Raw genomic sequence first — 68049 nt, 5'->3', positions numbered from 1 at the left:
GCGGGCCCACGAGGCCGCAGCTTCGGCTGGGAAGGACCCAGATGGGATTAGCTGCCTAGGAATCTAGCCCGGAGCCCGAGGTTCACGCCCGCCCCTGGAGACGAGTGTCATGAGACCCCCAAGGACCACAAGGGGTCAGGACCTTGGGTTCTGGCGGGAAGATCCCCCCACTTGCCCCACACTGTAGTGCCCCCTGGAGCCACGCTGGGGCCCTGGCTCCGGGCCGCCCCACGTCTCCCGCTTCCCAGCACCCCGACACGCCCGTCCCTCCCACTGCAAGCCAGCCCCACGATTTCTATAGCAACCCGCGGAGAGGTCACAGGCAAAGGCTTCTCTGCAGGTAGGGATTAGAGCCAGCCACCGAAGTTAATCCCCTCCTGAGCCAGGAACACCTGCTGGGAAGGCCTGGGGGGCGCGGCATGGCCGGGCGGATTTGCCCTGCCCCGGACTTTCCCTTCCCTTGCTTGGGGTGGTGGAGACGCCAGGCAGGGGCGGGGAGGGGGTCTCAGCTGCCCCCAAGCCTGGGGCATCGCCGACCCGGAGGAGGAGAATTCCAGCGCCCGCCTGCATGCACGTCCCTGGCCCCTACGGACCAGGGGAGGGGACAGCGGAGCGGGGGACCCAAGGGCGGAGGCTGGCAGAGGTTCAGCAGCCGGGGCAGCGGCACTGCGAAGCCGAGCGCTGGGGTCCCCTGGCCAGAGCTCCCCTGTATCACGCTGTGCCAGACTCACGTGGGGGCGACTGTCACCCCCAGGGGCTGGCAGCCGCCACCCACGACAACGCCGATGCCCCTGCGGCTGGCACGGAGCCCTTCGCTCGCGCCACCCTGCTAGCGCCAGCCCCTTCCAAAGCCGGGCTCTGCCCCCCCCCCCCCGCTTTGCACCCACCCTGTGAAATCCTGACCTGGCTCTGCGGGGGGGCTGGAAAATGGGGCAAATTGTCCACGGTCCCCTCCCCCGACATTTGTCCCCTTGCAAACTCCCAGTTCACCCCTGAGAAACTGCCCCCGCTCCTGTTTGCTGGGGGGGGGGTTCTCCTTGGCCCCGCTGGCTTTATAGAGCCGTTCAGGGGCCCCCGCCCTGCTTTCCCAGCGGACGCGCCGGTCACGGAGGGCCTCAGGGTGGTCAGCTCTCGGTGCCGCCCCCTCCAGGCCGCCCCGGGGTGAAGGCAAGTCTGCCACCTTCGCCAGGCTTCCGGACACGCAGGGCCCCAAAAGGAGCCCGGGGGGCGTCTGCTCAGCCCATCTGGCCACAGGCCGCCACTCAGCTGGGTCTCTCGCCCCAGCCCCACGTGGGTTTGCAGGGCGCTGGCGTAGGCGTCCCGCCCTGCTCTGTCTAGGAAGGAGCATGGCGGAAAGGGATCTAGGGGTCAGAGTGGACCACAAGTTGAATATGAGTCAACAGTGTGATGCTGTTGCAAAAAAAGCAAATATGATTCTAGGTTGTAGCAACAGGTGTGTTGTAAGCAAAACTCGAAGTCATTCTGCCGCTCTACTCTGCACTAGTTAGGCCTCAGCTGGAGTACTGTGTCCAGTTCTGGGCGCCACATTTCAAGAAAGATGTGGAGAAATTGGAAAGGGTACAGAGAAGAGCGACAAGAATGATTAAAGGTTTAGAGAACATGACCTATGAAGCCAGGCTTCATGAACTGGGCTTGTTTAGTTTGGAAAAAAGAAGATTAAGGGGGGACATGATAGCGGTTTTCAAATATCTAAAAGGGTGTCATAAGGAGGAAGGAGAAAATTTGTTCCTCTTGGTTTCTGAGGACAGGACAAGGAGTAATGGGCTTAAAGTGCAGCAGGGGAGGTTTAGATTGGACATTAGGAAAAACTTCCTGTCAGGTGGTCAAATATTGGAATAAATTGCCAAGGGAGGTGGTGGAATCTCCCTCTCTGGAGATATTTAAGAACAGGTTAGATAGACATCTGTCAGGGATGGTGTAGACGGAGCTTGGTCCTGCCTTGAGGGCGGGGGGCTGGACTCGATGACCTCGCGAGGTCCCTTCCAGTCCTATGATTCTATGATAGTCTATGATAGTCTATGATAGTCTACCCCTCCCAGCCCTCCGGCAACAGATCACCTGAGTTCCTGGACCGCGGGGCAGGGACCCAGGCGAGGACACTGGGGTCCCTTCCCGGCTCTCCAGAGACATTCGCCCCCCAAGCCGACTCCTCGCCCTGCCCTGGAAGCAGCTGACCGGCGCCAGGGAATTTCACGGCTGTGTCATGGGAGCGGGAGCCTCGCCCAAGGGCCCTGAGGTGGGGAAGCTGCCCCATTGCAGGGGGTGGGACATTGAGCGTGATCGCGTGGTGTTGCACTGGCCTTCAGAGCCACAGACTGGCCGAGGCGTGGCCGGGTGACGTGGCTGCAGATGGGCCGGACGCGTCCCCCCGAGGGGGCCCAGGGTGGCTGCTCTCTCTGGCCAGCTGCTCTCATGCACCAGAAGGAAGGTTGGGGGCTGAGTGGGGGCCCTGAGGTCGGAGACCCAGTTCCAGCCCTGAGCTGGGGCAAAGATCTCAGTGGGGCAGCCGTAGGGGTTCCCAACCGCCGATCTGTGGACCGGTGCTGGGCCATGGCACACTGCCAGGCCACGTCCATGCCTCAACAGGGCCATACACGGGGGGGGGGGTGCAAACGCACCTCCCCATGGTCCCTGTGCCGGTCTCTCGTGTGGCCTGATGGGGGTGCAAGGCCACTGGCCACCTTCCCCCCTTTGCCCAGCTCAGCAGGGGGCAGGGGCTGCCGGGGGAGGAGCAGGAGGCCGGCTTGCAGCACCTCGCCTGCCCCATAGAGCACTAGCTGCCACGGCACAGCCAGGGCGGGATGGACCCAACTGTTGCGGAGGGAGCTGCGGACGGGCCTGCCCTGGCTTCTGACAGATGCCCCCAGCGGAGATGGGAGGCCTTCCCGCCTGCCCCATGTGCGTCCCCCGGTCCTGAAGGCAGGTGGGAGCATCCTGGCTTCTCATGCTGCAGCTGCTCCTGCCTTCCCCAGGGGCTCCGGGTAGGCTGGAGCCGTTCTGCCCGGTTCACGTGTGGGGCATGCAGGCTGGGGGGCGGAGCTGTGAGCATCTCCCTCTCTCTGGGGTGGGGACTAGTGCAGGGAGGGGGGCCAGCGGGGAGGTCGGGGTGTCTAGCTCATTCCCCTCTGGGCTGCAGGCAGCACGAAAGGCCTGGCTCCGGACATGAGCGTGATCCCATTGCAAAGCAAGCGTACAGAGCTTCAGAGCGAGCCCGTCCGTCCGGAACCACTTTTTACGTTTACACGGGTGCGAATGGCTCGAGATGAGGCCGGATTCTTCGAACGGCATTTTGTAGAGTTGTAGACGTCTGCAAACAGTGACCCCTCGGGCACGCATTGTGTGCGCACAGCTGTGCCGTACAATAACGCCTGACTTCTTCCAATGAATTACCATACGGAATATGCAACTAACACGTCACTAGTCCACCAAAAGACGGGGAATGGGTTTGCGGGTCTGCGGATGAAAAAGGCCGGGAACCGCTCACCGCCTGCACACACCTCTGCCCGCCGACTCCTCGGAGGCACAAAGATCCCATTGTAGGCCGGGATTGGCCCCAACCTACCGGCTTCCTCCAGGACTTTCCCTAACAGAGGCCCCGGAGCCCCGAGCAACGGCCCCTGCCTTTTCTCCTCGTCTGCTGGTTCCTGTGACCCTCCTTTGGGGGGAGCATGGGGCCTTCTGCATCTCCCCTTCCTGGGAGGGCACCCCACGCCTGCCTCCTCTGCTCTGGGCATGGGTGCACATCAGAAGTTTGCCCAGCGCAGCCCACGCCGCACGGACAGGGCCTGAATTCCCCTGACCCCCCCATCTTCAGCGGAGACACCAGAACTGGAACTCAGGTCGGCATCAAAACGCTCCCTTGCCGCTAGACCCACCCCCATCCCCCGCGCTAGAGAGCATTAAGCGCCCCGAGGAGACCCGCTGCAGCCTGGCGCCAAGAAGGATGCAGGGGGGGGGGGGGAGGCAAGCTGCCAGTGGGGGGTGCAAACCCCTTGCCAGCTGGACGAGCCGGGATCCACTGGACCGTCATGTGAGCTGGAAGCAGGCGGGCTGGAAGCAGAGCCGGAGGCCTGCCAGGCTGTGAGGGACTCCGGCTAGTTCCCCTTCGCCTGGCTGCAACCCTGCAGAACGATACCCTCGCCTGGGCGCTGCCTGGCTTGCTGCCACCCTGCCATGCCCTGTCCCTTGAGCGTGCCAGCTGCCCCCCCCCCCCCCCCGCCAGAGACCAGGAACAGCATCTGAAATGCTGCCCCTGTCCTCAGGGAGCCAGGCCGAATCGGGCACCCACAGGAAGAGGAGCAATTTAGGGGCGGTTTCCCAAAGGCGCTGGCCGGCGCAGACGGGTTGGCTGGCTGTACCCCACGGAAGTGCCACGTAATGAAACCCGTTAGCACCTATCTGCATCTCTAGGCGCCTAAATACCTTTGACCCTCTGGCCCTGGCGAGCGGCCACACGATGGAAAAGCGCCGCGGGGTCAGCGGAAAGGCCTTCGGAACCTGTCGCGCCAGGCGCTGTACATCGCCCAGCGACCCCTGCTGGCCCGGCGCTCTTAATGCACGGCTCCCCCGCACTGGGAGTTGCCCCCATGAGAGGGCAGTCGGCAGCCCCCTAGGAACCACCCAATGTGCCAGAGGCTCTTTGACACCCGCGACGCACGGACCAGGCTGGCCGAGGACCCAGAACCTGAGTCACAACCAGCCCCCCTGCCTGCTTGCTGCACCGGGACAGCGGCAAGAACAAACTGGCCACGGCAGGCCACGGGCTCTCAGACGCCGGCTGCATGCAGTGCTCCCCCTACGCCGCCCAGGAGAGTCCGATGCCGCCCAGCTGATTAGCAGCGCGCCCAGGGTGCTGTTAGCAGCGCGCCCAGGGTGCTGCTTCTATGGGTGGTGCACATCCACACGTGCCTTGGTGCACGGAACAAAATGCATTCCACGCGTGGAGGGAAACAAGGAGAGGACCCCTGGCTGCAGAGTTAGGCCACATCCCTTTCTGCTCCTGCGCCGGGTACCAGAGGGGCCGGATCGGGCCCCACACTCACCCCACCGGGTTCATGGATTGCTCGGCCCGGTGCGGCCCACAGGGGTCCGGGCGGAGAGATGCTCCCCCCTCCCCTCCCCTCCCCCGCCCGCCCGGGACCTTCGCAAAGTTTAGCGCAAGACTCGCGCCCGCCAGGCGAAGGGCCGCATCCCCGCCCCGCACGACCCCCCCCCCGGGCCCGGCTGCCTGGCCCCTTCCCCGGGCCGGCCGTACCTGGGCCCGCCCCGGCTGCTCACCTGGCTCCGCGGCGCCTCTTCCCGGCTCCGCGCCGACGCGCCCCGCGGCCCCCGCTCGCAGCAGCCCGGGCGCCCGGCGCGTCCCATGGGCTCGGGCGGGGAGCGCACGGGCCCGCCCCGAACCAGGAGCCGGAGCCGGGGCGGGCCAGGCGCGGCGCTCCCCCTCCGACCGGGCGGGGTCGCGGGCACCAGCGTCTGGGGGTCGGTCCCGCGCGGCGCCCGCCCCCTCCGGGGACCAGCCCAGGCAGCCGGTCCGGCCGGGAGCCGAGTCCCGGGACAGCGCGCCCGGCGGGTGCGGAGCCTCCCCCGGCCCTGCGGCCCTGCTCCTCCAGCCACCCCCCCCCCCCCGGCCTCGAACTGCCCCCCCCCCGGCCCTGCTCCTCCAGCCACCCCCCCCCCCGGCCTCGAACTGCCCCCCCCCCGGCCCTGCTCCTCCAGCCACCCCCCCCCCCGGCCTCGAACTGCCCCCCCCCCGGCCCTGCTCCTCCAGCCACCCCCCCCGGCCTCGAACTGCCCCCCCCCCCTCGGCCCTGCTCCTCCAGCCACCCCCCCCCGGCCTCGAACTGCCCCCCCCCCCCCGGCCCTGCTCCTCCAGCCACCCCCCCCCCGGCCTCGAACTGCCCCCCCCCCGGCCCTGCTCCTCCAGCCACCCCCCCCCCGGCCTCGAACTGCCCCCCCCCCGGCCCTGCTCCTCCAGCCACCCCCCCCCCGGCCTCGAACTGCCCCCCCCCCGGCCCTGCTCCTCCAGCCACCCCCCCCCGGCCTCGAACTGCCCCCCCCCGGCCCTGCTCCTCCAACCACCCCCCCCCCCGGCCTCGAACTGCCCCCCCCCCCCGGCCCTGCTCCTCCAACCACCCCCCCCCCGGCCTCGAACTGCCCCCCCCGGCCCTGCTCCTCCAACCACCCCCCCCGGCCTCGAACTGCCCCCCCCGGCCCTGCTCCTCCAACCACCCCCCCCCCCGGCCTCGAACTGCCCCCCCGGCCCTGCTCCTCCAACCACCCCCCCCCCCGGCCTCGAACTGCCCCCCCCGGCCCTGCTCCTCCAACCACCCCCCCCCCGGCCTCGAACTGCCCCCCCCGGCCCTGCTCCTCCAGCCACACACCCCCCCCCCGGCCTCGAACTGCCCCCCCCGGCCCTGCTCCTCCAGCCACCCCCCCCCGGCCTCGAACTGCCCCCCCCGGCCCTGCTCCTCCAGCCACACACCCCCCCCCCGGCCTCGAACTGCCCCCCCCGGCCCTGCTCCTCCAGCCACCCCCCCCCCGGCCTCGAACTGCCCCCCCCGGCCCTGCTCCTCCAGCCACACACCCCCCCCCCGGCCTCGAACTGCCCTCCCCCGGCCCTGCTCCTCCAGCCACCCCCCCCTCCGCCCCGCTCCTCCAGCCACCCCCCCCCCGGCCTCGAACTGCCGTCCCCCGGCCCTGCTCCTCCAGCCACCCCCCCCCCGGCCTCGAACTGCCCCCCCCGGCCCTGCTCCTCCAGCCACACCCCCCCCCCCGGCCTCGAACTGCCCTCCCCCGCCCTGCTCCTCCAGCCACCTCCCCCCGGCCTCGAACTGCCCCCCCCGGCCCTGCTCCTCCAGCCACACCCCCCCCCCCGGCCTCGAACTGCCCTCCCCCGCCCTGCTCCTCCAGCCACCTCCCCCCGGCCTCGAACTGCCCCCCCGGCCCTGCTCCTCCAGCCACCCCCCCGCCCGCCCGCCCTCGAACTGCCCCCCCCGGCCCTCCTCCTCCTCCTCCTCCTCCAGCCACCCCCCCCGCCCTTGAACTGCCCCCCCCCCCCCGGGGCCCTGCCCCTCCTCTGTGCCCAGGGCAGGTCCTCACTCGGCACCCGACCCCCACCCCCCGACCTGACCTGACCTGACCCAACCCAACCCGACCACTCCCCCAGAGCCCTGCTCCTCCAGCCACTCTCCAGGCCACACTGCCCAGGGCAGGACTTTGCTCTGCACCTCCTGCCCTGCTCCCCCCCCTCTCCCCCGCCAGCTGGCAGACAATAATTGACCCCTCCCTGGCCGAACGTGGCTGGTGGGGAAGCAGCCAGGCCAAGCCGGGGTTCTTCCCGCTGTCTGGCGCTTGCTGCCCCGCTGCAGTTCCCCGGGGGCTGGGCCCGGCAGCGACTCCCTGGGGAGGCAGGAGGTCTCCAGGGGCCCCGAGCCAGGACCCTTGAGCTGCCCCTGTGGGTGGGTGCAGCAGGGCACGGACGTTCTTGGCTGGGCTCCCGTTTTAGGGAATCCCCTCTCCCCTCCCCCCCGGGCCTTGGCCCTGCGAGCCGCTGGGTGCTCCAGTTGCCAGCTGTGTCAAGCGCCCCATGGCTTGGCTGTGACTGAGGGTGGCGGGCTGCTCGTAGAGGCCTGATTGGGGATCCGGCTCCCCTTGCGCACGGCGCTGTACGCACGGCTAACCAAAAGCCGGTCCGGCCCCGCGGGGAGTACAGTCTCACTCATCCAGGGGCGCGGGTACCCATGAACCCGCAAGGACCCTCGAGCGTCACTGCTTCCCCGTCATGCGCAAGCAAGTTTGGAGTGTGGGGAAGACAGCGGGGTGGGGGTGGGGCGCCGGGAGCTTTTGGGGGGCGGTGCCGTGCAAACAGCAGAGTCAGCGTGCGGCCGAGATTCCTGGGGACGGGCTCTTTGTCTCGCTTCTTCCAGGCCTGGGGCAGGTGTGTCAATAAAGCACACTAGCCCCAGTCAGACGCGACAGCTCCGCCCCCAAGCCGAGAGGTGACACCGGCGTCTGAAGAAGGGGAAACGGCCTTGTTCGCTCCCCCAGGTCTCTCCGTCCCTCTTTCGGGCTGTCCATGCTGCCCTGGGGCTGTGCCAGCATTTCCCACCGGCGGGGACGGCTGGCCGAGCCGCCGCCCCCCAGCAAATCTGACTCCTTCCGGCAACTTTCTCAGTCACCGGACGCCCTGACTCAGTTTCCCCTGACTCCTGCTGCAGGGGCAGGAAGTGACGGTTGAGCTGCCAGGGGCTCTGGCATTCTGCCTCCAGCGTTTCCCTGCCCCCTGGTTCTGTGCGTGGTGGCTGATCCATCGTCCCCTGAGAGTGGCAGCTCACCAGCTAGGCTGCATTCAGTCCTGCTGGCGCTCCGGGGACTTCCGTGAGGCCAACAACCGTGGCAGGTGCCTGTGGCCTGGGCCAGGCCCAGGTGGAATCCGGCCACCAATTCGTTTCGCTGGTCAGACAACTTCCCGGGCCGTCTTCAGGCTTCAGACGCATCCTCCCTGTGGGGGCTTTGTGGGCAGTGCCTAGTGTGAGCTAGGGGCCCCCAGCCCTCTCCTCCTGGTGGTACAGGGGGCTGTGCTTGGAGGGATGCCTGGGGCTGTGGGTTCGAGACCTGTGAGCCCACCCTGCTAGGGATGCACTGGGGGGGTCCTGTGCTGCTCCATTCTCCCGTCAGTGCCCTAGCAGGGCCAACATGGGGAGTGAACTCACAGCACAGAAAGCCAGGGCTGGCGTACCAGGCCCTGCAGCCCCTAGGGCACCAGCCACGTGGGCGCAGACGCTGTTGGGTTCCCATGAGCAGGGACCAGCCCGACCCCCTGCAAAGCCGCAGGAGCCAAACCCGCGCGGGAGTAGCCCAGGGCCTGGCCTAGCCGGGTCTCAGCTGCCCAGAAGGAAGGTTCCTTCCCACTGCGCTGCCCCGCCCCTTGACCTCGCAAAGGCCTGAACTCTTACCTGTACCCAGTGGACCAGCCCTCCTGCCAGTTTGCCCCCAGGCCGGGCACTTGGGAATCTGGCCGCTCCCTGGAGGTGCCTGTCACGTTACTGAATTTGAGGGGAGCAGCCAGATCGCTGCTGCACCCATAGGTGGGGGTGTTGGCCCCAAAAATGGTACAAAAGGGGGCCATGCGGGGTGTTGAATAGAAGCTCACTGTCTGCTAATCCTACGTACGCTAGTCATGGGATTGTAGAATGTCTGTGTGTGGAGTTAGGAGTCTGTAATCTGTGTGGAGACTGAATATTTCTCTGCATGTGGCTGAGCATTGGGCAGAGCCCGGCCTGCGGACATGCTAATTAGCGAGGCCCTGTGGGACAGTGGCTCTCAATGGGCCAAGGACACACCTAAAGAATGGAGGCTGACACCTAAAGGCTGCCAGCAGGGAACACAGGGATAGGCCGCTGGCCAGCCAAGAAGAGACCAGGAAGGATGTATAAAGAGGCCATGTGGCTGACTCCATCTTGGTACTCAGCTCAGCACTTCATCCCAGAGGCAGCAGTGCAGGGATCGAAGAGCCGGAAAGACCTGTGGACCCATCCTGATCCTAGGTTGTGCAACAAGGACTTTTAAGCCAGCAGCTGTAACATCTCTGCTAGAGCCTGCATTGAGAACTGGGAGATTCGATGGATGTAACGAACTATCCTTTAACAACCTCACTCTCATGCTTTTCTTTACTGTAATAATAAACCTTTAGTTGTTAGATACTAAAGGATTGGCCCAGCGTGATTTGTGGGTAAGGTCCAGAGGGTAAATTGACCAGGGATCTGTGGCTGGTTTCTTGGAACCGGACAGAACTCGTTCGGGGTAGGTGGGATTGGGTGCTAAGACCCCCCACCAGTGTATGAGGCCCAGGGCCATCTGGGGCACGGATATTGCTGGGGTGTCGGAGGGGTTTTGCTCGTGAGTCTTCAGGCAGGCAGCTGAAGCGCTCTGGGACTGGTTTGTGGCCTGTTTGGAGAGGTCACCAGTCTGGGGCTGTAAGGAGCCCCGAAGTTGAGCGATTCGCCCTGAGCGGACGCCCTCAGCTGTGCTCAGACACGGCCCGGTCCGTCACAGTGCCCAAGTGGGACAGGACTTATTCCAAAGCCCAGCCCCCGGCTGCTGGAGCAATCACCAGCCCCAGGCCGAACCCAACCACCCGCGAGACACGGACACCGGCACAAATGGCCTGCAAACCTCCCGAGCATCCGTTGGGGCGTCGCAGAGCCAGGTGGCTTTTTCCCTCCACCAGGGACCTGCACGGCCGTATATAGACCCGCCGGCCGACCTCCGCTGGGGAGAGGTGCCGAGAGCTTGTGTTTCTGGGCTGAGTTTTAAGCCTGGGATCCGCCTCTGGGAAAGCAGGTCGGCAGCGTTACCCTTGGCGACAGGTAGGGAAACTGAGGCACAAAGCGAGGCCGGGAAACGTGCTCGGTCACAAAGGGAGCCCGGGGGCAGCAGGGCTTTCCGAAAGCTGCCTGGCCTGACTTAAAGCCACCAGGTCCCTCGCTGACTTCAAGGGCCGTCGTCTCTCGCCGGCCCTCCACCTCGCTGGCTCCCCTGTGTTGTCAGGCTGGTAGGTGCCTTGGGGAAAGATCTGTCCCGGTTAGGCATTCTCCACCTCTCTCGGGTCACCTCCTCTGTCCGGCTCTGCAGTCCGGCCCAGTTTGGGGCCCAGAGATCGGTGGGAGTTAGCAGCCTAAACACGTTTTTGGATCCGGCCTTTCTTCCACCGTATCATCTCCTGGCCCCCCGGTAAGGCACACGCACTGTCCGTTATATGTCCCCCAGGCCGGGTCAAACACCTACAGGCATGCCCAGACCCCAGATCCCCATCCTGGCTCCTTGCTACACCTGGGACAAGAACCAAGATGACGCAATTCCCAGCCCACCTGTTCTAGCCACTAGGCAACACTCCCCTGCCCCACTGGAGCTGGGAAGAGAACCCAGGAGTCCTGTCTTCCAGGCCTAACTGTGGTCATTTGCCTCCCCGTACGGAGGGACATTTTACAGCGAGGCTGTCGCACGTAGTTGTCAAGCCAACGCCATGGCAACGGCAAAACTAGGTGATTGGACACCAAAATGGCACATGAATTTTAATGTTGATCAATGTAAAGTGATGCACAGTGGAAAACATCATCCCAGCTCTCCGGCCCAAACGCCGGGGGACTAAATTAGCTCGAACCACTCAAGCGAGATCTTGGAGTCACGGTGGCGAGTTCTCTGAAAACACCTGCTCCGTGTGCGGCGGCAGGCACAAAAGCAAACAGCATGTTGGGAATCGTGGAAAGAGGGATGGAGGATAAGACAGAGAATATCTTAGTGCCTCTATAGAAAACCATGGGACGCCCACATCTGGAATACTGCGTCCAGATGTGGTTGCCTCATCTCAAAAAAGATATACTGGCCTTGGAAAAGGTTCAGAAAAAAGGGCAACAAAAATGATGAAGGGGATGGAACGGCCATACGAGGAGAGATTAAAAAGACAGAGACTTTTCAGCTTAGGAAAGAGGAGACGAAGGGGGGATAGGAGAGAGGTCTATAAAATCATGACAGGTCTGGAGAAAGTGACTAAGGAAAAGCGATTGACTTGTTCTCATAACGTAAGAAATGAGGATCACCCAATGAAATGAATAGGCAGCAGGTTTAAAACAAACCGAAGGCAGTTTTTTTTCATGCAGCGCACAGCCAACCTGTGGAACTCCTCGCCAGAGGATGTTGCAAGGCCAGGACTTTAACAGGGTTCAGAAAAGAACTAGATAGGTTCCTGGAGGTTAGGTCCATCAGTGGCTATTAGCCAGGATGGGTTGGGATGGAGTGCCTGGCCTCTGTTTGTCTGGGAATGGGCGACAGGGGAGGGATCAGGTGACGATTCCCTGCTCTGTTCCCTCCCTCTGGGGTACCTGGCACTGGCCACTGTGGGCAGCCAGGACAGTTGGTCTGACGTTCTGATGTTCTGGCTGTTCTGATGTTCTAACGGCTGCAGGATCTGCTGGGAGGCTGTAGCCTGGGATGTAGCGGTGGGAACACGTCTCCGTTGCTCACCCTCCCCCCCCACCCGCCAGCTCAGAGGTGGCCGGAAGGACAATCCTTTTCCCAGCCCAAGTCTTGGGTCCGCTTTTGTTGCTGATGTTTGATGTGGTGGGTGCAAGCTGAGCCCAGGAGCGGAAAGCCCTGCGCGTCCTTGGCACAGACTCCCCAGCAGGTGAGCAGGGCCTAGTCCCAGGGCTGGCAGCTGCCGATTTGGGTCCTCTCTGCAGTCACTGGCCGGCAATCCTATCGCACAGCCTGTGATGTAGTTGGGGATGCTGGCTGTGGGTGACCCCTACTGGCCTGTGTCTGTAAGCACTGCCCAGCCGGGGGTCGCCCCGAGGACCTTCATGTCAGGTAGTCCATGGCCCAACCGGTTCTCTCCTGTCCAGGGAAGTGTCTGAACAAAGGAAGGGTATGCCTAGACTACACGCCTCCACCGACAGAGGCATGCAAATTAGACATACCGACATAGTCGATGAAGCGGGAATTTAAATATCCCCCGCTTCATTCGAATAAAAATGGCCGCCGCCTTGTGCCGGCTCAGCTGTTTGCCGGCACGAACCGTCAGTCAAGCCGGGGATCGGTTGACAAGGAAAGCCTTTGCCGACCGATCCCTTATGCCTTGTGCAACGAGGCTTACAGGATCAGTCGGCAAAGGCTTCCCTTGTTCACCGATCCCCGTCTTGACTGCCGGTTCGTGCCGGCAAACAGCTGAGCCGGCACAAGGCGGCGGCCGTTTTTATTCTAATGAAGCGGGGGATATTTAAATCCCCGCTTCATCGACTATTTCGGTATGTCTAATTTACATGCCTCTGTCGGCAGAGGCGTGTAGTCTAGACATCCCCGAAGGGTGTGGCTTGGAGAAGGGGCAGTTTTGGCTGGGAAAACATGAAGAGAAGAGACTAAGCTGAGTACTGGGGGTTGAGGGGCCGGGGGTCCCTACCCCAAGGGCCTGGCCCTAACTCCTGTAACCACATCACGTCTAGGCTGTGCTGTATCCTGGAGAACCCCCTCTGTTCTACTGGCTGGCAGTCTTATCTTGCTGAGGACAGGGGTGCAGGATCAGGGGTCCCCAACATGCCGCCTCACGGCCGGAGATCCAAAGAGAGCTCAGGCGTTTTCCAGGCTCCTGAGAACGCCTGGCCAGCTGGTAGGATCCACTCCTTGGAGCCGGGATGGCTTACCCTTGGAGCAGCACAGATTAAAAAGAAAACTGATTTTTTGTATTTAAAGTAAACCCGGGTCTCTTTAAAAAAACCAACAACCCCAACCCTCTTTAAAAGTTCCCTTGAAATGGACAGTTTGTTGAGGCCCACCAGTGTCTAATCTATTAAAAGCATTTCAGGGAATTAAAAAAAGATCACGCCGTGCATGTTTGCGGCCAACTTGGAAAGGGAGTCACCACTGAGCTAGCGCAAGTCGCTGGCTCAGCTCTGGAGCCCGAGTTTGGCAGCCGTAGCCTCCGCTGTAGGCGCAGAGAGATGAACGTCTTCACTTCGGTTTGTTCAAACAGTTCTGTTCAGCCACAAGTTTGTTCCATGCTAAATTAACTGGGGGCTGAAAAGGCAGCACAGCTTGGTTTCCTCTTCCAAGCTATGAGTTCTAACCAGGCGGGAAAGGATACCATCTACTAGTTCTAAACGCCTCAAGGATGCAATGACCTTGATGTGACGGACCGGGCCGTGGCTGGGCACAGCTGAGGGCGTCCGCTCAGGGCGAGTTGCTCAACTTCGGGGCTCCTTACAGCCCCCAGACTGGTGACCTCTCCAAACAGGCCACAAACCAGTCCCACAGAGCGCTTCAGCAGCCTGCCTGAAGCCTCCCGAGCAAAACCCCTCCGACACCCCAGCAATATCCGTGCCCCAGATGGCCCCGGGCCTCATACACCGGTGGGGGGTCCTACCACCCAATCCCACCTACCCCGAACAAGTTCTGTCCGGTTCCAAGAAACCAGCCACAGATCCCTGGTCAATTTACCCTCTGGACCTTACCCACAAATCACGCTGGGCCAATCCTTTAGAATCTATATCTAAAGGTTTATTGTTACAAGAAAGAAAAGCCTGAGAGTAAGGTTATTAAAGTACAGTACGTTACATGCACCGAATCTCCCAGTCCTCGATGCAGGCTCTAGCAGAGATGTTGCAGCTGCTGGTTTAAAAGATCTTATTGCACATCCTACGATCAGGATGGGTTCACAGGTCTTCCGGGCTCTTCGATCCCTGCAGTGCTGCCTCTGGGATGAAGTGCTGAGCTGAGAACAAAATGGCATCGACCACATGGCCTCTTTATACCCCCTTCCTGGCCTCTTCTGGTATGCAGCAAGTCACCTGGCCCTCAGCCTCTCTCTGCTGGCAGCTCTTAGGTCTCCGCCCTCCTGCTTTAGGTGTGTCTTTGGGCCATCAAGGGCCATTGTTCCACAGGGCTTCACTACTCAGCCTGTCCATAGCCATGCTCAACCACATTCACAGAAATATTCAGCTTCCACACAGATTACAGATTCCTACCTATGAGGGGGAAATCTCGCTCCCCTGGGGTACAGAGCCCCCAGAAGGGTTCGAGGCCGGAGGTCAAATCAGTGAGGCAGGAAAGAAACTTAGAAGAGAAAACTTTATGATGCATGCATGCAGGCTGTCACTTCCAAGAGTGAAGCAGCAGCCCTGACAGACAGATTCAGGTATCCTTTATACAGAATGCTTAGACAGCTCAGTTGTGGATTGTTCTTCTTTAACATATCAAAGTCTCAGCAGAAGTACTTTGAGACTTCTGTTCACCCCAGGAGTGCTAGAAGTAAGTTTTTACAGTACACAAAGCCACATGAGAACTTGAGTGGAGGAGTCTACAAGGCAAACTGTGACAAAGATAAGGGTTTACATGACAAATTGTGACAGACTAGGAGTATCCATGAATTTGAGATAGTCATTTGTAAGGGTCTTTGATTAGAGCTAATTTGATTTCTCTCTGTTACAGGGAGAGAGGCCTGGAAAACTTTTTAACCCTTACAGCAGTTTTCTTTTAGAAAGTTATGATTTCTGCACAGTCTCCCCTTAGACACAATTGGAGTTATTTGATTTTTCTCCCACACCTACACACACAGACATTATACACTCACATAAACAGTGTACACAGGATCAGAAAACAACAAGCTCCCATTCAATACCCCACATGGCTCCCTTTTATACCAATTTCTGGGGCCAACACCCCCACCTAGGGGTGCAGCAGCGATCTGGCTGCTTCCCTCCAATTCGGTCATGTGACACTTGACACCAACAGACAATGCTGCCTTTGTTTCATGAATCAGCTGGCTCTGAAGGCCCTGTGTGGATAGACTTCGGGGTGAGCTTTTTTTTCTTCGGCATCCAGCGCCTTGAAGGTTGATGTGTTTAATTTTCCAAACACCAAAGCAGTGTTTGGTGTGTGCCTTCATGTTGGATTCACTCCCCGCCCCGCAGAGCTGAATGTTGTAACGCATCTCTCCCCTTTCCTCACACCCGTGTTCCCCACATGGTGTTCTGCAGACCCCCGGAGTAAAATGAGGGTTCCGCGAGAATATTCCATTACAATCACATTTTGGCTACGTCTAGTCTGCACGCCTTTTTCGACACAGGCTTTTTCGACACCATCTTTTGAAAAAGCCTGTCGAAAAAGAGCGTTTAGACAACAAGAAGAGTTTTCGAAAAAGCGTCTCGCCCTGTGTGACGTAGTGGGGGTACTTGCTGGGCTGTGGTGACCCCTGCTGTCTGGAGCAAGACCCAGCAGGGCAAACCTCACTAGGCAGAGGTAATGCCAAACTGGTTGAACCAGTGGCCAGACACCTCCCATGGAGAGGAACAAAGGAAGGTGGAATGCTGCCCTGACTGGGGGGCAGGGCTGGAAGTTGGTTAGTGGGTTGGTGGCTGTCGGTGAGGATGGATGAGACAGCCTAGGGAGAGGAGCTGGAGTTTAGGGGCCCAGTCTCCCCCCAACTCAAGGGGGCCTGAGGCATCCTAGCCCAGCTCTGTGACCAGACTACATCTGTGCGGTGCTGTATCCTGGAGAGGCAATAAACTTCCTCAATTCCACTGGCTGGTGCAGTCTGTTTGTGCCATTTCGGGGTGCAGGAGACGAGGGACCCCAACGGGCCGTCACACCCTGTTTTCATGCCATAGCGCCTTTTTTCCAAAGATGACTTTCGACAAAAGGCGTTATTCCTTGTAGAATGAGGTGTACCGCCGTCGACAAAACCGCCGCGTTCTGTCGATTGACTGTCGACAGAACGTGGCGGCAGTCTAGACGCAGGTATAGCTTTTTGGAAAAAAGGCCACTTTTTTCGAAAAAACCCTATAGTCTAGACACACCCTTTATGATTTAAAAAAATATTAATATTTAAGCATCTTTGACTTTTATTGAACACAATTTTCATTTGTGTCGATCTCATGACCTTGCTTAGCATTTGTTTATTTGTGGTCTACTTTTTCAGCTCCATAGATAGACTGTCTTTAGGGGTTCCGCAAAATTCTTTCGAGTTTGAAAGGATTCCGTGGCCAAATAAAATTGGGAAACACCATTCATAGAATCATAGAATCACAGAGCTGGAAGAGACCCCAGAAGGTCAAGTCCAGCCCCCTGCTCTAGGCAGGACCAATCCCAACTAAATCAACCCGGCCAGGGCTTTGTCATTCAGAGAGGCCCAGATCCCAAGGCCAGAAGAGTCCCTGCTGCTCGTCCAGGCTGCCCTCCTCCCTCACCCTAGTTCCTAGAGCAGAACGTCTACGACAGCCTGTGACGGACCGGACCGTGGCTGGGCACAGCTGAGGGCGTCCGCTCAGGGCGAATTGCTCAAATCCAGGGCTCCTTACAGCCCCCAGACTGGTGACCTCTCCAAACAGGCCACAAACCAGTCCCACAGAGCGCTTCAGCAACCTGCCTGAAGCCTCCCGAGCAAAACCCCCCCGACACCCCAGCAATATCCGTGCCGCAGACGGCCCCGGGCCTCATACACCGGTGGAGGGGTCTTAGCACCCAATCCCACCTACCCCGAACAAGTTCTGTCCGGTTCCAAGAAACCAGCCACAGATCCCTGGTCAATTTACCCTCTGGACCTTACCCACAAATCACGCTGGGCCAATCCTTTAGAATCTATATCTAAAGGTTTATTATTACAATAAAGAAAAGCAGGAGAGTGAGGTTGTTGAAGTATCGTACATTACATGCAGCGAATCTCCCAGTTCTCGATGCAGGCTCACAGCCCCAGGTCTGTGGGAGGGGGCAGGGGCGCAGCGGAACCGTTCCACCTTTGACATGGACAAGAGCCCCCGCTCTCCCCTGCCCCCGGAGCCCAGCCCCCGCCAGCCCTGGGCAAGGCTCACCCGCCCCTCCCCCCGCAGCTGGGGAGGGGGTCTGGGCCCGGTGCAGGGCAGGGGGGGCTGTGGCGGGGGCTGAGCCCCAGAGCATGCCCGTGGGAGCCCCCAGAGCTAGCGCAGGGCCCCTGCAGGGGATGCCCTGGATACCCTGGAGCGGGACTGGGGCAGATGGAGCTTTGCCCAAAGCTCGGCCAGTCCCCCCACCCCCCACCCTGCAGACCCTGCCCCCCCCAGCCCTGCCAGTGCCCCCCACTCCCGCCCCACAGCCCCTGCCAGCCCAGCCCTGCCCCCCCAGCCCTGCCAGTGCCCCCCACTCCTGCCCCACAGCCCCTGCCAGTCCCGCCCTGCCCCCCACAGCCCTGCCAGTGCCCCCCACTCCCACCCCACAGCCCCTGCCTGCCCGGCCCTGCCCCCCCCCAGCCCTGCCAGTGCCCCCCACTCCTGCCCCACAGCCCCTGCCAGTCCCGCCCTGCCCCCCACAGCCCTGCCAGTGCCCCCCACTCCCACCCCACAGCCCCTGCCAGCCCGGCCCTGGTCCCTTCCCTCTGCACCTGCTGCTCCTTCTTGCTCTGACTCGGCGGGGAGGGAGCCAGGCGGGTCCCCGCGCCACTTCCTGCTTTCGCTTTGCAGGTGGCGAGTGGCAGCCTGGGGAGTAGCTCCGGGGACCCCTCCAGCCCTGCTCCCAGCTCCCTCCCCCTCCCCCGCCCCCCACCCCACCTCACCTACCGGCTGACACAGGTAGGAGACGTTTGGCTGCCCCAGGGCAGGGCCAGACTCGGGAACCGGCTGTGGGGCTCCTGCTGCAGGGGGCAGGGCAGAGGGGCCCGGGGAAGCAGCTGGGGAGGGGAGAGGATCCCTGCCCCCTGCCCCCTGCCATTGGGGGGGCCCAGATCCCCCAGATGCCCAACTGGGACTGCGGCATGGGCTGGGCCAGCACCCGCAGCCGCTGCCAGGAGATCGGGGAGCCCTGGCCCAGCACCCCCACCCCCAGGGCTGGATGCAGGCTGAGCGTTGCCCGGGGAGCAGGGCAGAGCTAAGGGGGTGCTTGCCCCTGTTCTAGGAACCCCCCCCCGCCCAACCCTGAGCTCCTGCTGGCAGCTGTTTCTGCAATGCCCGGCGTGGGGCACCCGCCCGGCAGCACCCGCTCCCCTCTGCCAGCAGCTCCGAGCTGGGGGGCCCTGCCAGGCTGGGCGCCCGGGGTTTCTACGGGGGCTGCCCCCGTGGGCAGTGCCATCGGCGCCTGCTGCCGCGGTGGGTTTGAACCCGCCCTGTCCCGAGCATGGCAGCCCCAGTGCCCCGCTGGGCGTCCCCATGGGCCAGCACTGAGCTCAGAGGCACCAGCCCCCCAGCCGCTGCTCCTGTCCCCCGAGCCTGGAGTAGGGCCGGGCTGTGCACCCACGTCTGCCTTGCGGGAGGAGGACGGTGGCAGGCCACAGCCCGGCCGGGGCACTGCTCGGCTGCAGGGAGAAGGCTCGTCCACCCACAGGCGTCAGGGCAGGAGCTGAGCACCAGCTGGGGTCAGCCTCTGGGCCGAAGGCTGAGTGTGGGCTGGCTGGCCTGGCGCCCAGCGCTGGCCTCTCTCGGTGACCCGACGCCGGAGCAGAGGGGCTGGTGGGGTCGCAGAACGCCTGGGGGCCCTGCGGGTGCAGCCCCAAGGGGCTCTCCGAGGGCACCCCTGGGTGAGGCCTCCCGTCCTGCAGTGGCGTCTGGCCGGAGCTGCCCCGGGCAGGGCAGGACACATGCCACGGCGGAGAGGGGCCCCTACGGACGGACCCGGCTCACCCCGGGTGTGGTGCCGCCTGGATGGGGGGCGAGCGGGGTTCAGGCTCTGCCTCCGTGTGGCTGGGACCGACCGTGCCCCATCCAGCATCCGTGTCCCATGAGCCCCCCTTCCCGCCCCCCCAGCTGGCCAGGCAGAGCCGGCTCCTTCCCACGTCCGCCTGCTCTGTTTCATTTCCCCCCTGCAGATATTTTGGGCCGGGCCGCTGGGCTCCTGCTGGGATGGGACCCCGGGGGTTCCTCTTTGCGCACAGCTCACGCCCCGCACTTCCTCCTTGGGAAGCGGCGACTCCCACATGAAAGGAGAAGCAGCCCACACGTGGCACGGAGCCCCGGGAACCATTAGCCGGCCCAGCGGCACCGCGCCGGCCTCCCCGCACAGATCCCCGGCAGGTGAGCCTCGGAGCCAGGGACGCAGACAGGACGGGCCTGGGACGCGGAGTTAACCACTAGCCCAGGCTGCCCCCCCTTGAGCCCCGAGGGCCCGACCCCTCCATGGGAACAGAGCCAGCGGTGCTGTCCGGAGGGGGCCAGCTCAGCTCAGGCCGGAGTTCCTGGCCGGGCTTGCATGCGGGGGGGAGGGGAGTCTCACTGCGGGACAGCCTGGAAGCCCCCCGGGATACAGACAGCTCCCCCCCTGCACAGCCAGCTCCCCCCAGCACAGCCAGCTCCCCCGCAGCACAGACAGCTCCCCCCCCTGCACACACAGCTCCCCCCCCTGCACAGCCAGCTCCCTCTGGCACAGACAGCTCCCCCCTAGCACAGACAGCTCCCCCCCCTGCACAGACAGCTCCCCCCCCCCCAGCACAGCCAGCTCCCTCTGGCACAGACAGCTCCCCCCTAGCACAGACAGCTCCCCCCCTGCACACACAGCTCCCCCCCCTGCACAGACAGCTCCCCCCCTGCACACACAGCTCCCCCCCCAGCACAGCCAGCTCCCCCCCTAGCACAGACAGCTCCCCCCCTGCACAGCCAGCTCCCCCCAGCACAGCCAGCTCCCTCTGGCACAGACAGCTCCCCCCCAGCACAGATAGCTCCCCCCTACCACAGACAGCTCCCCCCAGCACAGCCAGCTCCCTCTGGCACAGACAGCTCCCCCCAGCACAGCCAGCTCCCCCCCGTCACAGACAGCCCCCCCTGCACAGCCAGCTCCCCCCTAGCACAGCCAGCTCCCTCTGGCACAGACAGCTCCCCCCTAGCACAGCCAATTCCCCCACTGCACAAACAGCTTCCCCCCAGAACATACAGCTCCCCCCCCCCCCAGGGTGAGGACGCTGACAGAGCAGGTAGGAGCACAACCTTGGGGTGGTACCAGCCCCCAGCCCCGCCCATGGGGTCACCAGGGCCTGCTAAGTCTGCGGGGGAGAAATCAGCCAGGATACGTCTCTCGCCGCCCCCGGGGCGCCCCCCCAAAGGGCCCGGCGGCCTTCGTGCTGCTCTCCTGGGTCTCCCGGCTTTCCCCAGGGTGCTGGCTGCCCGGCTCCGTCTGGGCCTCCCAGGCCAGCTGCTGAGGAGAGCCGGGAGCCCCACGCAGCCCTGGGGTGCCAGCAGCCACCAGCAGCTGTGCCGGGGTGTCCCACCGGGGTGTCCCACTGGGCTGGCTCAACCCCCCCACCAGGGCCCTGCAGCCCTTCCCCCTCCCTGCGGCTGGCTGCACTTCAAAGCGTTTCCCCGCCCCGGGTCATATTAGTCACCTTTGCTCAGGAGGCCTGGGGGCTTTCCAGCAGGTGGGAGGGGCAGAGCCAGGCATCGGGGTGACGTGAGGTGGGGGGCAGGACTCTCTGGGGGGCAGGGTCCGCTGGTGGGAGGCAGCTCAGGGCTGGGCTGGCAGGGAGGGGTTGGTCACCACAGGATAAGGGCCCACTACTGCTGCCAGCTAACGGAGCTGCTCCTGCAGCGCTAGCCGATGGGGGGCTGCCGGAGAAAGGGGTGTTTGAGTGGCTGCCCTGTCCCCTGCCACTCAGCTCAGCTCCCCGGGTTGTTGGCCGGCGGGCGCAGCTTGCCGAGGGGCTGGGCGGGGTGGGGTCATGCCAGCTCAGCCCGCCGCACGGCTGGGAGGGGCCGCGTGCGGGCGCCCTCTGGGCCGGGCATGGGAAGGGCTCTCCTGCACCCAGCCTCTGCCCGGGGCCTCGGAGGGCTGGGTGGTCGCTCGGAGCCCACCTGGTTGGAGCAGCGGGTGGCTGAGGGGGACCAAGGGGGGAGGGAGCGACTGGGGGTCCCCTTTTGCCTGTAGCCCCTCCCCCGCCGATGCCCAGTGATGTGACACCATCACGGCCCTGCACGGGGCCATCACAGCTGGGCAGGGCATCGTAGACTGGGGTGCTACCCTGACATCATCCCCTCGGCCCCCCATCACGCTGTCAGTGTACCCCCACCCCGCCGGCCACCCCCCGGCACTGCCGGAATATTCCCCACCCCACGGCACACCCCGCTAGCCCCTCGGTAGCCCCCCAGCACTGCCGGAATATCCCCCACCCCGCGGCACACCCCGCCAGCCCCTCGGTAGCCCCCCAGCACTGCCGGAATATCCCCCACCCCGCGGCACACCCCGCCAGCCCCTCGGTAGCCCCCCAGCACTGCCGGAATATCCCCCACCCCGCGGCACACCCCGCCAGCCCCTCGGTGGCCCCCCAGCAGCGGCAGAATATCCTCCACCCCCCGGCACCATTGCAATATCCCCCACCCCACGGCACACACCGCCAGCCGCTCGCGGCCCCCTGGCACCGGCAGAATAGCCCCCACCCCGTGACACACCCCGCCAGCCCCTCGGTGGCCCCCCAGAAGTGGCGGAATATCCCCCACCCCATGGCACACCCTGCCAGCCACCCCCTGACACCACTGGAATATCCCCCACCCCTCGGCACACCCCGCCAGCCCCTCGGTAGCCCCCCAGCACTGCCGGAATATCCCCCACCCCGCGGCACACCCCGCCAGCCCCTCGGTGGCCCCCCAGCAGCGGCAGAATATCCTCCACCCCCCGGCACCATTGCAATATCCCCCACCCCACGGCACACACCGCCAGCCCCTCGCGACCCCCTGGGCCTTGCCGCACCACCACACAGCTCTCCTGGGGGCAGCGCAGGGTCCCGGCCAAGGGCCGAGACAGACCCACAGCACTGGGGCTCGCCGCCCCTCGCCGCCCCTCGCCGCCCCGTAACCCGGTTTGTCCCGTTGCAGGCCAGCGGGGCGGGCGCCATGGCGGGCGCGGGAGAACTGCTCCGCGTGATTCAGGACTTAAGGAGTAAGTGTGACCGCGACCCCCCCACACAGGAGGGGCTGGGCCACACCCGGCGGGTGCCACGCTGGCACCAGGGCAGCGGCTGCCAGGCTGGCTCAGCCCAGAGAGCTGCTCTGCCCGGCAGACACTGGGGCAGGGGGACGCGCCTGGCCTCCGCGTACCCCTGCCAGGAGCCAGCGGGAATGGGGGGGGGCTCTGGGATCTGGCAGCTGTGGGGATGGGGGGTACAGATGGGAACTAGCAGGGGTGGCTGGCCAGGGCCGGGTGGCTGGGCGGGTAGGGAGCCGGGGCAGCTGGGGGGTGACTCAGGGACTGGCCAGGAGTGAGTCAGGGGCTGGCCAGGAGTGAGTCAGAGGGACGCCGTGGGGTGCAGGCCGGGCCTGCCGGGCAGAGCTGCTCCGCAGGGGACACAGCCAGGCCTGGGCTCCGAATTCCCACCGCGCCCTGTGACTCTCCCCCGGCTCACGACTCTCCCGGGGCCGTCGCTTTCCTGCCCCCCGGACAGGCCCCGCTGCAGCGCCCAGCCCCGGCCCTGGGCAGGCCTGTCCCTGCCGGACAGAGGAGCCGTCCCCGTCCCCCAGACCCTTCTCTGGGAGGCTCCATCACTGAGCCCGGGGCCCCCTCTCAGGCGGGTTTGCCGGCCTGTCCCAGCGCCAGGCTCCTGCCAGCCCTGCGGGTGCTGGGAGGGGGGTCAGGCCAGCATGCGGTGTGGGGGTACAGATGGAACTACAGGGGGTGGCTGCCCGGGGCCGGGTCACTGGGCGGGTAGGGAGCCGGGGTGGCTGGGGGACTGCCGGACTGCTCCCCACTTCCTTCCCCCACCTTTTTCTGAGAGCTTCTCCCTTGTCTGCTCCCCTGCCCCTCTCCCTGCCGCTGGGCCGCGGCTGCTCCCCCGGGCCAGGCGGCTGGGCTCGCCCCTTTCTCTCCTCTGGGCTCTGGGGGCACAGACTGTCCGATGTGTCCACGCGGCCGCCGGGCGCCGTGCCCAGCAGCAAGGGCGGGATCGGGCCCCCACAGGCTGCCTGGCTGCCCTGGGCGTCGCCCGCTCACGGCTCCCCTCTCCCTTCCAGGCACCGTGCGGGAGCTTAGGCAGAGCTACAAGGAGCGGAGCTTGCCGGTCACCGACGGCAGCCGGGAGCTGCACCGGCTCTGTGCCCAGCTGGAGTTCCTGCTGCAGGTACTCAGGCCACCCCCCCTCCACCCCGGCGCCCCAGGCTCTGTCCATGGGCCCGGCCCCTCCCCACCCTGCAGCCTCGGCTCTCTCAGGAGCAGGCTTTGGAAACCCTTGTGCCAAGACCCCCAGCATGTGGGTGTGGTGCCATTCCACTCCAGAGTGGCCAGGCTGGCCGAGAACTGCCCGATAGATCTTACGGGATCTAAAAATCCCAAAGGAGTCGTATACAAAGTGGAAACTAGCGCAAATGACAAAGGAGGAATAGAAGCAAACAACAGAGGTGCGCAGGGGCGAGCTTAGAAAGGCAAAGGCGCAAAAGGAGCTCAGGCTAGCTACAGACCTACAGGGGAACAAGGAGACATTCTACAAGTATATTGGAAGCAAGAGGCAGACCAAGGACGGGGTCAGCCCATTGCTCAGTGAGGAGGCAGAAACAATACCAGGAAACTTGGAAATGGCAGAGGTGCTTCATGACTTCTTTGGAGTTTTCACCAAGAAGTCGGATGATGAAGGGAGGCCGAACATAGTGAATGTTAGTGGGAACAGGGTAGCTTCAGAAGTTAAAATAGGAAAACAAGAAGTTAAAAAGTTGCTTAGACAAGTTAGATGTCTGCAAGTTACTAGGGCCTAATGAAATGCGTACGACAATACTCAAGGAGCTGCTAGAGGAGGTATCTGAGCCGTTAGCTATCACCTTTCAACGGTTATGGAAGACGGGAGAGATTCCAGAGGACTGGAAAAGGGCAAATCTAATGCCCAGCTATAAAAAGGGAAATAAGAACAACCCAGGGAAATACAGACCAGTCAGTGTAACGTCTGTGCCAGGGCAGATAATGGAGCAGGGAATTAAGGAATTAATCTACAAACATCTGGGAGCTAATAAGGTGCTAGGGAATAGCCAGCATGGGTTTGTAAAGAACAAATCACGTCAAACCACTCGGATAGATTTCTTTGCTAGGATAACGAGTCTTGTGGCTAAGGGAGAAGCGGCGGACGTGGGATACCTAGACTTTAGTAAGGCATTTGACGCAGTCTCACATGATCTTATCAGTAAACTAGGCAAATACAACTTAGAAGGGGCTACTATAAGGTGGGTGCATAAGTGGCCGGATAATAACCATTCTCCGAGAGTAGTTATTAACAGTTCACAGTCCTGCTGGGAGGGCACCACACGTGGGGTTCCACAGGGGTCTGTTTCGGGACCGGTTCTGTTCAACATCTTCATCAACGATTTAGCTATTGGCATAGAGAGGACGCTTAGGAAGTTTGCAGCTGATCCCGAGCTGGGAGGGGTGGCGAGTGCTCTGGAGGATGGGTCAGAATTCAGACTGATCTGGACACACTGGAAAAATGGGCTGAGGTCAACAGGATGAAGTTTAATGAGGTCAAATGCAAAGTGCTGCACTTAGGAAGGAACAGTCATAGAATCCGAGGGTTGGCAGAGACCTCAGGAGGCATCGAGTCCAGCCCCTGCCCAAAGCAGGACCAATCCCAACTCAATCATCCCAGCCAGGGCTTGGTCAAGCAGGGACTTAAACCCCTCTAGGGATGGAGACTCCACCCCCTCCCTAGGGAACCCAGCCCAGCGCTTCCCCACCCGCCTAGGGAAACTGTTTTTCCTAATCTCCAACCTAGACCTCCCCCACTGCAACTTGAGCCCATTGCTCCTTGTTCTGCATCTGCCCCCACTGAGAACAGCCTCTCTCCAGCCTCTTTGGAAACCCCCTTCAGGAAGTTGAAGGCTGCTCTCAAATCCCCCCTCACTCTTCTCTTCTGCAGACTGAACAGACCCAAATCCCTCAGCCTCTCCTCGTAGGTCATGTGCTCCAGCCCCCGAATCATTTCTGTTGCCCCCCACTGGACCCTCTCTAATGTGTCCACAACCTTCCTGTAGTCGGGGCCCAGAACTGGACACAAGACTCCGGATGTGGCCTCACCAGAGCTGAATAAAGGGGAATAATGACATCTCTGGATCTGCTGGCAACACTCCTCTTAATGCACCTAATATGCCATTCGCCTTCATGGCTACAAGGGCGCCCTGTTGACTCATCTCCAGCGTCTCGTCCACTGGAATCCCCCGGTTCACGTGCACAGAAGGGAAGTGACTTCTAGGCAGGAGTCCTGCAGAAAGGGACCTAGGGGTCAGAGTGGCCCACAAGCTCAATATGAGTCACCAGTGTGACCCTGGTGCAAAAAAAGCCAACGTGATATTTAAGAGCAGGTTGGACAGACACTTGTCAGGGATGCCTAGACCATAGGATCCCAAACTGGGGGGGGCGCGTAAAGAGAATCCAGGGGGGTGCGAGGTGTCCCAGGCAGACTTCAAAATGACCACCTTAAAAGGGCAATGCCTGCTCTGCTCTTAAAAAGGCAACTTTTTTTTTTTTTTTTTTGTTGCTCAATGAGTAATACTGCTATTTGGGAGGGCAGGCGTGAGGGTTTCTCAAAAATCAAAAAGGGGGTGTGATGCCAAAACGTTTGGAAATCACTGGTCTAGACGGTGCTTGGTCCTGCCATGAGGGCAGGGGGCTGCACTCAATGACCTCGTGAGGTCCCTTCCAGTTCTAGGGTTCTCTGAATCTATGAGCGACATCCCTGGAATGTGCCCCCCATGCCCTCACCCTGCTAGGGCAGCGAGGGCTGGGATCTTCTGGGGGGGAGGCAGGCTACCGGCTAGGCTTCAGGCTGGCCCCTAGCCGCAGCTGGGTATATGGGGGGACATCGTCCCATGTAATGACACGGGGGGCTTTGATCACCAGAGGCAGGCCAGTTTCAGGACCCCCATGCCGCAGACAGGGAAACCGAGGCACAGAGCAGGCAAGGGGCTCCCCAAGGATCACTGGGCGAACGCCTGATCTCTTCAGCTGCCGCAGACAGGATATTGGGTTGGACAGGCCTTTGCTCTGACCCACTCTGGCCATTCGGAGGCTCCGATGATGGCCTCCCGGGAACAGGGGCACAGCCAGCGAGGCGTGTGGGCAGCACCAGTCCCGGGCGCGCAGGGGGAGCCCCGGGCGAACCCCAGGCCTCCTGTCCACAGGCCTAAGCAACTGCCACAGAGAAACGCCCCTGCCTGCCGACTCGGCGCCCTGCCCGGGCTGGCCCAAGGCCTGGCGCTCACGGCTGCCTCTGCTCGCCCCGCTTAGTTTGACCTGAAGGAGAAGAGGAGTTTCTTCGGGCAGCGCCGGGACTACTGGGACTTCCTGTGCCAGGGCCTGGCGAGCCAGCGCCAGGGCCACGAGGGCGTGCGGTTCGTCAGCTCCCTGGAGAAGGTGAGGCGGGCACAGGGCCAGGAGCAGCCGGGTCTCCTTGGGGGGTCTCGGTACATGGGCCAGTGCGTGGCCTCGTGCCGGGTGCTGGAGACGTCGCGCTTCCTTCCTGGCCTGCTGGGGCTAGCCCAGCCAGCACTGGGCTCCCCATAACAACTCGGCCAGTACCCCTCACTCCCGCCCCACAGCCCCCGCCGGCCCACCCTGCCGGTGCCCCTCACTCCCGCCCCACAGCCCCCACTGGCCCACCCTGCCGGTGCCCCTCACTCCCGCCCCACAGCCCCCGCCGGCCCACCCTGCCGGTGCCCCTCACTCCCGCCCCACAGCCCCCGCCGGCCCAGCCCTGCCGGTGCCCCTCACTCCCGCCCCACAGCCCCCGCCGGCCCACCCTGCCGGTGCCCCTCACTCCCGCCCCACAGCCCCCACTGGCCCAGCCCTGCCGGTGCCCCTCACTCCCGCCCCACAGCCCCCGCCGGCCCACCCTGCCGGTGCCCCTCACTCCCGCCCCACAGCCCCCGCCGGCCCACCCTGCCGGTGCCCCTCACTCCCGCCCCACAGCCCCCGCCGGCCCACCCTGCCGGTGCCCCTCACTCCCGCCCCACAGCCCCCACTGGCCCAGCCCTGCCGGTGCCCCTCACTCCTGCCCCACAGCCCCCGCCGGCCCACCCTGCCGGTGCCCCTCACTCCCCATCTGCAGCCCCCACCAGCCCAGCCCTGCCGGTGCCCCTCACTCCCCAGCTGCAGCCCCCACCAGCCCAGCCCTGCTGATGCCCCTCACTCCTGACCCACAGCCCCTGCCGGCCCAGCACTGCCCCCAGCCCTGCTGATGCCCCTCACTCCTGACCCATAGCCCCCGCTGGCCCAGCACTGCCCCCAGCCCTGCAGGTGCCCCTCACTCCCTATCTGCAGCCCCCACCAGCCCAGCCCTGCCGATGCCCCTCACTCCTGACCCACAGCCCCTGCCGGCCCAGCACTGCCCCCAGCCCTGCCGGTGCCCCTCACTCCCCATCTGCAGCCCCCACCAGCCCAGCCCTGCTGATGCCCCTCACTGCTGACCCACAGCCCCCGCTGGCCCAGCACTGCCCCCAGCCCTGCCGGTGCCCCTCACTCCCCATCTGCAGCCCCCACCAGCCCAGCCCTGCCGATGCCCCTCACTGCTGACCCACAGCCCCCGCTGGCCCAGCACTGCCCCCAGCCCTGCCGGTGCCCCTCACTCCCCATCTGCAGCCCCCACCAGCCCAGCCCTGCTGATGCCCCTCACTGCTGACCCACAGCCCCTGGGCTTCTCATACTGCCGCACTCCCAGCTCTGCTGCCCCCCCAGCCAACCTAGGAGAACACTGAACCGTGCTGCCGGCCTATATCTCAGCCCCACCCGCCCTTCCAGGAGCCTTCTCTCCCCATCCCTGTGGGCCGGGGCCCTCGCGTGCCAGCTGGGGAACGTGGCGGCTGGACGGACGGGCGGGAGTGTGGCTCAGAGCAGGCGCTGAGGGACCCTCCCGTGGCTAATGGCTCTGACCCTCCCGTGTGCCCACAGCTCCGGACCCCCGTGGGGAAAGGCCGCTCCTTCCTGCGCTACTGCCTGGTGCACCGGCAGCTGGCCGAGTCCCTGCAGCTCTGTTTCCTGGACCCCCAGACAACCAGGTGAGGGGCCCGGTGGGGAGGGGGCCAGGGTGCGTCTACACTGTGCCAGGAGCGACCCTCCCCGCCCGGCCCCCAGCCTGCAGTGCCAGGGCCAGCCGTCGGCCGGCGCGGGGGCTGGGTTGAGCGCGGCTCCGCAGCTCAGTGTGGCTCCGGGTGGCGGGTTCACGGCCGGGCCTGCAAGCCGGCAGCCCCTCTGCCTAGGAGGGAGAAGTGCAAATGCCAGGCAAGGAGGCAGGAGCCGTGGGTTCCTAGCTCTGCCGCTGACACCCCGTGAGCATTGTCCCCCGGACTCCGGGCCTCAGTTTCCCCATCGGAAGCGACTAGGGAGGAGGAAGGTCGAAGGCAGCGTGCAAAGGGGGGTGTCAGCAGAGCAGCTCAGCTCCCCCCCGTGTGAGTTTCCTGCAAGAGGACAGATTCTGAGCCCCCCGCTCCCCGGAAGGGGCGGGTGCCACGAAGCGCAGCAGGCGCCGCATTGGGTCCGGCCAGGCCCCCCCGGACCAGCGGCTTGCTAGCTAGCGGGGCGCCCCGGCCGGGCAGGGGCTGGCTGGTATTCCTGGGCCCCCTGGTGTGTTGCTGCAGCGAGTGGTACTACGCCCGGAGCCCCTTCCTGCACCCGCACCTGCGGGCCGACGTCATGGGCTGCCTGTACGAGCTGGACGGCATCGCCTTCCACCTGGCCCTGCGCAGAGCCGACCTGGACGCCGCCTGGCCCATGGCCTCTGAGTGAGTGGGGGCGGGGCGCTTTGGGGCTGGGGCGGGGCGCAAACGGACACCCACTAGAGAAACTTCCCACCCCCAGATCTACTGTGCCCTTCGCCCGCCCCACAGCCCTGGGCTCCCCCCGGCCTGCCAGTGCCCCCCACTCCCGCCCCACAGCCCCGGCCCACCCAGCCCTGGGCTCCCCCCGGCCTGCCAGTGCCCCCCACTCCCAACCCACAGCCCCTGCCCACCCAGCCCTGGGCTCCCCCCGGTCCTGCCAGTGCCCCCCACTCCCGCCCCACAGCCCCGGCCCACCCAGCCCTGGGCTCCCCCCGGCCTGCCAGTGCCCCCCACTCCCAACCCACAGCCCCTGCCCACCCAGCCCTGGGCTCCCCCCGGCCTGCCAGTGCCCCCCACTCCCGCCCCACAGCCCCGGCCCACCCAGCCCTGGGCTCCCCCCGGCCTGCCAGTGCCCCCCACTCCCAACCCACAGCCCCTGCCCACCCAGCCCTGGGCTCCCCCCGGTCCTGCCAGTGCCCCCCACTCCTGCCCCACAGCCCCTGCCAGCCCAGCCCTGGGCTCCCCCCCCCACCCTGCCAGTGCCCCTCACTCCCAACCCCCAGCCCCTGCCAGCCCAGCCCTGGGCTCCCCCCCCACCCTGCCAGTGCCCCTCACTCCCAACCCCCAGCCCCTGCCAGCCCAGCCCTGGGCTCCCCCCCCACCCTGCCAGTGCCCCCACTCCTGACCCCCAGTCCCTGCCAGCCCAGCCCTGGGCTCCCCCCCCCCACCCTGCCAGTGCCCCCACTCCTGACCCCCAGTCCCTGCCAGCCCAGCCCTGGGCTCCCCCCCCACCCTGCCAGTGCCCCCACTCCTGACCCCCAGTCCCTGCCAGCCCAGCCCTGGGCTCCCCCCCCCCCCACCCTGCCAGTGCCCCTCACTCCCAACCCCCAGCCCCTGCCAGCCCAGCCCTGGGCTCCCCCCCCACCCTGCCAGTGCCCCCACTCCTGACCCCAGTCCCTGCCAGCCCAGCCCTATCCCCCAGCTCCCCTCACTCCTGACCCACAGCCCCTGCCAGCCCAATCCTGTCCCTCCCCACTCCCCCGAGTGGCCGCACGTCAGGGTAGGCCCCAGTCAGGCCGGCTACCAGGCTACGTCTGCCCCATCTAGCTGTTCTCGTGGTCTCACCGCGCCTGCCCCTCTGCACCCAGATCCAGACCAGGCTGGAACCAGTTCGGTCTTTTACCTGCTCATCCAAGGAGGCTGGAGAGAGGCTGTTCTCAGTGGTGGCAGATGGCAGAACAAGGAGCAATGGTCTCAAGTTGCAGTGGGGGAGGTCTAGGGTGGAGATTAGGAAAAACTCTTTCCCTAGGCGGGTGGGGAAGCGCTGGGCTGGTTCCCTGGGGAGGGGGTGGAGTCTCCATCCCTAGAGGGGTTTAAGTCCCGGCTGGACCAAGCCTGGCTGGGCTGATTGAGTCGGGTTGGTCCTGCCGTGGGCAGGGGGCTGGACTCGATGACTCCTGGGGTCTCCTCCAGCCCTGGGGTTCTAGGATTCTCTCCCCGGCGGCTGTGGCTTGACTCCAGCCCACTGAAAGAGGCAGAGGGGAGGAAAGGGTTAATCCCTCGCAGCCTAGGCACCCTGGGGAGAATTGCACCTCTGGGTGTCTCTGCCGCAGGGAGAGGGGGGCTCCCAGGGAGTCACCTCGCTCTGCCCCCCCCCCTTTCAGACAGAGGGTTTCATGGATGTTTGAACCCCACCAAGGCTCTTCTCAGGCCCCTCCGGCCTGGCAGCCCTTTGTCTGCTGTCCAGGTCAGCAGAGGCCGCTCGCCCTCCCATCCGTCCGTCCATCCTTCCCCTGCTCAGTGGCCGGGTCACAGAGTCCCCTCTCTCCCCTTCGTCCTCCCCTGGCCAGAACCCATAGTCCCCAGGTCACCGCTCGCTAGGGCCCCCCATCGCCAGGCAGGCCCTGGTTGCCAGGCAGGGCCACACCAGGCCCTTGGCAACAGCAAAGTCCTCTCCCGATTACCTGGGCAGCACACAGGGAAACTGAGGCACGGCCCATGCAACACGCTGAGACAAAACCCCGCTTCATTATGCGCCCCATCGCAGATGACAGGGAAAGGGGGGGGGGCTCGGGCAGGAATTTCACCCCGATAAGATGGGGGGGACCAGGGCAGCTTTATCCGGCGTCCAGCTGCAGCGTCACCTCTGCGGGGCTCTCCCGCTGTCAGCGCCCCCTGCAGCGCAGGCCGGGCGTCGGCCGCTCCCCGGGGCAGGACTCGGGTTTAGCTGGCTCTTTCAGGCTGCGGTGTCGGGGGAGGTCGGAGCCGCGGGGGCAGCTGGGAGGTGCGGGGAGCCCCTGCCAGGCTGTTACCCGGCACGTTTGTTTCCTGCAGGACGCTCTTGAGACCCGCCAGCCACAGCCCCGTGGGCAGCCAGGAGGGGACGGGCTGGCCGGTAGGTGGTTCGCCTAGCGAACACGCCGTGTCGTTCATTGCTGGCGCTGCATTTCCATAGCACCCCCGGTGCAGGCGGTGCCTTGCCTGCCAGCCGGGCCCCCAAGCTCTCTGGCAACTCAGACCGAGTCTGCTGGCCCCCCCAGCTCCCCGCTCCGAGCGGTGCTGCCTCCCAGCATGCCTTGCTGCTGCCGCTCTGCGGGCGCGGCGTACCCGAGCTGCCTGGCGGGGGCGGGAACCCATGAAATGCAAATGCAATCCAAGGAGGCAGGACCCGTGGGTTCCCAGCTCTGCCGCTGACACCCCGTGCGAATTGTCTCCCGGGCCTCAGTTTCCCCATCAGAAGCGATTAGGGAGGAGGAAGGGTCGGGCAAGAGCTCAGGCGTCCTTACGGCGCAAACGGTGCCTCAGCTCAGGGCAGCTGCACCTCCCTTGAGTCTGATGAGGTGGGGTCATCCGAGTGCTCCGGTGCTGGGTTGCCAGGGAGACCGAACCCGGGCCCTCCAGCTCCAGCGCCCCGGGCCCTGCCACCGGAGCGAAGAGACCCCACCCGTTTTCCTCCTAGCCACAAATGGGGCCCAGACCCGCGTCTCCTCATGCGTCTTGGCTCCGGGCTGGGCCTGGCTCTCTCTCCGCTCTCTTCTCCCTCTGCTGCAGGTGGGCAGCCCAGCCGGAGACTGTGGGACGCACGCCGGAGCCAGCAAAGGACCCCAGGAGGGGCTGGGCGGCCAATCCCCGGAGCTTCATGCGGACGGGCAGCTCCAGCCCACACTGGAAGAGCCACCGGTGGCCTCTTTGGACGATGGGAAGCCACGGAGCTGGGTGGTGGCTGGAGAAGGGATGCCGGAAGCTGAGCTCTGGAGGGCTAATGCCCAGCTGCAGCTGCAGGTGGAGGCGCTGGGCAGGGAGCTACAATGCAGCCTGGCAGCTGCCCGGGACCTGGAGTCCCGCTTGGCTCAGCAGGAGCAGCGCCACGGCGAGGAGCGAGAGAGGCTGCGGCAGGAGGCCGTCCAGCGCTGCAGCCAGGCGCCGGAGCCAGCCAGGCGGCTCCGGGAGCAGCAGGACTCCTGGGGAGACCGCCTGGAGGAGGTGGAGCCGCTGCGGAGCGCCCCGAGGCAGCAACTGGCCCGGAGGGAGGAAGAGACAGCGTCCCTGGAGGCAGGCCGGGCGCAGGAGCCGGCGGAGCTGGAGGCCAGGCTGGCGGAGGGGGAGAGGTGCCAACAGGAGCGGCTTTCCCAGGCACCGCGTGACGCCGAGCGAGAGGCGGCCGCCGCGGCCTCCCAGCACCAGGCGGCTCAGGCCTCTGCCCAGGCCCTGGAGGAAGCCGAGCGGCGGCTCAGGGCGCTGGAGGCAGAGAGGAGGAGGCACCTGGCGGAAGCAGAGGCCCAGGAGCTGAGGCAGGAGCAGCTGCTGTTGCAGAGCCAGCGGCTCCAGGAGAAGCTGCGGGTGAGCGAGGAGCGGCTGGAGGAGAAGGAGGCCCAGCTGGCGGCTTTGCAGAGCCAGCTCAGCCAGACGCAGCAGGGAGAGCCCGGCGGTCGCCCCCCACTCAGCCCAGAGGACGAGACGTCCCAGAGGGTGGAGAGCAGGCTCCGGCAGGCCGAGCTGCAGGCCGTGGGGCTGAGGGAGAAGCTAGAGCGGGGCCTGTTGGAGAGAAGGGAGCTGGAGAAGGAGCGAGAGGCCCTGCTGGAGTCTGCCGTGTCTCAGGGGCAGAGCCTGGCAGCTGCCCGGCTGGAAACCGAGGAGCTCCGGAAAGAGCTGGCCGGGCAGCAGGAGCAAATCAGCCACCTCCAGGCGGCTCTGGAGCGCGCGGAGGGGGCCCTGGCGCACAAGGAGGCAGAGGTGCGGGGTCTGCAGCGGGAGCTGGAGGGGCAGTCGGCCAAGCTGCGGGACGCCCTGTCGGGAAGCGCCGCGTTGGCCAGCCAGCTGGCGGAGGCGGCTGCGGGCCGAGCGAGCGAGAAGGCCCAGCAGGAGGCGCGAGGCACGGAGCACGCTGGGCGCGAGAGGGCGGGAGCCGAACTGCGAGGGCGGCTGGCGGAGGGCGAGGAGCAAATGCGCATGGAGAGAGAGGCCCTGGTCGGGCAAGCGCAAGCCACAGCGGCGGCCGGGGAGAGCCGGGAGGTGGCGCAGCTCCGGGCCGAGCTGCAGGAGCTGAGGGCCCGGAGCCAGCGGGAGGAAACCCGGCTGCAGGAAGCGCTGGCCACGGCCCAGGGGGAACGGGACAGGTTGGCACGGCAGGAGGAGGAGAGCGACGGGCTGATGCTGGCGCTCCGGCGCCAGGTGCAGGAGCTGGGCCTGGAGAAGGGCAGAGCCGCGGCGGAGCTGGAGCAGGTGGGGGGCGGACGACAGCCGCACGCCGGGGAGGAGGAGCCCGGGTGGCTGGCCAGAGGAAGCGGGGCAGTGGAGGAGAAGGCGGCTGGAGCAGCGGGGCCGCCGACGGAGGACCTGAGAGCCGTGGCCCCGCGGGAAAAGGCCAGCCCAGAGCGGACACCAAGGAAGGGTGATGAGAAGACGGTGAAGGTAGGGACTGGCCGTTCGAAGGGACGTCCATGGGGCTGGAGCACAGTGGGGCAGGGAAAATGTGTGTGTGGGGCGGGGACTCCATGGGAAATACTGAGTTTTCAGCAAAAAAAATCAAACCACAAAATACTCCTATTCAGACAAGTGGCTGCAGTGCATCATGGGTATTGTAGTGTGGCGGCCTTATTCAGCCACTCACCTCTCTAGCCTAGATCCCTGGTCAAACTACATTTCCCATGGTGCACCATTGTCCCCCCCCCCGGGAGGGGACACTGCATTATGGGCATGAGAGGGCTGTACTGCAGTGCATGATGGGCATTGTAGTTCAAGTGACTCATTTGGCCTTTCATGTGTATGGCTGCCCTGCGCTCTCTCGTATGACTACATCTCCCATAATGCACCAGGATCTCCCTTCTGGGGGGGCGGCACTGTCACATGGTTGTGGTGCATAAGAAGGGCCAGACCAGGTCAGACCAAAGGTCCATCCAGCCCAGTGTCCTGTCTGCCCACAGTGGCCAGCACCAGATGCCCCAGAGGGAGGGAACAGAACAGCTAATCCTCACGTGATCCCTCCCCTGACACTCACCTCCAGACAAACAGAGGCTGGGACGCCATTCCTACCCATCCTAGCTAGCAGCCATTGATGGACCTAACCTCCAGGAATCTATCCAGCTCTTTTTGGAACCCTGTTAAAGTCCTGGCCTGCACAACATCCTCTGGCAAGGAGTTCCACAGGTTGACTGTGTGCTGCGGTGCATCATGGGAGATGTAGTCCTGCTGGGGAGCCCAGGCCTGGCCTCACATTAGTGCTTTCCCATGCTAGCATCTGACCGCCAGTCTGGAGAAGGCGCTGGGGGAAGCCCAGCAGAAAGCGCAGCTGCTAAAGGCCAAGGAAGAGGCAGTGAAGCACCTGGAGGAGCAGCTGGGCAGGTAGGAGAGTCACTGAGCCCGGCCGTGCCCTGTGCACCCTGTGTCACATGGTGTGGGGGCCCCCAGGCCTTGGCATCCCCCACAGCACCCAGCTGATTCTGACCTCGCTTACCCAGCAGGGAAAGAGGCAAGGTACCACTGAGCCCAGTGGCATGGGGGAGGCAGGGGGGCAGAATGGGGTCCAGCGAGAAGCTGGCAAAGAGCCAGGATAGTAAATCAGGTGGGGTCTCTGCAGGCCAGATACTGTGGTGATGGGCACCTTAGAAATGCTGACAGCCAGGGGTCACATGTCCCCCTTGCTACAAGCCAATCAGACGAGAGCCCGAGAGCCGACTCCCCCACACAGCGGCCAATGGGAGGATGCACAGCCTCCGACAGTGGGGCTGCACAGGGCGGGTGGGCCAGGAGGACCGGACACGGGGCTCCCCGGAGAACTGCAGGGCGGGACGGAGGCGCCTGGTGCCCCCCGGGGATCTGGCGTCCCCTTGTCCTTCCTTAGCAGCGAGCCCGGGCGCGGTGGCACCTCCCCTTTGTGCGAGGCAGGGTGTCTGGGGAGAGCCAGAGACGCTGGGGGGTGGATGGCAAGCAACAGCCTTCCCGTAGCTTCCCGCCCGCTGTGGGGCTGGCCCTGGGGGCTGGAGCCTGGTCCGGGGGGGGTGAGTCCAGCGTTGCCCCCCGGCGGCCTCTGTGACCCGAAACTCAGACTGGTCCTAATGCTCTCGCCCGCTGCTGCTCGGGGCGCCCAGGCCTGGCCGGGGGGCGTTATCCTGCCAGATCCCCAGGGAGTCTCCGGGCCTGGCCGAGACCCAGAGGGAAAACCGAGCCCCATGTCAGCCCCTCAGGCCTCGAGGAGCCGCAGAGAGCACCAACCCCACGGCTCCCAGCCCCCAGGGCTCCTGCCCTCCATGCCGGGGTATCGCCTGCCCCAGCCGGCCCCGTGCAGCCCCCCGCCCTCACGCCTTCTCTCCCCCAGGGCCCGGCAGGACGGGGAGCGGCTCGGGCTGGCGCTGCAGCAGGCGCAGCGGGAAGCGGAGGAGCGGGACAGGAGCCACCGAGGGCAGCTGGCCGAGCAGCAGGAGCTCGTCCGGGACATGAAGGGCCGGCTGCTGGAGCTGCTCCGGTGAGCGAACGCGGGTGGGGGGCAGTGGGACGGGGGGGGGGACAGCTCCGTCAGGCCACCAGGGCTGCTTGTGGCCGGGGGGAATTCCCCAAACTGCCTTCGCCGTGGGAGCTGGGGCCGGGGCGGAGGGGATACAGCCTCCCTGCTCCCTCGTTTGGAAACGTCCGTCTGCAGCCCCCGCGATCCCAGCCCCCCGACACCCAGCCCTGCCGGTGTCCCCCACTCCCCTCCCAGCCCTGCGATCCCAGCCCCCTGACACCCAGCCCTGCCGGTGCCCCCCACGCCCCTCCCGCAGCCCCTGCGATCCCAGCCCCGAGCCCCCCGACACCCAGCCCTGCGATCCCAGCCCCCTGACACCCAGCCCTGCCGGTGCCCCCCACTCCCCTCCTGAAGCCCCCGCGATCCCAGCCCCGAGCCCCCCGACACCCAGCCCTGCCAGAGCCCCCCACACCCCTCCTGCAGCCCCTGCCAGCCCGGTCCTGGGCTCCCCTGGAGCCGCGCTCCGAGCTGCCTACGCTGGGTTGGTTCTGTGAGGAGCACAAGGGGGAACTGGGCTAGGAAGCACCGAGCTGGCTCTCGCTGGCCAGCAGGGGGCGCTGGCACCCCACGGGGCCAGACCTGGGGCCCAGCCCCCTCCGGACTCACCTTCCAGCCCGGGCTCCGGCTCTGCCTTTCCCCACAGCGTGGCCCCTCCGGCTGCCGCTCACGGTGCTGCCAGGGGCTCTGCAGACGCAAGGGCCCAGCTCCGTCGGCTGGCCACGGGGTCGGACGCGCGCTGCCCCCGCCGTGTCCTGGCGCTGACGGGGCCGAGCCGGGGGAGTGCCGTCTGCGGCGCCCCAGAGCAGCACAGAGCTCGCCGGGGACCCCGGGGCTGAGCCGGAGCCGGGCACTGGGTCGGCTCAGCCCCCAGCTGCTGGCAGAGGGGCCGAGCCGTAGCGGAGGGACCCTTGTCGCTGTCACCGGTTTCAAACGACTTTGCGCATCCCCAGAGAGCTGCTGCCCCGGCCTTTCCTCTGTCGACGCCAGCTTGGCTTCCTAGCCCTGGCGTCTCCCGCCGGCTGCAGCCCCGGGGTGTTAGCCTCCCTCGTGTTCCTCGCCCTTCTCTGCCCCTTTTCCAGTGGCACACGTCGGGTCTGGCCACGGGGCCCCCAGGACGGCAGCCGTACTCCTGGGGCGGGTGACCCCGGACTTGCACAGCCTTTTCTCTCGGCTCCTCGGGCCCTTTGCTAACGGTGCCTACCAGTCTGTTCGCTTTCCGGCTCCCGCTGCCCGCCGAGGGGGTGTCTTCCGAGAACCGTCCGCGGCGCCCCCGAGCGGTGGGACCAGCTGCGGCAGACCCCGCTGTCTCACACGGGTGGCTGGGACTGCCCTTGCCAGCGTGCGTTGCGGGGCACCGTTGTCGGGGGCAGAGTGTCTCTGACGGGGTGCGTGCGACAACGCAGGGGGGCATTGCGCGTGCACACCAGCCGCTGGCCAGCACCACGGCCGTTTGGGTGCGGTCACTGTGGCTGGGCCTGAGCCGTGGGCATTGTGTAACTCACCTCCAAAGCGTGTGTCTCCAACGGCCGCCCCACGGAGAGGGTAACCGCCAGCCACCGCAGCCCCCAAACGCCTGGATTCATGCAGCCTGGGGGCCTGTCTACTGCTTGGGGACAGCAAGGGGGCTAACGCTGAACTGTGGGGACGAGTCCTGCCAAAAGGGATCTAGGGGCCAGAGGGGGTCACAAGCAGTGGGACACTGTGGCAAAAAAAAGCAAATACAATTCTGGGCTGTATTAACAAGAGTGTGGTGAGCAAGACCCGAGGAGTCGTTCTTCCGCTCTGCTCTGGGCTGGTCAGGCCTCCGCTGGAGTCTCGTGGCCAGTTCTGGGCCTCGCATCTCAGGAAAAATGTGGAGAAATCGGTCCAGAGAAGAGCAACAAGACTGATGAAAGGTCTGGAGAACGTGAGCGAGGAGGGAAGCCTGAAAGAATTGGGCTTGTGGGGTTTAGAAAAGAGCAGGCTGAGCGGGGACAGGAGAGCAGCTTTCTAGTATCTAAAAGGGTGTCACAGAGAGGAGGGAGAAAAATTGTTCTCCTTGGCCTCTGAGGACGGGACAAGAAGCAATGGGCTTAAACTGCAGCAAGGGAGGTTTAGGTTGGACATTAGGAAAAACTTCCCACCTGTCAGGTGGTTAAACACTGCGGCTACGTCTACACTGGCATGATTTTCCGAAAATGCTTTGAACGGAAAAGTTTTCTGTTAAAAGCATTTTCGGAAAAGCCCGTCTAGATTGGCAGGATGCTTTTCCGGAAAAGCACTTTTTGTGGAAAAGCATCCGTGGCCAATCTAGACGCGCTTTTCCGCAAAAAAGCCCCGATCGCCATTTTCGCCATCGGGTTTTTTTTGCGGAAAACAGTCCTGTGCTGTCTACACTGGCCCTTTGGTGCAAAAGTCTTTCGGAAAAAGACTTTTGCCCGAACGGGAGCAGCATAGTTTTTCCGGAAAATCACTGACAATCTTACATGAGATCGTCAATGCTTTTCCGGAAATTCAAGCAGCCAGTGTAGACAGCTGGCAAGTTTTTCCGGAAAAGCGGCTGATTTTCCGGAAAAACTGGCCAGTCTAGACACAGCCTGGAATAAATTGCCTGGGGGCATTGTGGAATCTCCATCCCTGGAGATATTCGGGAGCAGGTTGGACACACACCTGTCAGGGATGGTCCGGGTGGTGCTGGGTCCTGCCGTGAGGGCCGAGGGCCGGAGTGGATCACCTCCTGCGGCCCCTTCCAGTTCTAGCAGTTCGACAGCAGCCCTGTGGCTCCAGATGGCACCGCGTAGCTTTGGCAAGGGACGGGCAGGCGACATGCCCGCTGCTGTGATGGGGGGGGCTGCCAGCCCCTGGCCGCAGGGGGTGGGGGAGCGTCGCGGGGAGGCCTGGGAGGTGGCCCTGGGGCTCGGCGGGGCTGGCAGGGGAGGAGCTGGGGCACCCCAGGAGAGGAGTGACGGACCCTCCCCCCCAGGGAGAAGGACGCCCTGTGGCAGAAGACAGAGGGCATCCACCCCCAGGCGCCCGCCATCATGCCCCGGGGACTCGGCCTGTGTGCCCGCTGCAGCCAGGCCTTCGGGTGCCTGTCCCGCAAGTTCCAGTGCAGGTGAGGGGCCCAGGCCGCGGGGAGGGGGCGGCAGCTGGGGGGAGAGGCCGCTGGGAACGGAGCCTGTGCCAAGGCATCAGGCTGTGGGAGTGTGTCAGGGTTATCCTGCCCCCTGCCCCACAGCGCTATGCCCCCCCGCCCCACAGCGCTATGCCCCCCCGCCCAGCCCTGCCCCACAGCGCTATGCCCCCCCTGCCCCACAGCGCTATGCCCCCCCGCCCAGCCCTGCCCCACAGCGCTATGCCCCCCTGCCCAGCCCTGCCCCACAGCGCTATGCCCCCCTGCCCCACAGCGCTATGCCCCCCCGCCCAGCCCTGCCCCACAGTGCTATGCCCCCCCTGCCCCACAGCGCTATGCCCCCCCGCCCAGCCCTGCCCCACAGTGCTATGCCCCCCCTGCCCCACAGCGCTATGCCCCCCCGCCCAGCCCTGCCCCACAGCGCTATGCCCCCCCTGCCCCACAGCGCTATGCCCCCCCGCCCAGCCCTGCCCCACAGTGCTATGCCCCCCCTGCCCCACAGCGCTATGCCCCCCCGCCCAGCCCTGCCCCACAGCACTATGCCCCCCCGCCCAGCCCTGCCCCACAGTGCTATGCCCCCCCTGCCCCACAGCGCTATGCCCCCCCGCCCAGCCCTGCCCCACAGCGCTATGCCCCCCCTGCCCCACAGCGCTATGCCCCCCCGCCCAGCCCTGCCCCACAGCGCTATGCCCCCCCTGCCCCACAGCGCTATGCCCCCCCGCCCAGCCCTGCCCCACAGCGCTATGCCCCCCTGCCCAGCCCTGCCCCACAGCGCTATGCCCCCCCTGCCCCACAGCGCTATGCCCCCCCGCCCAGCCCTGCCCCACAGCGCTATGCCCCCCTGCCCAGCCCTGCCCCACAGCGCTATGCCCCCCCTGCCCCACAGCGCTATGCCCCCCCGCCCAGCCCTGCCCCACAGCGCTATGCCCCCCCTGCCCAGCCCTGCCCCACAGCGCTATGCCCCCCCTGCCCCACAGCGCTATGCCCCCCCGCCCAGCCCTGCCCCACAGCGCTATGCCCCCCCTGCCCAGCCCTGCCCCACAGCGCTATGCCCCCCCGCCCAGCCCTGCCCCACAGCGCTATGCCCCCCCTGCCCCACAGCGCTATGCCCCCCCGCCCAGCCCTGCCCCACAGCGCTATGCCCCCCCTGCCCCACAGCGCTATGCCCCCCCGCCCAGCCCTGCCCCACAGCGCTATGCCCCCCCGCCCAGCCCTGCCCCACAGCGCTATGCCCCCCTGCCCAGCCCTGCCCCACAGCGCTATGCCCCCCCGCCCAGCCCTGCCCCACAGCGCTATGCCCCCCCTGCCCCACAGCGCTATGCCCCCCCGCCCAGCCCTGCCCCACAGCGCTATGCCCCCCCGCCCAGCCCTGCCCCACAGTGCTATGCCCCCCCTGCCCCACAGCGCTATGCCCCCCCGCCCAGCCCTGCCCCACAGCGCTATGCCCCCCCGCCCAGCCCTGCCCCCCAGCGCTATGGGGTCTCCCCCGCTTAGCAGCGTTATGGGGGTTCCGTCCGCCCCAGTGAAAGCCGCGGGGCGGGATCCGTTCTCTGGCTGCGGGGCGAGGGGGGCCGGGCGGGCAGCTGGTGGTGGGGGCCGCGTGCGTGGCGTGACCGCCCGGCTCTCTCCGCAGGCTGTGCCAAGGCACCGTCTGCCAGGCCTGCTCGGTGCGGAGTGGCCGGTGGCAGCGCTGCTGTCTGCTCTGCTGGCAGAAGAGGAATTTCAAGGGCACGTGAGCAGGCTCTCCGCCCGCCCTCCGCCGCGGCCCGTGCGCCCTGCACCGACCTGCCTCCCCGGGTGGGAACGGGGCACCTGGGACCCGCCTGCGCCCCGCTGGAATCTCCCGGGCTGGGCCTGCGGCCTGTCCCCGGAGCATGGTCCCGTGCAGCGACCCGACCGCGTCCGGCGTCCCAGCCAGCCGGGCCATCCTGCCTCCAGCGGCTGAGCTGTCCCGGCCCTTCCACCCCGCAGACGCCGTAGAGTGACTGGCAGTCGGGCATGTTCTAGCCCCCTCTAGTGGCTGGGCCACCTCGAGGATAACAACCTACTACTGCTGACAGGGTGGGTCAAGCGGGAAGGGGCCGGGTGGCCCACACTTGTGGCGGGAGCCGGGCTGTTAGCGAAGGGCTCCCATCGGTGAAAGGAGACCCGGCCCCGCAGGGCTTCCGATGGCCAATTACACTCAGCAAAGCCGCTCTGTGTGTTGTCTCACGGCGGGGTTTGCAGGCCGACGGGCACAGGGAGAGGTGCGTGGTGCCGCCGGGGGAGGCGGCAGGGCTGGCGCTCACGCCCCAGGAGTGCGGCGGTTTAGCAGCAAGTCGCGGCTGCCCGTGTCTGGAGACTGGTCTGCTGGGGGCCTGCCCCCTCCCCTTCCAAAGCCCTCGACCTCTCGGGCTTTGGTGCACATGGCCACAGGGGGGTAACAGCCTGCTACTTCCTCGCAGCGGAGGGAGCGAGCCCTTAGCTCCAGGGGCAGGGGCTTGTGCTGTGGATGCAGAAAGACCTGGGGGCGGCTCCCTGGGGGTGTCCCTGGGGGTTGGGGACAGCGAGGGGAAGAGGGACCTCACAGCTGAGAGGCTGGCCATGGTGGCTTCCCCGGCACCCTGCCAGGGGCCTGTCAGCTGAGGGGGGTGGGCACCCAGTTACACGCTCCCACGGGTAAACCGAGGGCAGCTGGTCTGACGGCACCAGGTCCTGCCCCTAGCGAGGTGCCCTGTCACCCTGCCTGGCAGCCCCTCGGCGCGACGCGTGGGACGGGGCGCGGGAGACGCCTCTTGGCCAACACCCCAGCGACGTTTCCTGGCCCGATTGCAGCAAATCGTGACGGGCTCAGTTGGGCAACGGGGTTCCCAGCCACCGGTACAGACCAGCCCCCCCGCCACCAGTGGGAGCTGGTCCCTAAGGGGGTGGGAAGGCCCAGCCAGTCCGTAAGGGGGGTGGGAAGGCCCGGCCGGTCCGTAAGGGGGGGTGGGAAGGCCCGGCCGGTCCGTAAGGGGGGGTGGGAAGGCCCGGCCGGTCCGTAAGGGGGGGTGGGAAGGCCCGGCCGGTCCGTAAGGGGGGGTGGGAAGGCCCGGCCGGTCCGTAAGGGGGGGTGGGAAGGCCCGGACGGTCCGTAAGGGGGGTGGGAAGGCCCGGCCGGTCCGTAAGGGGGGGTGGGAAGGCCCGGCCGGTCCGTAAGGGGGGTGGGAAGGCCCGGCCGGTCCGTAAGGGGGGTGGGAAGGCCCGGCCGGTCCGTAAGGGGGGTGGGAAGGCCCGGCCGGTCCGTAAGGGGGGTGGGAAGGCCCGGCCGGTCCGTAAGGGGGGTGGGAAGGCCCGGCCGGTCCGTAAGGGGGTGGGAAGGCCCGGCCGGTCCGTAAGGGGGGTGGGAAGGCCCGGCCGGTCCGTAAGGGGGGTGGGAAGGCCCGGCCGGTCCGTAAGGGGGGTGGGAAGGCCCGGCCGGTCCGTAAGGGGGGTGGGAAGGCCCGGCCGGTCCGTAAGAGGGTGGGAAGGCCCGGCTGGTCCGTAAGGGAGTGGGAAGGCCCGGCCGGTCCGTAAGGGGAGTGGGAAGGCCCGGCCGGTCCGTAAGGGGGTGGGAAGGCCCGGCCGGCCCAATAAGCTCCATGAAGAAGTAGGCCCCAGCGTCCCATCCCAGAAAGCCCAGGGGCAGGGCTGTGCCTCTGTGTGGACCCTGCACCCCAACACCCCATGGTGACCGCGGCCCTCCAGGGCTGGGCTTGCTGGCTGGGGGCACCGCGTACCAGGCTCCTGCCGGGGCAGCGTGAGCCGCCGGCGCCCTTCCGCCAGCAGGCCCTGCCCAGAGATCGGTGCCAGGCCGGGACCCTCCCCTCTCCCTGCCAGGGCGCCCCAGGGGTACTGGGCGTTGGGTGCCCCTAGAATCCCAGGGGGGTCGGGCTCCTGAGAGGAAGCCCGGCCGGTTGGAGGTGGCTGTGGCGTCCGTGGGCCGGAGCACCACACAAAGTGGCCGTCCACGAAGCCGGGTGGGGAGAGGGGTCTCGGGGGGGCAGCTCCAAGCCCGTGGCCTGAGGGGCCTCGGTCCTGCCAGGAACGGGGCAGCGTGGCGCCCGCTGCACGAGGGGCAGGGGACGAGCCCTGTGGGAGCTGTAACCTGAGCCCCAGGGGCACCCCGCTGCAGCCACGGGCCTGCTGCCCCACACCCATCCAGTGCCCAGCCATTTCCCCTCGCTGGGTGCCAGCCCTGCGGCTCTCCCGCCCCAGCGAGGGGGCAGGGCGACGGAGAAGGCCCCTTAGCTCCAGGGGTGCAGTGTGGGGCTGGCCCCTAGCCGAGCCCTGAATGGGAGCATTCCCAGCCCATGGACACGTGGGGCGGGGGCCTGGCAGAGCTCGTGGGGCCTGTGACCCCCCCATGGCCGGACCCCCGCCGGCCTTTGCACACGCCCGTCCCGCACGCTCTCCCTGTCTCCTCCCTCCCCTGCTGCCCCCCAAGGGCTCCGGCTCAGCATCCCGGACCCTGAATCGGAAACCCCGGATCCTGCCCCCCCCCGGCCCTTCTCACAGAACCGGGGGGTTGCTCAAGAGTCACACAGGAAGCGCCGGGCTCTACTTCCCGCTTTGTGGCGTTGTGTAAGGGCCCCTTCTCCTGGCCCGTTGCGCCAGGCCCCTGTGGCGCAGGACGGACACCTGGCCCCTTGCCAGCAGCCCCGCCAGGTGGCTGCCCTTGGCCGGGGAGGGGGCAGACAGCCCAGGGCCCATGGCGGAGGCAGCAGGAAAGGGCAGAGGGTCTCTGGGAGGCTGCCCGGAGCTTGCCTGTCTCAGCCATGTGAGTCAGCCAGGGCAGGGCATCGCTTGGAGAGAGGCTGGTGCAGACAGCGCAGGTGGGCAGCAGCCCTGGCCTGTCCCTGCCCACCGGAAGCGGGAGGAGAATCAAGCCCTTGGTTTCCTCCGGCCCCTCTGCCACCTGGTGCCGCCCCTGGGCTGTTCCATGCGTCCCCCATGAATCCACAGCCCCGGGGGTCCCCAGGCTGCTGCCGTGCGCACCCCATGGCACTGCCAGCCTGGCTAGCCCAGTGGCCTCCCAGTTAGCCAGGCTGGGCGCCGGGGCGGGATCACTGGATGGTTCCCTGTTTTGTCCACCCCCCCGGGGCACCCGGCACTGGCTGCTGTCGGCAGACAGGGCACGGGGCTGTATGGACCTTTGGTCTGGCCGCTCTCATGTTCATATGCCACTAAGGGGTTGAAAAGGCGCCTCCCAGTGCTGGGGGTCTCCCCGGAGCCGCACGGCCCGGGCCGTCCTGTGCTGTGGAGAACGGAACTGGCTTGTTCTTAGTCACCCCGGTCCTTACGGACAGGCCGAGCACCGGCCAGCTGTTCCCAGCCCTTGCCCCTTGCACGGAGAGCTTGTCGCCAGGCCAGCGCGCCGTTCCCTACCCGAGCTAGCGGCGGCGTTCCCCGGAGGGGTGGCATCCTGGGGGGGGGGGGTTATTACGGAAATCAAAGCTGGGTGCTGGGGGGGCTGGGTCTTTCTCCGCTCTGGGGAGCGTGGCCACGCTGCCAATAGCCGTCGGCTCGGCTGCCTTGCGAGAATGAGGCCCGCAGCTCCCTGTCCGTGAGGACTGGCGTCTCAGGAGCACCGGACGTGCCGCCTCTGCTGGAAACGAGGCGCTGCTGTCACACACACCGGCATCGGCTCGTGTGCTTTCCACAGCCACCCTGAAATGCAGCCACCTCTGGGGTGGCGGTCGGCAGCCGCGTAGAATACAGGGGTGAGGAGGGGAACGCCGAGCCAGGGGACCTGGAGAGCGTGACATCTGGTAAGTGTCCTGGGAACGTCTGTGTCCACATGGAGCCAGAGCATCGACGCAGGTCCACGAGCCACCTGATCCCGTGGCTGGTGCCCCTCAGGGTGGGACCAGAGCCCATGGCTCCTGGGAGGCCAACTCGTGTCAAGCTGAGACCCAGAGAATCCGTCAGGAGTCCAGTCCACACCAGGCACAGCACAGAGCCGGGGAAAGGAGGACGTCCCACTCCCGACTGTCTGGGCCGCTCCCAAGCCCCCCTCCCCATAGTGCTCCCATAGTGCTGTGGAGGATGGCTACGGGGTGAGGGGCAAACACCGCCTTGTGCCGGTACTTGCCAGGGCTGCGTTGGTGTCTAGCTCTGCACACGCATGGCTGGACATTGCAGGCAGTGCGCAAAATGGCTCCGTTCTGGCGGGGGCTTTCCGCCCTGCCACTGACCCAGGAGGGGTTCCCGGAAACCTGGGCTCCCCCCGGCTCCTGGCTGGCTCTAGCTCCTGGCTTCCGGGGCTCTTTGGTCCAGCAACATCCATGGTCCTGCTGGACCAGAGAGTCCCGGATTTGCGAGGTTCCCCCTGCACTTCAAAACGGTTCTCGAGTCCCCACATGGTCACCACTTCGGACAAACGTTCCCGGCGAGTCGATTCTCTCGCGTTTCGGACGCCCCAAGCGTTGGCCTCTAACGCTGTGAAACTTCGGCGGTGACATCTTTGCCATCTGCAGCGGAAAGGGTCGGGGATCTGAAACTGTCGAGGTCAAGGGTTTATCGTTTTATTTTTAGACGTGAAAAGTGCTGATGCTGCCACCAGCATGTTTTCACCACTAAAACTGAAAGTGAGTCTTAGCCGGCGGGCAACTTGGTCACAACTGCATGTGAAAAAAAACCCCTTGCCTGGCTTACTTACCCAAAGGTCATACTGGTGCACACTGTGACGTAGTGGGGGCTGTCTGCTTTGTAACCCGGTGTGCTGGCTGTGCTGTGTGGTGGCCCAGACACCTGAGTACCAGCCTGGGTAGCTGGGGCGCAGTGGGGGGCTGTCTGCTTTGTAACCCAGTGTGCTGGCTGTGCTGTGTGGTGGCCCACAGACCTGAGTACCAGCCTGGGTAGCTGGGGCGCAGTGGGGTGCTGTCTGCTCTGTGACCCGGGTCCCCCTGCGCTGGGATGGGAGATTCTCACTGACTCTCCCAAATGTGGATTAACCCAGACACCCCGGCTCAGCCTCCCAGGGAGAGACAAAGGGAGGCGGGCGGAGACCAGCACCTGGCTGGGGGGCAGGGCTGGAGGAGAGTTTGAGTTTCTGGCTGGTATCATGGAGGAGGCAGCCTAAGCAAGGGGCTGGGATTTAGGGGCCCAGGCTCCCCCATCTCAAGGGGGGCTGAGGCATCCTAGGCCTGCCCTGGAACCAGATTCCATCTGTGCTGGGCTGTATCCTGTTGAAGCAATAAACTCCCTCTGTTCTACTGGCTGGCGGAGTCTGTCCGTGCCACTCCGGGGGTGCAGGAGACGGGGGAACCCTGACGCGCCGTCACAGTAGTTAGCAAAGCTCTTCCCAGGGGGAGAGACAAAGGAAGGGAGGCAGAGACAGCCAGCTGGCTGGGGGTCAGGGCCTCGGAGCTGAGCACTTTTGGCTGGAGGCAAGCATGAGGAGGGCAGACTAAGTCCAGGACAGGAATTCAGGGGCTTGTGAATCCCTTTCCCGCAAGAGGACTAGGCTGTCGGCCCTGGCTTCTATGTCAACATTGAGCCTGTGTGTGCTATATCTCTGAGAAGCAATAAAACGGGCTGGCGATCTGGCTGCGGACAGGGGTGCAGGGTGGGGGTCTCCCCGACGCGCCGTCACACACACATGTAAAGACACTTCAACAATTCAGCTATCACACATTCATCAAAAGAGCGTCTGGGTTCTCTACAGCGCCTGACCCGGGGATATAGAAGCATGTCTAGCTAAGGCCATTCCGATCACAATCTTTGTCGACTCAGCGAAATGATTCCGCGTCCGGGGTGCAATCGACAGATGCAAAGTTAATGTTTAAACACCTCCCCCCAAAAAACACTTCCTAGGACATGAGGTCATAAAGCGATCGCCTCCACATTAAAGCAGCATCTATTAGTGTCTTAACGAATGAGCACAAATCAAATGTTGACGTGACCACAGCTATGCATGCTTTGATAAATTACATTTTTCAACGCTATGCCTAAAAAAAAAAAAATAGATCAAACCCTACTCAGTCCCCCTTGCGAAATATGCAAAATGCATGTGAAAGGCTAATGGAGCGGCAGGGCAGAGTTAAGGAGAATATTCCCACTAATACACTAGGTCTCCAGCCACTAGTGTTGATGGCTGCATCCACCACACGTTCTGACTCTCTTCCACACTCTGTTTGGGGGAAGGGGCGGTTTTCCGACGTGGCTCCTACACCCCGCTGTGCGAGGGGATTGGGAATTCAGGGGTTCTGGAGTTATTTGTTACGGGCGTGGCCTGGATGCTCCAGGCGGCTGAACAATCGGATTGTCCTGCAGGATGGGGCTGAAGGGTCTTCATTAGCATGACCCCCAGGCGAGGGGGCTGCGTTTTGCGGCTGTGTTCTGCATAATGGCAACCTGCATAACGGTCTTGGCTGGACCAAAGAGCCGGCAGGGTGGGGGTGGCACGGTAAAGTGAGGCTATAGTGCTAGAAGAATCCATATGGTCCCCGTCGTCCTGAGGCAATGAAGCCACCCACTGGGGCTGGCAGCGGTGGGATGTTTCCCCCGGTGAGCGGAGGAGCGGCGTGGCCGTCACAGGGTGGTGGAGGTGTTGCCGGAGGTAGAGGCGAAGGAGGACCCCCGTCCGTAGCGGGAGACGAACTCTTTGCTGAGGAGGCCGTGGTAGGCCAGGATCTTGAGGAAGCTGTTGCGGAACTTCTGCCCGATGAAGGCGTAGATGAGCGGGTTGATGCAGCTGTGCGTGAAGCCCAGGATCTGGGTGACTGACAGGGCCGCGTCGATGTGGTTCCGCCGGCTGCAGGTCTCCGCGATGGCCCGGGTCCTCATCATGGAGTCCACCAGCAGCGAAAGGTTGTAGGGCAGCCAGCAGACCAGGAAGACCAGCACCACGGCCAAGATGACCTTCATGGCCTTCTGCTTCTGGCTGTTCTTGGTCTGGAAGAGGGTCTTCATCGTGACGCCGTAGCAGAAGAGCATCACCAGCAAGGGGAGGATGAAGCCGAAAGTCTGGGGCAGGATCCTCAGCACCACCCGCCACTTGGCCGTGTGCTCCTCCCCAATGCGCTCGTAGCAGACCACGCCGCCGTGCGGCGCCCGGAAGGCCTCGCGGAAGAGGAGGATGGGCAGCGAGAGCAGGATGGAGAGGACCCAGATGCCCAAGCAGACAAATTTAACCCAGTGCCTCTTCTCGGTGGCGGCCCGGGTGGCGTAGACGATGGCGAGGAACCGGTCGATGCTGATGCAGGCCAGCAAGAGGATCCCGCTGTAGAAGTTGGCCTCCTGCAGGACCGAGATGGCTTTGCAAAGGAAGTTGCCGAAGATCCACTCGTGGGCCCGGTAGATGGCCCAGAAGGGCAAGGTGAGGGCGAAGAGCAGGTCGGCGATGGCCAGGTGCAGCAGGTAGACGTCGGTCACCGAGCGGTGCTGCCGGTTGTAGCTGATCACCAGCACCACCAGGGAGTTGCCCACCAGGCTGAGCAGGCACACCAGGCAGAAGACCACCGCCACCGCGTACTTGTTCACGTTCAGGCTGTCGGTCTTGCACGGGGCGGCGGCGGCGCTGGGGTTGACGGTGTTGTAGTCCGTGTAGTTGTAGCCTTCGAAGAGGTCGGACAGATCGCCATCGAACGTCATGTCGCCCATCCTGGAGGGATCGCGCTGCACCTGTCGGGGTGGTAAGAAAGGGGTCCCCTCAGTGAGTGATGACAAGCAGGGTGTTCACCCCGCAGGGCGGGCTGCAAGGAGGAGGCACAGCCGGGCCAGCACTGCTTGTGGGGAAGCTGCCTACAGCTTCCGGATCTGCCCAGCCCCTTGTGCAAACTGTCCCGCTGGTAACTGGAGGCGGTGGGTCAGGAGGGACGGACGATCCCTAAAAGTGGGGGTGGCCCAAACCGTGGCCCTTCCCCCCAAAGCCCCATGCCCGCCCCTTGTGAGCGTCTGCTCTCATGCCACCCCTGCCCTCGCACGCCCCGTCCGCCGAAACCCCGCCCTCGCACGCCTCTTCCCTCAAGACCCCGCACGCTTCACCCCCGGCCCTCCCTCCCCTGCCGCCTCAAGGCGTTTGTGAAGGTGGCCCCATACGCGCCTGGAAGGCCCCCAAAGGGAGTCCCATGCCTCAGTATCCTCGAGGAGTCGGCCCTCAGCACCTACAGCCACGGAAGCGAAGTAGCCTGCAGGCGTATGCGGCGTTCAAGGTGTATGCACCCTGCTTATGTCACCCCCCAAACGCTGTACTACACCTCGGATACGGTGTGCCGCTCTGGACACCCCGGCTCAGCAAGCCTCCGTTGGAATGGGGGAACGTACTGAGACGAGCAACAGAAACGCTCCGGGGAAGGAATAGCTTCCACACGAGGAGAGGGGGAACTGGCTGGGGCTTTCCCGCCTGGAGAAGAGACGGCGGAAAGGCACGCAGGGCGAGTTCTATGAAGCCATGGCTGGTGTGGCAGGAGAGACTAGGGCAGTGTCACTTGTGGCTTCACAGAACACGAGGCAGGGCTCTCCTAACGAAACAAGCCGGCAGCAGATTTAAAATAAACAAAGGGAACCGTTTCTTCACACAACGCGCAGTCAGCCTGGGGAACGCCTGGCCTGGGATTTGGCGAAGGCCAAGTGGCGGTGGTTAAGTACATGTTTGGAACACCACGAGGCAATTTTTAACAAAGAATTTCTTTCTCCCCTGGGTGCATTGGACATTGGAGTTAAAGGAACCTTAACAAAAAGAGAATTGTAAACGGTCTGAGTAGACGTGCCTGCCCCTCAAGGTGGCTGCAGATTCAGTCTCTTCTACTCTGGTGTTTTTGTGGCACAAGCAGGCCCAGCATGGATAAAGACTCCCCTGGTAAAAAAAACTCTGAGGCAGGCAGCTAGTGAAGCCACGCTGAGGAGCTGGCCTGGAAATCCTCGATGCGTGGTGGGTAGGGCGCCCCTGTTCGTCACCGGGCTCTGCTTTTCCTTGCGGATGCTGCAGCTCTTCCCTAGTGACCATGGCCGATGGGTATCAGAGGCCAGGGCAGGGAGCCAGGCCAAGGCCCTGCCCATATTGTGCCCCACGGCCCAGCCCCCCTCCCTACCTCAGGCCGGCTGGGCACCAGGGGCCCAGCTCCAGCCGGTGGCCCTGAACTCAGACCTGCCAGCAGCCCGGGGCAGCTCTGGGGCCAGCCAGGTGGAGGGGGCAGGCCGGCAGCTGGGGATGTCCCAGAGCTGGGGGGTGATTAGATTTGGACCTCAGCTTCAGCACCAGGCCCCGGCGACTCTGTTACACTGGGGTCACGACCCCTTTGGGGCCCGTCCTACAGCGTGAGAACCACTGGTCTGGGAATACGTCATCCAGCGAGCAGGGCGGCCGACAGCATGGCTGGGCCCCTGGCAAGAGGGGGGGAGTGCTGTGCTCCTGGAAGGGGCGGGGCCTTGAGCAGAAGGGGCGGGGCCTTGAGCAGAAGGGGCGGGGCTGGAACTAGCCTTGCCCCGCCAGCCCTTCAGTGCTACCTGTCCAAGGAAACCTGCACCGGGACGAGCCGCCCGCACAAGCTCCGCACCCGGAGGCCAGACTCAGCCGAATGCACTGGCATCTGACCTGAGCGGCATGTTCCCAGCGTCCCCGGCCATGAGTCATGCTCCTCCTTGTGGGGCCACTCCGGTAAATATCTTCCGTGGCCACGTTGCGGCAATAGGGGGAAATCAGTGACAGCAACTCAGGCCCGTTACCTCCGCGGAGCAGCGTTGTGCAACAGGAAACAGGAGCCTTTCTCAACCTGCCCTCCAGCACAGGCCCCCTTCGCTCACGCTGGCCCCAGCACGGAGCTCGGCGTCCTCCGTGCACGACGCAGGAGGGGGAGAAACTAAAAGACCAGGCCAGCGGGGCTGTGCCCTCCGGATCCTCCCTCAGGGCTGCTCAGCCCACCCCCTAGGGTCTCGCGCCTCCTTTCCCTGACGCGGCAGAACCCAAGGAGCCTTCTTGCCCCGGCAGGCAGGAGCAAGCGCAATTCGTTCGCCTGATATTTGGGTCAAGTGAAATGGTGCCGGCTCAGCTTTAGCCCCACGGAGGCCAAGTCAGCACACCTAGGGAGCCAGCCCTACTTTTTAACTGTGTGGGGCCCTGCCCTATAAAGCACGTGCGAGCCCGAAAGCCAGAGGTGGGCTGGGGTGCTTGGGGTGTTTGGATCCGGGCGGGGGTTAGTTTGGCCACCTGCATGCTCCGTCTGTGTCCGAGAGAAACTCACCGAGATCCAGCCACGCTGGGAAATGGGTCACGCCAGGGGCTGCACGGACCCCCACTGAAATGCGCCCTCCCCCCCGGCCACGCCCCACACAGACTCTCAGCAAGGGAAGCTACTCACCATCTTCCCCTTTAGCCAGATCTCTGGGGAAAACGGCCTCGTCATGAAAATTGGGGGAGGTACATTTTTCATTCCCCTTCCTCTAACCTGGACCTCCACTTTCTTTGTCCTTTTTGCCCCTTACTAAAGGGAAGAAGGCAGAGAAGGGGGGGCATAAACCAAGCCCCCCGCTTTGTGCCTGTGGCCTGCCCTGGGAACAGCCAGGGCCCTGCGTGAATGGCAATGAGGAATGGAAAGCGCCCCAGCACGTTCCCATGCGACAGCCACCCCCAGCCACCGAAGTGGGGGCCCCCAGAGCTCCCCGCTGTGCCTGGGAGGCTGTGCCAGACGCAGTCCGTCCGCAGACCGGGCCAGCAGGGCTACACAACACACGCCCGCCAGCCTGTCACGTGTCACACCCGCTGGCTCGTCCCCCGCCCGCCGACTGTCCCCGGACCCCCGGCTTCCGGGGGCTGCACCGGTGGCTTGGCTGTGCTCCGGGACCTGCGCTCCCTTTCCCAACAACGACCTTCCTACCCATCCCGGGGGCCTGCATCCCCCTGTGCTTCCCGCAGGTGCTTTCAAACCCTTCTCATGCAAGGGCCAAATCTGCACAAGGTGGATGCCCGAGACATCCCCCTCGTGGGCCAGGCGAGCGTGGAAGCGGCTGGACAGCCATCCCCAGAGAGGCGTGGGCCGTGGGTCAGAGCCCAGCGCATCGAGGGGGGCCGCAGGGATCTGCCCGGCCTGATTCTGTTCAACGCCTTCGCCAGCAATTAGCAAACGGCGCCGGGAGGGGCTGCGGATGAGGCCCGTCGCCTCCGTTTGCCAGAGGCTGGGAATGGACCGGGGGCTGAGGCAGGGGCGCCCCGTTTTACGTCCTCCATTTTGTTTGCCTCTCTCTGAGGCGTCGGTCGGCCTCCCTGTCACCACCCCCCGCCTGAAAAGGGCGGGAAAAGGAAAAAGGCGGGGAAAGAGGAAAAAGGCGGGAAAAGGAAAATGGCAGGAAAAAGGCGGGAAAAGAGGAAAATGGCGGGAAAAGAGGAAAAAGGCGGGAAAAGGAAAATGGCGGGAAAAAGGCGGGAAAAGGGGGGCCGCCTGCCCCTCCTCTGCCCAGCAGCAAGCAGGCTCGTAAGGGGCGTTCGCCGGCCCCTCGGCTCTTTGCACGACTCTGCAGTGCGGGAGCGACGGCTTTTCTGTCAGCCCCTCAGGCTGCTGCGGCTTGGCCGGTTCCCTCCCCCGGGGCACCTGGCATGGGCCCCTAGTGGCAGGCAGGCCACGGGGCTAGAAGGACCGATGGTCCAGCCCAGCCTGGCTGCCCTCATGATACTGAGCCGGGCTTGCAAGTGCTTTGGGGGGGCAGGATTAAAATTCACACTGATCTGGGCACGCTGGAGAAAAGGGCCGAGGTCAACAGGACCATGCTGGCTCAGGCCAAAGTGAGGGACACTCAGCCGCACACAAATGGGGGGGGATGGGTGTGGGCATACCAACGGCACCAGGAGTGACTCCGAATGGCGCTGGGACTGGCACTCTGAATGGATGGTCTAGACGGGGCTTGGGCCTGCCGCAAGGGCAGGGGGCTGGACTCGATGCCTCTCGGGGGCCCTGCCAGTTCCAAGATCTCTGATGCTATGAAAATGGCAGGTGACTTTCTTAAGAACATAAGAACGGCCGTACAGGGTCAGACCAAAGGTCCATCTAGCCCAGTATCCTGTCTGCCGACAGTGGCCAGCACCAGGTGCCCTAAGGAGGGAGGACCGAAGACAATGATCAAGCAAATTGTCTCCTGCCATCCCTCTCCAGCCTCTGACAAACAGAGGCCAAGGACACCATTTTATCCCCTGGCTAATAGCCTTTTATGGACCTAACCTCCATGAATTTATCTAGCTTCTCTTTAAACTCCGTTACAGTCCTAGCCTTCACAGCCTCCTCTGGCAAGGAGTTCCACAGGTTGACTACACGCTGTGTGAAGAAGAACTTTCTTTCATTCGTTTTAAACCTGCTACCCATTCATTTCATTTGGTGTCCTCTAGTTCTTCTATTTAGGGAACTAATAAATAACTTTTCTTTATCAGCCCTCTCCACACCACTCATGATTTCATAGACCTCTATCATATCCCCCCTCAGTCTCCTCTTTTCCAAACTGAAAAGTCCCGGTCGCTTTCACTTCTCCTCATATGGGACCTGTTCCAAACCCCTAATCATTTTAGTTGCCCTTTTCTGAACCCTTTCCAAGGCCCAGTTATCTTCTTTGAGGTGAGGAGACCACATCTGTACATAGTATTCAAGATGTGGACGTACCATAGTTTTATCCAGGGGCAGTAAGATGTTCTGGGTCTTATTTTCTATCATTTTCCTAATAATTCCTAGCATCCTATTTGCCTTTTTGACCGCCGCTGCACACTGTGTAGAAGTTTTCAGAGAACTGTCCACGATAACTCCAAGATCTTTCCTGATTTGTCGTAGCCAAATTAGCCCCCATCATACTGTATGTATAGTTGGGGTTATTTTTCCAGATGTGCATTACTTTACATTTATCCACATTAAATTTCATTTGCCATTTTGTTGCCCAATCACTCAGTTTGGTGAGATCTTCTTGGAGTCCCTCACAGTCTGCTTCTGTCTTGACTATCCTAAACAGTTTGGTATCATCCGCAAACTTTACTACCTCACTGCTTACCCCTTTCTCCAGATCATTTATGAATAAGTTGAAAAGGATTGGTCCCAGGACGGACCCTCGGGGGACACCACTAGTTACCCCTCTCCAATCTGAAAATTTACCATTTATTCCTACCCTTTGTTTCCTGTCTTTTAGCCAGTTCTCAATCCAAGAAAGGACCTTCCCTCTTCTCCCATGGCCATGGAATTTACACAAGAGCCTTTGGGGAGGGACCTTGTCAAAGGCTTTCTGAAAATCTAAGTATACTATATCTAGTGGATCCCCCTTATCCGCATGCTTGTTAACCCCTTCAAAGAACTCTAAGGGTATGTCTACACTACCCTCCTAATTCAAACTAGGAGGGTAATGTAGGCATACCGCACTTGCAAATGAAGCCCGGGATTTGAATTTCCCGGGCTTCATTTGCATGAAGCCGGCTGGCGCCATTTTTAAATGCCGGCAGTTCGAACCTCGTGCCGCGCGGCTACACGCGGCACGGAGTAGCTAGTTCGGATTAGGCTTCCTAATCCGAACTAGCTGTACTCCTCATTCCCCGAGGAGTACAGCTAGTTCGGATTAGGAAGCCTAATCCGAACTAGCTTCTCCGTGCCACGTGTAGGCGCGCGGCACGGGGTTCGAACTGCCGGCATTTAAAAATGGCGCCGGCCGGCTTCATGCAAATGAAGCCTGGGAAATTCAAATCCCGGGCTTCATTTGCAAGTGCGGTATGCCTACATTACCCTCCTAGTTCGAATTAGGAGGGTAGTGTAGACATACCCTAATAGATTAGTAAGACAGGATTTCCCTTTACAGAAACCATGTTGACTTTTGTCCAACAAATTATGTTCTTCTACATGCTTCACTATTTTATTCTTTACTATTGTTTCGACTAATTTGCCCGGTACTGAAGTTAGACTCACCGGTCTGTAATTGCCAGGATCGCCTCTAAAGGCCTTTTTAAATATTGGTGTCACGTTGGCTACCTTCCAGTCATTAGGTACGGAAGCTGACTTAAAGGATAGGTTACAAACCACAGATAATAGCTCAGCAATTTCCCATTTGAGTTCTTTTAGAACCCTTGGATGAATGCCATCCGGTCCCGGAGATTTGTTAACATTGAGTTTTTCTATTTGTTCCAAAACTTCCTCTAATGACAGGAACAGTTCCTCAGATTCATCACCCACAAAGGACGGTGCAGATTCGGGAATCTCCCTAAAGTCCTCAGCCATGAAAACTGAAGCAAAGAAATCATTTAGTTTCTCTGCAATGACTTTATCGTCCTTGATTGCTCCTTTTATAGCTCGATCATCTAGGGGACCCACAGGTTTTTTAGCAGGCTTCCTGCTTCTAATGTACTTAAAAAACATTTTGTTATTTCTTTTTGAGTTTTTGGCTAGCTGTTCCTCAGAATCTTTTTTTGCTTTTCTTATTACATTTTTACACTTGATTTGACAGTGTTTGTGTTCCTTTCTATTTATCTCACTAGGATTGGACTTCCACTTCTTAAAAGATACCTTTTTGTCCCTCACTGCTTCTTTTACATGGTGGTTAAGCCACGGTGACTCTTTTTTAGGTCTCTTGCTACGTTTTTTAATTTGGGGTATACATTTAAGTTGGGCCTCTATTATGGTGTCTTTAAAAAGTTTCCATGCAGCTTTCAGGGATTTGGCTCCAGTCACTGTGCCTTTTAATTTCTGTTTAACTAACCTCCTCATTTTTGCATAATTCCCCTTTTTGAAGTTAAATGCCAGGGTGCTGGACTGCTGAGGTGTTCTTCCCACCACAGGAATGTTGAATGTTATTATATTATGGTCACTATTCCCAAGCGGTCCTGTAATGGTTATATCCTGGACCTGATCCTGCACTCCACTCAGGACTAAATGGAGAATTGCCTCTCGCCTTGTGGGTTCCTGCAACAGCTGCTCCAAGAAGCAGTCATTGAAGCCATTGAGAAATTTTATCTCCGCTTCTCTTCCTGAGGTGACATGTATCCAGTCAATATGGGGGTAATTAAAATCCCCCATTATTATAGAGTTCTTTATTTTGGTAGCCTCTCTAATCTCCCTCAGCATTTCTATGTCAGTATCGCTGTCCTGGTCAGGTGGTCGGTAATATATCCCTACTGCTAATTTCTTATTATTGGAGCATGGAATTACTATCCATAGCGATTCTATTGAACATGTTGATTCACTTACTATTTTTATTTCGTTTGATTCTACATTCTCTTTCACATACAGTGCCACTCCGCCACCCACCCGGCCTGCTCTATCCTTTCTCTATATTTTTTATCCCGGTATGATTGTGTCCCACAGATTTTCCTCATTCCACCAGGTTTCAGTGATGCCTATTATGTCAATCTCCTCATTTAATACGAGGTACTCTAGTTCACCCATCTTATTAGTCAGACTCCTAGCATTTGTGTACAAGCACTTTACAAATTTGCCACTGCTTATTTGTCTGCCCTTCCCTGATGCATTGGATTCCTTTGAATGTGGTTGTTTGTCTGCTCTGGCCCATGGTTTGTCCTCTCCCCTCCTCTCTTTCTGACTACAGCTTAGAGAATCTCTATCAATGGATTCTCTCTAAGAGAAGTCTCCCTCCGATTTACGTGCATCTCCACACCAATCGGCTTTTCCCCATCTCTTAGTTTAAAAACTGCTCTACGGCCTTTTTAATGTTTAGTGCCAGCAGTCTGGTTCCACCCTGGTTTAGGTGGAGACCATCCTTCCCGTATAGGCTCCCCCTCTCCCAAAAGTGTCCCCAGTTCCTAATAAGTCTAAACCCCTCTTCCCTACACCATCGTCTCATCCACGCATTGAGACTCTGAAGCTCTGCCTGCCTACCTGGCCCTGTGCGTGGAACTGGAAGCATTTCTGAGAATGCCACCATAGAGGTCCTGGATTTCAGTCTTTCTTAGCAGCCTAAATTTGGCCTCCAGGACATCTTACCCTTCCGTACGTCATTGGTACCTACATGTACCACGACCACCGGCTCCTCCCCAGCACTACACATAAGTCTGTCTAGATGCCTCGAGAGATCCGCAACCTTCGCACCAGGCAGGCAAGTGACCATACGGTTCTCCCACTCATCACAAACCCAACTATCTATGTTTCTAATGATCGAATCACCCACTACTAACACCTGCCTCTTCCTAACTGGCATCCCCTCCCCCTCAGAGGTATCCTCAGTGCGAGAGGATACCGCAACATCCTCTGGGAGGAGGGTCCCAACTACAGGATGGTTTCCCTCTGCTCCCATTGAATGCTCTGTTCCCTTGAGACTTTCATCCTCCTTAAGAGCACTGGGGCTCTCAGACTGGAGGTGGGACAGTACTACAGTGTCCCGGAAAGTCTCATCAACATAGCTCTCTACCTCCCTTAGCTCCTCCAGTTCAGCCACCCTGGCCTCCAAAGCCCGAACTCGGTCTCTGAGGGTCAGGAGCTCCTTGCAACGGGTGCACACATACGCCACCCGCCCACAGGGCAGGTAATCATACCTGTGACACTCGACGCAATACACAGGATAGCCCCCACTCTGCTGCTGGGCTTCTGTCTCCATTTTTCTAATGAATAAGTTTAAGTATAAACTGGGATTCTTTTTAAACCTCTGGAATATAGATTATACTAAGAGTTATGTTTTAAAGAAGGTCAGAAGTCACTAGTGCCCTCTAACCTCCCCCTCAAACCTCCCCCTCTAAACTCCCTCTCCAAACTCTCCTGTTACCTGTTCCTGGTCGCGACCCTGGAGCTTGCAAACAGGAATAGCTAACAGGAGAGTTTGGAGAGGTAGTTCTCCAGGTAAAAGAGGAGTAAAACCAGGACCCTTGTGGGAAGTGGCTGTCTGGAGTGTTTTTTTTTGGGGGGGGGAGTTGTTTGTTGTTTAATAGGTGATGAGCTTTTGTGGGCTAGACCCACTTCATTAAACCATCTTGTTAATCTTTCAAGTGCTACACAGTCCTGTTTTTTGTTTCAGCTGCACCAGTCTAACAGGCTACATTTCTACCACTAGTAATGGAGATGCAGCCTGTTGGGTTAATGGAGATGCCTAGCTCCTAAAACTGGAAGGGACCTTGAATAGTCACAGAGTCCAGTCCCCCGCCTGCACAGCAGGACCAAGTACCATCCCTGACACATTTTTTGCCGCAAATGGACTCCACAAGGATTGAACTCAGACCCCTGGGTTTAGCAAGCCAATGCTCAAACCACTGAGCTAGCCCTTTTGTTAGGCTAGTCTTGCTGAAACACAAGACAGGCTCATGCAGCACTTTATAGACTAATTAACCATCTCGTTAGTCTTTAAAGAGCTGCATAGTCCTGTTGTTTGTTTCTTGGAAGGAGTGCTGCAAAAAGGGGTCTGGGGGCCAGAGTGGGCCACACGCTAATAGGAGTCCACAGTATCGCGGAGGATCCGGCTTTTCCAGCCTGGTGTGGCACGGCCCTGCCCTGGGGTCCCTCTGGGGTGGGAGTTGTAAGCCCAGAAGGGACCACGACGTCCAGCCAGTCATACCTCCTGCCTAGCCCAGGCCAGACCTTCTACTGGGTCACCTGCCTCCAGCCCTTCACTCCGAGCTGGAACGGGCTCTGTTCTCAAGACACCCAGTCGTGCTGCAAAGACCCCGAGGACTGGGGAGTCCAGCCCATCCTAGGCAGTTGGTCCTGTGGTTAGTTACTGGGCTGGAGGGAGTTAGAGGTAGTATTTGTCTGGCGTGCCTCAGTTTACCTGGTTACCAGGTTTTTTGCAGTGTGGACACAGCTCAAGCCTCGGTTCTCCGACTCGGTCTGGAGAAGCCACCAATGCTATCCCATAATGCCCTGGGCATGTTTCCCGGCCCTTCCACGCCTACATTTCCCCCTCAGTTTCCAGGCACCTATTCACAGAGCCGCCGGGAGTTTCCTTCTCGCCCGCTCGAGACCCAGAGCCAGCCGCCCCACGCCAGGCGCGCTGCCTGGGGCCTGGCGGGGAGGCAGACAGCTCTTCCGGGGTCGCTAACACAATGAAAAGCCCCCTCTGCCCCATCACACAGAGAACACAAGGCCCCGCGTGGGCCAGGCTCCGGGTGGTGCAGCGCAGGGACGCCCCCGGCCACATCCCAATGCCCGGGGAAGGCAAGAGGCACCGCGCCCTAAAATAAAAACAGGAACCTCTTTCTGCTGACGCTCGCAATTGCAGAGACTTGGGCTTTTTTTGGCCCTTCCTGTGTCTTCCTGCTGCCTCGTGTGACAGCAACAGGCATTGCCAGGCAGCGGGCAGGCAGGCATGGGGGGCAGCCCTTCACGTGCCGGGGCAGGCACAAGAGTCGCCCTTGCCCAGACCGGCAGGCCTGGCTGGGTAGGTCTGTGCCCCGGTCTGGCAGAGGCGCTGCAGACGGGGAACCGCAGGGGGCTAGTCCCTGCAATGGGGCGAGGCCTCTATTTCCAGGGGCAGAGAGACACGCGCTGGTCCCCGTGGCAGCGCCGTGTTTGCGATCAGCCTCCCTGCCAGGCCGGCTGCACTGGGCAGCGGCATCACGGCGCTTGTGCCCAGGCCGGAGGGCGGCTGCGACCGCATCCCCTGCCCTCCCGCCTGGCCCGGGGCCGGGTTCCAAAGAGCCAGGCCGGGCTGACTGCTGCCCAGACAGAGGCGCACACGCCCCAGGGGTGCAGTCACTGCCAGGGGATCCTTTCGGGTGGAGCAGGGACCTCGCTCGGGACAGCGCAATGTGCCCCTTCCCGAGTCCTGTGACCCCGTGTCAGCGCTGCCCCACCCCTGAGCACCCACTCCTGTATCTCCTGCAGTGCCCCCAAACTGTGGGGTGCAGCCCCTCAAATACAGGGGTGCGCCATGCCCCCCCACTCTCAGCCACTGGTCCCTGCCCGGCTAGCTAGGGCCAGCCACAGCCTGGGGGTGAGTCTCACCTGGGCACAGGGGCACCTGTGTGAAGGCACCTCCACGTTGCTCCGCCAGGTATGGGGCTGCCTCGCTCCCCCTCAATCAGCGGCAGGTCTGAGCCTCAGTTTCTCTCTGGCCTGGTCCTGCAGCATTTGTGTGGAATGGGCTGGAGGGGGCCCCCCAGGATCACTGCTCTGCCTCCCACACGGGGGAGGGGAGGAAGAGAAACGCCCCCGAGCAGGTGCTGCAGTGACCAGACCGTGCCCTGTGGCCGCAGAAATCGCAGGCTGATGCCAGATCACAAATCAGGGTGCAGGTGTCCCTGGGCAGCGCTGGGAAATAGCCCCTTTGCTAAGCCGCCGCCTGCTTCCCGAGCCAGGCTGGGGGCCTGGGGCTTGCTGGGATCCCCAGCGTGGCCCGAGCCAGCAGAAGCGAGAAGCCCTGCCCGTCTGGGGAAGGGGAGGCAGCAGAGGGAGGCCCTGTCCTGGGAGGGGTCGGCACGGTGGGGCCTGGGGACCGGAGAGGCTGGGGGGAGTCCTTGGTGAGACCTGGGGGCTAGGAGTCGGGCTGGGGGGCCCACCAGAGGCAGGGGGCTGCTCGGGAGGGTGTATGGGCTGGGGGGGATACTTGGTGGGGGAGAGGGAGGGAGTGAAAGGAGCAGGAGGGGAGGGAAAACACTGCCTGCCTGTAACAACCCCTGGGGGTGCTCCAAGGCCCCGAACTGGACCGTGCCCACGGGGGCCCAGCTATGCACTGGGGGCTGGGTGGGGAAGCCTCGCCCCAGGCGGCGGAGCTAAGGCCTGGCTCCTTCGCAGTCCTGATACGCTAGCACGCGTCGGGACCCGCACACTGGAGACATGGGGCTTTCCCTTGGGGGCTCCCAGCCCCGAGCATGCTCTGCCCCGCTTCCCTGAGCACGGCACCCCAGGGGACCCCAGCGGGGGGGCCAGCAGGAGCGGGTCTCCCTGGGTCCGGACGGAGGAGGGCGCCGAGCCCCAGTTCCCACGTAGCACGAAATTGACGTGCAACTGAAGGCTGGTGGTAACGGGGTGGCACTTCCCCATCCCGCCCTGCCTGCACAGGGCCCCCAGGTCCCCAGCGAGGGGTCTCCGTGCAGCACGGGGGGCTTGGCCCCGTCTGAGCCCATGGAAGCACCTCATTGGGCGCTACGCCCCCCCCCCCCCCCCAAGCCAGGCAGGGAGGGAGTTTCCTTCCACGGCGCCGCTCCCCACAGGAATAACCACAGCCGCTCGCAAGGAAGTCCCCACGGGGGAAGAACGGCAGCGCACGGGGAAGCTGGGGGCTGGGATATTCCACCCTGGCAGCGGCATGGGCCTGCCCCAGCCTGGCGGCTCGGCTGTCCTGATCTTCGCCGGGCCCCGCGCGTGGCCGGCCTGTGGGGCGCGTGTAGGACAATCCCCGGTGCCACAACCAGCCACGAAGCAGAACCAGAGCAGGGCTCTCTCGCACGCGCCGGGGCACAATCCCGCAGCCCCAAGGGGTGGCTCGTCGTGCCCCGCCCCCACATCAAAGCCCTGAGCGTGACGCTTTGGGGGGCAGCGCCCCGTGCAACGGGGTCTCTGCTGGAATTGTTATAATAGCCCCCCCCACCCCCCAGGTCTGGAAGGAAAGACAAGAGCGTTCGCCTACCTTCTGCAGCTGCCCGCTCACCACGTCCTGCCTGGCCGGCCTTCCCTCCCACAGCTTTATACCCCGCGCGGAGGAACAGGCATTGCAAAATCCCAGCTGCGAGGGACAGCAGGAGGCTCCGACGACGTCTACCTCGCAACGGCCCGGCTAGGCAGCACTCACCACAAACGCAGAAGTTGTGAGAGCTGCAGCAACGCCTCCACACCTAGGCTATTCCTCCGGGCTCCGCTCACGCCAGCCCCGGGGGAGCCGGCGGGGTGTGGCCGAGGGAGCATCCGGCCTCACTCTCTCCTCCCAGGGAGTGCAGGTCTACCCCTGTGGCACTGGGGAGCAGGCCAGGGGGCAAACAGGGACGGGCCAACGCCCCCAGCTCTGCCCTCTGTGAGATCCCAGGGCTGGAGGATGGAGCCTGGCAAATCCAGATGGGGAAGGAGCTGCACACTGCGAACCCCGAGGGGACCAGCTCCCTGGGAGCGTGGGGCATCTCCATCACTTTGCATCCTGCCTGGCTGCATTAGAGCCACTCCCTTGACAAAGTCTCTGCCCTCGGGGGAGGCCTCTTCTCAGCAGGTCTTTTCATGATCGCTGGCCCCATGCTACAGCTGGGGAAACTGAGGCACGGGATGGCAAAGTGACTTAGCCAAGGTCGCCCAGCCAATCTGTGTCAGAGAACCCAGGTCGCTCAGATCCCCATACTGGGCTCTTTCCACCGGGCCACAGCGCCCCCTAGTGAGGGGATAGGGCGGAAAAAGAAAGGGGCAAAGGGATGCAGTGGCCAGCAGCCAGCCAGCACAGCGTCTGGCCAGGGCTTGGAGGGATGGTGTGAGGGACAGAGTTAGGCTACAGCTGGTCTCCAAGTCCAGAAGGGGGGGGCTCTAATTTCCACTGGGGCTCAGCAGGACTTGGGGCTGGGGAACCCGGGACTTGGGGCTGGGGAACCCGGGGCACCCCAGTAGGACTGCAAGCCCAGCGCAGGGCTGGCGGGTGGAGGGGGAGAGCCACGGAGGAATTGCGAGGTGGCCGGTGACATGCCACGAGGAAAGAGGCCCCGTGGCGGCCGTCCCAGCGGTGTAGCAATCAGGCCGGAGGAAGGGAGGCTGATGCAACGGGATAAATCCATCAGCGCCCAGCCCGGGCACTTCCAGGAAATGGTGAACTCAGCAAGCTCATCCCGGGGACACCCCGTCCCATCCGGCCCTGCGATTGCCCAACACGCCCCCTGCCAGCCCCGCGGTGTGTGTGAGTGCGCAGGTGACTGGGCGTGGCACGGCGCGTGGCCATCGCAGCAGGATCTGCAGCACTGACCCACGGCGGCTCTGCCCCCAGGCCCTTCCACGGTGGAATGAGCCACCGGGCTGACCCCCCTGGGGCTCCTCCGAGAGGGACGTGAACCCCCATGAGGGTGCGTGGCGGCTCCTGCTTTCCACGGGGCGTGGCGTGGGCCCCCTTCCCTAAGGCCCGGCAGTCCCGGCTCTTCTCCGGTCCCCTGAGCTCCCTCGCTGGGGGGCCCGGCAGGCCGCACGGAACCCACCGAGCCCCCCCGGCGCCGCATCGCAAAGGGAGCGGCCCGATGCACGTCTGTGGCTGGTGGGCACGGGGCCCGTGGCCTGGAGGCTGCTGCGATCCTCTCCGTCAGCAGTGCCCCGCCGGCCCCACCTTCTTCCCAGCCGGACTTTGTCTCCCGTCCACTTCCGGCCAGTGGCTCTTGCTGGGCCTGGCCTGCGAGAGCCCCCGTTCCCCCGTGTTCCTCCTGCAGGCAGCGGCGGGTCTTCGTCAGCAAACCAGAGGGCGTCAGTCACTACCAGGCCTCCGAGCCCTCTGGCCGCTGCCCGGCTCTTCTCTGCCCCCGCCGCACTTTGTGCACTTCCTCCCGGAGCGGCGGGCACCCGGACTGGACGCCGGACCCAGCGGGAATAGAACTCCCCCCCCAGCTGGCAGCCTGGCGCTCGGGGCTAGGGCCAGAGGTTGCCAGGAGCCATGGGGGCACACGGGTGGCTGGGGCAGCTGCAGGGGCAGGTCGGGCCAACCCTGGGGCTGGCCAGCCCGAGCTCCTTGGGCCACGGAGGCTTGGGGGACATGCCTGAGTCCCGGGGGCAAACCAGACGGGGTGGGGGCACCCGGGGCAGGCACAGACCCGCCGCGAGTGAATGGGGTTGGGCAGGACGCACTCAGACCCAGGGGAGTTGGGATCCTGCCCGGACAGGGATCCAGGAACCAGCACTGTCCCCCTGACACGGCTTCCTCTGAATGGACCGAGGGGAGATTGAACTTCTCCCGGCCCTGGGAACGAGCAGCCTAGTTATTATGCTGCCCCACCTGCGGGCAGGGGGCTGGACCAGACCAGCGGCGATGAAGGACCCGCCGGGGGGCGGCCCCAGGCCTGGAGGTCTCCCTGGGACAGTCTCGGGTGGCTGCAAGCCGGGCCGTGCTAGCCAACATCCTGGCTGGGCTGCCGCGGGAGGTCCCTCCCAGTCCTACCTGTCTTCCATCTAGACGGCAGAGGGAGCCGTTGTCTGGCTCTCAGGGAAACTGCTGCTGAAATGTGGCCATCCGCAGGCTCCCCCACCCAGGCCAGCCCCCCTGGACGCTGCCTCTCCCTTCCCCGGCCCTTCCCGGCGGCTGAGCCTCGTCTCTGCCCCGGGGTTCTCTCTCCCACGCCTCCGGGGGCTCCAGGAAGCGACGCTAACTCCAGATCAAGCCAGGAGGGCTCCCGCGTCTGGCGGAAAGGCCCCGCTGGGGTCTGCAGAGCCGCTGGCGACCCCTTTGGCGCACGAGCGCTGGCCTCCCCCACTGCAACTTGAGCCCACTGCTCCTCGCTCTGCCACCTGCCCCCACTGAGAACAGCCTCTCGCCAGCCTCTTTGGAACCCCCCTGCAGGAAGTTGAGGGCTGCTCTCAAATTCCCCTTAGATTTGCCAGGTGTCCAGTTCTGGCCTGGTATTTGCGGCTTCTGTCCGGTAAAAAAACCCAGAAACTATTGGAGATGTAAAATGTCTGTTTTTCTCGGACGCAAGGCCACTTGGGACATGGTTCCCCTGCTGTGTCTGGTGGGGGCAGGTGGAGCGTGGGGGTTTCAAGGCGGTGTGATTCTTTTTTTACATAAGAACATAAGAACAGCCGTACTGGGTCAGACCAAAGGTCCTTCTAGCCCAGTATCCTGTCTGCCGACAGTGGCCAGCACCAGGTGCCCCAGAGAGGGTGGACCGAAGACAATGATCAAGTGATTTGTCTCCTGCCATCCCTCTCCAGCCTCTGACAAACAGAGGCCAAGGACACCATTTTATCCCCTGGCTAATAGCCTTTTATGGACCTAACCTCCATGAAATTATCTCGCTTCTCTTAAACTCTATTATAGTCCTAGCCTTCACAGCCTCCTCTGGCAAGGAGTTCCACAGGTTGACTACACGCTGTGTGAAGAAGAACTTTCTTTTATTAGTTTTAAACCGGCTACCCATTAATTTCATTTGGTGTCCTCTAGTTCTTCTATTTAGGGAACTAATAAATAACTTTTCTTTATGCACCCTCTCCACACCACTCATGATTTTATAGACCTCTATCCTATCCCCCCTCAGTCTCCTCTTTTCTAAACTGAAAAGTCCCAGTCGCTTTCACCTCTCTTCAATGGGACCCGTTCCAAACCCCTCATCATTTTAGTTGCCCTTTTCTGAACCCTTTCTAAGGCCAAAATATCTTTTTTTGTGTGTTGTTGGTTGTTGGGTTTTTTTGTTCAACCAATTTTTTTCCTGCCATGTTTGGTATTTTGTGTGAAACTCTCTGGCAACCCTACTCACGCTTCTCTTCTGGAGACTAAACAAGCCCAAATCCCTCAGCCTCTCCTCGCAGGTCATGTGCTCCCGCCCCCGAATCATTTTGGTCGCCCTCCGCTGGACCCTCTCCAAGGCGCCACGTCCTTTCTGTAGTGGGGGGCCCAGAACTGGATGCAACACTCCAGATGTGGCCTCACCAGAGCCAAATACGAAGTCGACAGGGGTAAGGTGCCAGCTCTCTGACCGCATGCTGTGGTCCCCTTGCTCTCAGAGCCGAGAGAGGCTGTGACAAGAGCTAGGCAGCAGTGCCAATCCCTGAAACCCAAGCTGGCTGGGTGGGGGTGGGGGGAGTCAGGCCCATGTCCTGCTTCAAAAACCTGTTGAGAAAAGCAGTTTGGAAAACAAAACCCGGCCCCCGTCTTGCCACGTGGGCAGCAACCACGTTGCGTTTTTCAGGCTGGCACAACGTTTGGTTTGAAAACATCGTAAGCGGGCGAAACTCGAAAGGGAACTCAATGGAGAGGGTCCAGCCCAGGGCAACGAAAGTGGTGCAAGGGCTGGAGCACATGACCTACGAGGAGAGGCTGAGGGACTTGGGTCTGTTTAGTCTGCAGAAGAGAAGAGTGAGGGGGGATTTGAGAGCAGCCTGCAACTTCCTGAAGGGGGGTTCCAAAGAGGCTGGAGAGAGGCTGGTCTCAGCGGTGGCAGGTGGCAGAACAAGGAGCAATGGGCTCAAGTTGCAGTGGGGGATGTCTAGGTTGGAGATTAGGAAAAACTATTTCCCTAGGCGGGTGGGGAAGCCCTGGGCTGGGTTCCCTAGGGCGGGGGTGGAATCTCCATCCCTAGAGGTGTGTAAGTCCTGGCTTGACAAAGCCCTGGCTGGGTTGATTGAGTTGGGATCGGTCCTGCCTTGGGCAGGGGCTGAACTGGGTGACTCGTGAGGTCTCCTCCAGCTCTGGGATTCCACGAAAGGGAACATTTCAAAATTAACCGCATGGAACCTTTCCAGCGGCCCAGCACGCAGATCTGGGGGGGGGGGATGAACCTTTTTTGAGCTTTGGATTTTTCACCCTGATTTGAAACAAATGTCAAAATCTCAGAAATTCACACAGGCCGGGAACCTGCTTCCTGGCCAGCTCTCTGCAGGGTGCAAAGCCCGGTGTGTCTCGATGCATTGTGTGCTTCCCCCTTCGCCAGGGCACATGGGCGCAAGAGCCAGTGCGGAGAGACGACCGAGTCCATGGCCTTCCAACAGGCGCTTGCATGAGGCAGCCCAGTCCTGTATCCATTGAAGTCAGTGGTGAAATGCTCACTAATTTCCACAGGAGCAGGTCCTACGGGAACAGGCCAGATCCGGTGCCCATGGTGGCAACTTGTGGGTATTACACAGGCGTCCAGCCTGGCTGATCACAGTGGTCTCTTCTGCCAAAGGGAAGGCTGAGCACTAGCAGAGTGTGCCACGTTCCTGGTGGCCACGAGTTTTCAGTCTGCCTCCGCCGTTGACTTGGCATCGGTTGCTAAGTCTGCCACATTCAAACCTGGTAGATGTCAGCTCTGGGTTCAATTTTCAAGAGCCAAAGTTCCCATTTTCCAGGGGCGTGGAGCTAGCGAAGTAGAAGCGCCGAGGAGGTCACTTTTCAGTGCGATCACGGTGCCGCAGCTGAGCACCAGGGCCCCCACGTCCAGCCCCCGTGGGTTTTGGGAGGCCTGGGACCACATGTGCTCAGATCACAGCAAAGAACTGGTGCGTACGCTTATGAAGTTTGCAGATGCTACCAAGCCGGGAGGGGTGGCGAGTGCTTTGGAGGGGAGGTCCATAATTCAAAATGATCTGGACGTACTGGAGTGTGAGGGGGTCACTCACCACCGTAGCGGGGGTCCGTCATCTGTCCCCGGAATCAGTCCATTCCGCCCGCACAGGCCTCCGCTCCCGTGGCGTTTCCCCTCTGGAATCTTCTAGTCGCGTTGCTCTCTTCGCCACACTGCCCTCCGGCAGTGCCCAAGCCACTCGCTCTGAGCCCCCCCTTCCGGGGGATTGGTGTCTCTCTAGCCGGCCTGTCCACAGGCCTAGCAGGCTGGCCAGTTGGCCGTCCGAGCGCCCTGGCCCAGCCTAACTCTCTAGCCCTGCCCTAGCTCCAGAGAGCGTCCTGTTCCCTCGGCAGCCAGGCTCACAGCCTTGCCGCAGGCCTAGCAGGCTGGCCGATTGGCTGTCCAAGCGTCCTGGCCCAGCCTGTCTCTCTAGCCCTGCCCTAGCTCCAGAGAGCGTCCTGCTCCCTCAGCAGCCAGGCTCACACTCCCTGGGCTGAAGCAGCCCCGCCCTTTTATAGCCCCCAGCTGGGCCTTAATTGGCCAATGCCGCCCAGCTGGGCTGAACTCCCCGGGCCTGCTCCAGGCTGGGGTTTGGCTCTTAAGGGGCCAGTACAGGGCAGCTGCCCTGTTACACACCCTCCCCCTTAAATATCTCCGGGGGGGGGGGGTTTCC

General features: G+C 63.0%; 3 protein-coding genes across 3 annotated transcripts in view; 1 reads left to right on the top strand and 2 right to left on the bottom strand.

Annotated features, from left to right (window-relative positions):
* TNS1 (tensin 1) overlaps positions 1 to 5457 on the bottom strand; it is a 241298-nt gene extending 235841 nt beyond the window's left edge. The window contains exon 1 of the mRNA XM_075932996.1: positions 5299 to 5457. Within this exon, the coding sequence (XP_075789111.1) occupies positions 5299 to 5385 (87 nt within the window). The 5' untranslated portion in view covers positions 5386 to 5457. The remainder of the gene's footprint in view (positions 1 to 5298) is intronic.
* A 12528-nt stretch (positions 5458 to 17985) lies between these two features.
* On the top strand, positions 17986 to 42272 carry RUFY4 (RUN and FYVE domain containing 4). Its single transcript, XM_075932994.1, has 13 exons — positions 17986 to 18107; positions 19337 to 19541; positions 22326 to 22389; positions 23457 to 23563; positions 26707 to 26832; positions 28366 to 28472; positions 29052 to 29195; positions 31566 to 31626; positions 32283 to 34142; positions 34966 to 35072; positions 36046 to 36192; positions 39194 to 39325; positions 40977 to 42272. The coding sequence occupies exons 3-13, from the start codon at positions 22344 to 22346 to the stop codon at positions 41077 to 41079; spliced, it is 2940 nt and encodes a 979-aa protein (XP_075789109.1). The 5' UTR covers positions 17986 to 18107; positions 19337 to 19541; positions 22326 to 22343; the 3' UTR covers positions 41080 to 42272.
* Positions 42273 to 42885: 613 nt separating this feature from the next.
* On the bottom strand, positions 42886 to 61977 carry LOC102452532 (C-X-C chemokine receptor type 2-like). The gene is made up of 2 exons (XM_006137003.4): positions 61802 to 61977; positions 42886 to 48967 (listed from the first exon to the last, which is right to left on the bottom strand). The coding sequence occupies exon 2, from the start codon at positions 48944 to 48946 to the stop codon at positions 47876 to 47878; it is 1071 nt and encodes a 356-aa protein (XP_006137065.2). The 5' UTR covers positions 48947 to 48967; positions 61802 to 61977; the 3' UTR covers positions 42886 to 47875.
* Positions 61978 to 68049: the final 6072 nt, after the last annotated feature.

The sequence above is a fragment of the Pelodiscus sinensis genome, chromosome 7, assembly GCF_049634645.1.
Source record: "Pelodiscus sinensis isolate JC-2024 chromosome 7, ASM4963464v1, whole genome shotgun sequence".
Taxonomy (NCBI): Eukaryota; Metazoa; Chordata; order Testudines; family Trionychidae; genus Pelodiscus; species Pelodiscus sinensis.
This window is presented reverse-complemented; position numbering and strand designations above follow the sequence as displayed.

Bases quoted from the DNA above. Each gene is read 5' to 3' on its own strand.
- RUFY4 (XM_075932994.1), top strand. From the start codon at position 22,344: ATGGCGGGCGCGGGAGAACTGCTCCGCGTGATTCAGGACTTAAGGA. The intron at 29,196-31,565 runs GTGAGTGGGGGC...TGTTTCCTGCAG, and splicing joins GCCTGGCCCATGGCCTCTGA to GACGCTCTTGAGACCCGCCA. The intron at 31,627-32,282 runs GTAGGTGGTTCG...CCTCTGCTGCAG, and splicing joins AGGAGGGGACGGGCTGGCCG to GTGGGCAGCCCAGCCGGAGA.
- LOC102452532 (XM_006137003.4), bottom strand. From the start codon at position 48,946: ATGGGCGACATGACGTTCGATGGCGATCTGTCCGACCTCTTCGAAGGC.